The 72089-nt window shown below is 39.4% G+C and overlaps 1 long non-coding RNA gene across 1 annotated transcript; it reads right to left on the reverse strand.

Moving 5' to 3' along the window:
* Nucleotides 1-33244: 33244 nt before the first annotated feature.
* On the reverse strand, nucleotides 33245-35783 carry LOC134174451 (uncharacterized). The gene is made up of 3 exons (XR_009968655.1): nucleotides 35658-35783; nucleotides 34014-34307; nucleotides 33245-33768 (listed from the first exon to the last, which is right to left on the reverse strand). It is a non-coding gene; the product is annotated as an uncharacterized LOC134174451 (long non-coding RNA).
* Between the last annotated feature and the right edge of the window lie 36306 nt (nucleotides 35784-72089).

Raw genomic sequence — 72089 nt, forward strand, 5'->3', positions numbered from 1 at the left:
TTAGATTTTGGGTATCATAAAAATCCACCAATTATTTCCACCTAAGGGCTTAATTCTTATTTCCACTGAAGCTTAATTCTGATACTAAGCTAAGTGCCATTCTAAAATTTCACTATTTGTTTCTGTGCTGAACACAATTTGTGCTGTAAAGGGAATTAATAAAAAAATGTGCTAAGAACTAGGTACCAATATGGAAAATAGCTTATTCTATACTGAGAATCTATGTAGTGTAAGCTATTACAGTTTCTCAAAGGGAGAAGACGAATAATTCTTTCTCTTGCATTTATTTATATTAACTCATAAATGTGTGATACAAGGACAAAGTTATGGTAGAGCATTCATTTTATTTGGTCCACTGGCCAAGCACAAATGGGATGTAAATCTAGTTGAAATGCACAGGATCACAGAGCAGCTGAGACTGGCAGGCTGCTCTGGAGATCCAGTACTCCACAGCTCAAGCAGGGTCAGCTAAAGCAGGTTGCCCAGGGCTGGCACACTTATTAAAAGGAAATAGAAATCCAACTTCTGTTCTTCCAGATCATTTAATCTTTGAAAGACTAGTCCATGTCTAACAACATGAATTCAATGGAAAAATTTCTCAGTGATACATCTTTTCAATATGCCTTAGTCTGAGGAATCGCATCACTTGAATGTCAGAGTTTACCTACAAATTTAGACTTCCTTTATTTTTGTTGCTGAAAATTGTTTGGTGTAGAAAAGAAGACTTTTGAAATTGAAACTGTAGTTAAAACAGGAAAGAAAAGGCTTTCCTGCCCCCATTAAACTGTTTGAATGAATTGGGGGTGGGCAGCTAGGGTAATAAACATTTTATTGAAGCGTTATATTACCTCTGAAAAGGTAGAACACTCTTGAGAGGTAGATTATCTTGTGAGATAGATAAAGCAAGGGAAGCAAATAAAGATGATTAATTCCTGTAGTGATTTTAATATAATCAGAATTTTGTTAGCACTGTCAGCACACTCAGCACGAGCATCAAGAGATTCAAATGTTTAATATTGCACTGCACCTATGAAATACAACAGGCCAAATTCTGCTCTAAGTTTCTGTACATCTGGGCTATATCTGATCAAATATGATTTGCACCTGTTTAGCTGATGGCAGATTCTGGACCTTTATCAGCTAGCTTCATTATACCTTTACCTGTCCTTTGAGTAGACTGACAAAATCAGCAGAAAACTGAGACAATAATAAATGAAACAGGCTATGTCCCAGGTTGGCCAAGAAATCAGACAGCTACATTGGGGCAATTCTAATGCAAAGACCTGTCTTAGACTTACATCTTTGATGTTAAAATTGCAATTTGTTTTTCCTGGGTTTGGGAGGGTGAGAGGAGGGGGGAGGCTGGGTGGTCGGTTGTCTGTTTGGTTTTGGGGGATTTTGTAGAGGCTTTTTTTGTTGTGGGTTTCTCATGGGGTTTTTTTTTTTTTTTGGTTGGTTGGTTTTGGTGGGTTTTTTGTTAGTGTTGGGGTGTTTGATTTTTTTTTAATAAACAAGGGAATTGTGCAATTTCCCATCTTTAAAATGTAAAAATTTGATCCTCCCTTATTCCTTCCATCCTAAAAAACACACACATCTATTATGCAAACAGAAGGACAGAAATGTCACTTATGTGGTATGATCACATGAATGTGTCACTAGCTCTGAAGAAGAAATCCTGACTGAAGATAAGAATGCCTCTATTTCTCAGGATGATGAAGGCCTTCCTTTTAACAACTAAACTCTTTTGAAATGTATGAAAGGATTACAATTCTGGCAACCACTCCAAAATTTCTGCCATCAGTTTGACACCAGCACAATGTCTTTCATCCTTTTGCAGTGTTTGTGATTATTCACATGCAAATGAGATGTTGCTTAGTTAATCACAGAACACATTGAGCCAACAGGGTGAAGACGGGTTCCCTAGTACAGCTAAATATAGAAGATGTATTACACATACAGGTGTTTGGTGGTCCTCTCTCCTATCCTAACCTGGTTATGGCTCAGTTACTGGGCTGAGAGCTCTTTATGATGGTAACAGTCCTTATTTTTATTCACATTGTTGTCACAAATGGGAAGGGCACCCTGAGCCATTACAGTATAGGTAATAATTCATTTGCATTAACATCACTTAACAGCTGCAAGTTTTGCTAAAGTGGATCCTGAAATAACAGCTCATCTGAATCTCATTCTAAAAATGCATCCATGTTCAGGGAAGCCAAATCTGTCAGTTGCGTTTAGGCATCGTTACAGAAGTACACCTAAGGGCTAATGCCAGTCTGACTGCCAACAGTTGAAGTCCTTCCCATGTCTGCAAACACCTTGTCATGTTAGTCTGTAAGAAGAGTGAGGGAGTCAATGGAGGAGTTAATGAGGAGGTTGAGAGGGCTGCTTGAGCTGACTGTGTGCTCCTGTGACATAGGCATTCATTTTAACCACTTCAAATGTGTATTTGCCTTTCTGCCTTGTAGTTTTAGAGGCAGAATTAATAACTCAGAAAGAAATAGTCCTCGGAGTGAAACAACCTAAGTTTCCTATTTCTCTTTTATTGAGAAGTCTGAAGAGTCAACATAAGCCATCAGGACAGCATTTGCAGTATACAGCCTTTTTCTTTTATTTCTGAAATAGATTCCAAAGAAACACAACAGCCTGAAAGAGTGGCAATTGTGATACCTCTACAAATTACTATGCCTGGATACAGACAACTGTGGAGAGCCTATGAGAACCAGAATGAAGTCCTCCAATACTGTTTTCTGTCACAAGTGGCCTTCTGAAGTAATCTGAACTACTACTACAGAAGCCAGGAAGAACACAGTGATTTGGTCTTAACTTTGAAAAGGCTCCAAGTATTTCTCTTCAGTGGGCATTGGCCTAGATTCTCATGCCTTAGGGCTACGAGTCATTGATGGCTTTGTTTTTACCAAGTCCTACAGTCTCCCTTCAAAATGTGATGCCAAATTAACCTCAATGGAAGTTACTTTAAAGGGTCAAGCCAGTGCCCCAGTCTTATCCTCTGTTAATATAATACAACCATAAAGTACAGCTCTTGAGAGCACAGTGAGATTTATGCAGTTAATAGAAATGTACTTTGAAATAATCTACTGGGAAAAAAAAAACCAAAACAACTAAAAAAAACCCCACCACAGAAAAGAGGAGCAGCAACGGCAGCAATAACACCAAATTTGAGTATGCTGGAGTCCGAAAAGGCATCTTTACACATTTATATTTTAAATAATTCAAAGCACTATATCAGCAGCCCTTGGATAGCACGAGGACATTGGTTTGTTAACAGCATTCCTCTACAAACATACATTTTTTAATCCTGTGAAAGCCTCAAGAGTGCTTTGGTAACATCTACCCACTAACACCCCATTGAAACATGATTATTTTCATTTCTGTGGTTAATCCTTTGGGGCACATGTCTTTATGGCAGAAGGGATTTTCCTTCCTAATTCATACTTTTAAAGTGAAATTAAGACTGGAACATGAAAAGTACAGTTTAAAGGAAGATGAAAGTACGTGGAAAAGAAGTGATCATTAAGTTGTGACTGATTTATGTTTCTTGATCAGCCAAGAAAAATTCAGTTTATCTGCAGGCCTCATGACTTTTCACTGCATAGCCATATTGCACAAACTTTTAATAGACAATAAGAAGAAACACGACTGGGTTAGTACAGATTTAGGTCAACATGAATATGTCAGCAAGGCAGAGGTGCTAGCAGAGTTAGAAAGCAATGCAGTAATGATCTGCAAGGCCACATAGTTCAGTGTCAGAGCAGACTTAGCTCCTTCAGAACACTTTATTTTTTAGATAAATTTCTTCTCCCTTTATGGATTTCTTGAGTCAAGGCCAATGCTTTTACTCTGCAGCCAGGGATAGGTTAGACGATAAACATTTCAGAAATTAACTTGTCTAAAAAAGATGTGTGTCATTGAGATTTGAGAAGAATATAAGCATCTTGGAAAAGTTGCTGAGTATAAATGTTTATCCTTTGTTTACTCAGCTCTGCAGCATGTGAAAACTTGGAAAAGCAGTTTGAAGGTCACATTCATATGTATCATATGTTTAAGTAAATCTGTTAAGACTCTACATGGTCCAGCTTTCACAGTAAATTTTGTGTGGATATGACTTAGGTTTAGCACATCTTATTTAGTCTTTAGAACAAAACCCTACACATGCCTAAGATTTTGCTTCGGTTCTATATTCTCAATAAGAGTTTCTTCATATTTCACTTGATTCTAATCCCAGTTTCTGCAATAAGGAATTTTGTGGAAGCAATCACCTGGGATGATATAACCATTTATTTTTTGTTTAAATATGAGATGTAGAAGGAGTGCCAGGACCTGGTGCTTAGCTCTCTGAAGCTTTGCTACCAGCTTCCATGACACTAAGGAATATTTAAAATACATCTAGAAATGCAAGTGTCATAAGATGTAGACTTGTTTATAGTGTTTCTACAAAGGATCAAAACTCAAGGTGTAATGAATTTAGCAGCATGAAATTATATTTGTTAGCAAATTCTGGAAGAAAAGGAACTCTAAGGATTAATCCAAGGACTCATAAGGATGAATCTTTATCAATGATTATCTAGTGAAGGGCAGATGAGTTTGACAAATTGCACTGATTATATTTTTAGTATGTGAACAAATTAAAATTTTACTCTCAGTACTGCTACGTTGTTGCATTTTGAGCTTTCCACAAGGTATCTACAGCAGAAAAATGATCTAAGATGCACAAAGACTGGTGTAACCTCATGTTAATTCTAGTTCTGAATCTTCTTTACTCTTTTCCTCTGTAACAAAACTGAGAAAAAGAGTAAAGAAGATTCAGAAGTAGAATCAACATGAGTGGGATTCCATTTTACTTGATTTTCACTTTACATCTTACCTGGTTAAAACCAAAAAACTACTACTGATACCTGTTTCAGAACTCACTGATAAAAAATGGATTTCCTGGACTTACTGCCTCAACATAAAATTGCACGCTATTATTTTTCTCATAGTCAACCCTATCCTAATGCCATGTAGCACTTACCTATGTTCCTTAACTATCACTGCATGAAATGCTCTCTTGTTCACAGTGAAACTTTCCCACATCCTTCTGGATCAAGGCATCATTTACACTAGCAATTAGAGAGTTTTAAAGGAAATAGTTAAGAACTAACATGACCTTGAAAATGTACCTAAACTTTTATAAACTGGAAGAACACATTCAGATTTGGTGGTACTTCAAAACCCTCAAAGATTCTCAAAGTGTTTCTATTTACCTTGAGATTATGCAGTTTTGTTTAAACTTGAATTACATTAAATTTCATTTATCCCTAATACTATAAAATGAAAGTGAGATCAGCTCTTACAATCCTATGACAATGGGATACTGACTGTATCTCATAGATTTGAATTGTAGATTCAAGTAGTTACATTTTATGTAAAGGGCATCATCTTAACACAATTTTCTAGAGATTCTGGTATCTTTCAACTTTATCTGAAAATACAAATAAATTTTAAATTCGTATGTATTTCTTCATCTTAAGGGCATTCTCTATGTAAGAAAATAATACAGCTTACACATTGCAACTGATAATTTTCAAATATTATTTAAAAAATAATTTTTCCAGCATTCAATTTCAGCTTAACTCTATTTAGAAGAGGTAAAAAAAAAAAAAAAAAAAAATCATCACTGCAGCATTTAGGAGTGTTTGGATTTGCTACACAGTTTTCAGTTTATAGTGACTACAGACAATCCTGATACCAATAGATCCATGCAGCTTTTACCCTTAAAGTTACTGAACCACTCAGTTTTTCCATTAGCTGGATTTACAAGTTAAAGATTGTATTGAGAAGTGCATAAGCAAGTTATGATTATTAAATGGTTCAGAGCTTATTGTGCATCCTTGCCCTGATCTTCATTCTTCAGCTACATTTCTGCTAAACAGCTCAAAAGGAGCAGAATGCCTATGTATATGCTATTTATCCTGAAAAGAGACTTAATAAATTGGCTATTTCAATCATCATGCACATAGTGAAAAAAAATAAAAATAAAAATGGAACAGCTTCTGAGTGATCATAGAATCATAGAATAGTTCCTATCTGTCTCTGTATAAAGAAAAGGACTGATTATAATAGTACAAGCCTGTCTGAAGATAATATAGATTTTCTGATATTCTGAAATGCTGAATAATAACATCAATAAACAGCAGAACAGGGATTAGAGGAGGTCAACACATGATATTACTAATAATTAATAATAATAGTAATAAAAGCTGATACACTTTAACTTTGATCCCTTTCTCCCTACCACAAGAAAATACATGCTGTACCACTGGAGTTTTGGCTGTGTGATTTATGCAAGATGAGGTTCACAGTCAAGGAATGAAGACAGGTTCTGAAAGCTGAAAACTAAATTCAGGGCAAATCTCCTGAAATCAGAAATCTAGTCCTGTTGGTATAGTCTGGTTGCTACTGTATAATTTTCACATTAGAATAAATGAATGCAGATTTGGAGCTCAAAAAAGCTGCTCCAATGGTTTCTGTTGTATAAAAATATTTTATTAATTCTTTTATCTAGTCACACTACCTATCTTCACCATGCTACTTAGACTACCCCTAAAAACCCGTCTAAGGTCTGCCTTTAAAAGATACTATAGGACACCTGGGATGGAATTTTGTTTGTGTGATTTTGTGTGGGTTTTTTCACCACGTATCTTCAGAATGAAGTTCGGTTTTGTGAATTTGTGTGATCGTGACACAAAGAACGAAAGATCATTTACTACGAAGAGTCTCAATGGTTTCCTTTGCTGTTATTCATTACCCCTTTTCTCATTGCTTTAAAAGCACTTCCGTGAAGATACTGTTTTATGACTAAAAGAGGGAGAAGTTTTTAATGATTCCATGAATATTTCACAAAGAAAGAGCATTAATATACCAACATTAAACAAAAATAATTAATTGATTTTAGAACACTATCAACTCATCTGGTTTTCTGGGTTGCACTATTCATTTGAAGGAAAATTTTTTAAAAAAGCATTTTTTTCTTCCAGGATCCTGTCAGGTCATCTACAAAACATGTAACACTGTTCTCTAAAAATAGGGGATGGATATTTCTTTCCTTATAATTTATTTGTATTTGCTTACTAGTACACCCTTAATGGATGTATCTACCAAGAGCATTCAGAGGGAAGTGGAGGAGAAAGCGAAGAGGAAATGAAACAACTCCCTCTCTTTCAGTTTAACATCTAGGGAAATAATAACAACACATGACTATTTACCACTGCAGTATGATGGACAAGACAAATGTAAGGTACCTCCTGGAGCACAAACCAAGTGGAAAGAGCTGTTGCTCACAAAACATAAGACAATTAAAATGGTAATTGGTAAAAAAGTGGTAATTAAGACAAGTAGGAAAAGTGGGGAAATTTTAGGCAATGTCAGGCAATGAATGACAAGAGAATTGAGAAAATACAGAAGATACTCCAAACAAAAATGATTCCTCTTTTCATGAGTACATAAGCAGTTCACAGTGCAGCCACAGTGGTGGGTGTAGAAGCAGTATCCACCAGAAAATTCCCATATTGCCAGAAGACCTTCCTTTCATCCACCTTCTGCCCTTCTCCAAACACTTATTTATGCTCTGCTTTTTCACAATGTTAGCCTCATTTTAACCAACGTTATCTCACTGCCTCCTCCATCTTATCTGTATCCAAGTTTACCTCCCAAGCCTGGTATCTTTTGTATGACATATCACCTGCTGCCCCTTTGAGCCACAGAATGTATTTTTACTTTGTGTATTCCCACAATACGTGGCAAAACAGAGCTCAGCAGTTTCAGGTAGTTGGTCTTACTGCAACAACTTCTGAGTTCTCTGCACACCCAAATTAAATGCAGAGGGACACTGGGCAGGGAGCAAATGTTCTGTTCACACCAAGTAAGGAATTTGTCACAGTCTGGAGGGAAAACAAAAGTCAGTAAGCTTCTTAATTTGTTCTTTCCATACATCCTATAAAGTTCAAATTTAATTTGGAAACCTTGTTTTGCATCCTTTGTGTTATTATCTATTGGGCTAAAATAATAATAAAAACACAAAACAAAGACATAATTTAAGAAGTTTAAAAAGAAGTTGACTTAGTAACTACAGTTTATCCTTCCTTTCTCCTTAATGAGGGCCAAATTAATCTCCAACAAACATATATGATACAACCTCTTTGTAGGAAGAAAAAAGTATGATTTCTACTTCATTGAGCTCCTGAAGGCTTAGGAAAAGAAGCTTTCTGGTTCTGTTGCAAAGCTTTTGAGATGGGTCATCTAGGAATATATGCGAATGATAGACAATGTTTAATTTTTCAGTTAATCACTGGTAGGAGACTCTCATGAGGTATTTTATTTGTCTGTGTCCAACACTTTATTAAAAAGACACGGTGCTTCAGATACAAAGCAAACAGATAAGAAAAACTATTCATCTTTTATTAAAAACAAAGAAAGGAAGAAAATTCCAGTGTCAGAGCTGCTTCTTTTAATGCCATTGGAAAGATTATGCAGGAGTAATGGGAAAATTCAGTTTGCTTTGGATTACTTCAGAAATTATAGCTATTCCATTATGTATTTGCTAAGTTCTCTGAAGTAGGCTTTTAGAACTAGCATTGATTTTGTGCTGGATAAGAAAAAAGGTTTCTATCATAGGAACACAGAAGCTAACACATCAAAATAAAGAACAACAGTTAATCTAATTCAGTTTCTTCCCGTTTACTGTTTCAGGTGCTGATACACCTCTGTAATTACAAGTAACTGTATAACTCCATGGAAAAAAAAAACACAATGAAATCTGAGCAAGATCTGAACAGCTCAGATGGGGTTAAGGCTTGTAAACACTATTCCAGCCAGCATTTTTGGACAAAATATCTTACTGAGGCCCTCATCTTCTTGAAAATCAAATTAGCATCATCTGAAGTCATTGTATAATGTAAACTGCATTCATTTTAGAGGACCAGGACAAAATATAACCTGAAAATCCTGATCTAAGAATTAAAGTAGGATTTGAACCATTGCACAGAATTTTTGTATAGGTGAATTTTGCCCATTAACACTATCTCAATCCATACTGCGACAACCCTGCAGAGCTGCGGAAGAACACAGTGCCTATCTCAGAGGTTCTAACTTACCCCATGCCATAGCTCATAGCTCAGAGCAGATCAGTGCAAAAAGTGCCAGTGTCACCCATCCACAGGCAGTAAGGTCTGGTAAGGTACAGATATGGTAAGCTATGGGGATCTGCAGACTGAATTGAATTCTTTCAAATCAGTAGAGCAGAGATAAAGTCAAAGGGAGAGATGAGATTACAGAGCAAAGTTGCAAGGAACCAAGGAGAAGGTTACTCCTGTCTGGTACACAGTCACCCTCAGCCATATCCTAGGTAAGTCTATGAGTCGGATGCACCTGGCAGACACCATGAGAGAAAGAGAATACAGCATGGAGCTATGAATGGGCAAGAAAGAGGCCAAGCTGCAGGGAAAGTGTGAGGTGGGAGACATTTGTATGACTGCCGCTTCCAATCCAAGAGCCTTGGCAGGAATGACAATGCATAGGCTTGATTGCCCAAAACAGCACAGGGGGACAGATGGGTCCTGCATAACCCTGCAAGTGAGCTATCACCCTGGTGACCTAGATCTGCTCTCTGGACTGGGCTGCTATAAATTGCAGCAGTCATTTTGAAATAAGTATATAGACTAGTTACTATAAATTGTAGTGATAGAAAATTGTCTATAAATTGTACCATAAATTGTAGCATAGAAAATTGTCACAAAAGTTTTCAAAAGGAGAGCTCTGAAAGCTATGAGGCAAGGTTGCCCACTGGTGCTTATTAAACACAACAGAGCAGATGCAACCTCTGGCTCAGGAAGCCCTTAAATTGATGATTGGAAGAAACAGAGTAGAATATAACAAGGAAAGCACAAACAGTATTTACTGTATTTTTTTTTTTTTAATGCGCTTTCCCTAAACATCTGCTATTTCTGACATCATCAGAGCTCCAACCATGTAAAAAGGAAGCAAAAAATAGAATTTCACATGTTTTATTAGATCTAATTTTCAGTCAGTCTGATTGAAGCATGGCAATTTGGTCTGACCTAATTCAGCCTTTCTTTAGAAGGAGAGCTGGTGAATATTTCTATTTGTGAAGATGGGCATTTTTTAAAGCTGAAAATTTTTAGCAGTGTTGGGTACTTCCATGCTGTTCCAATAAAAACCATTTAGGTTTTGTCTTTTTGTTTCTTGCTTTCTCCTCTGTCCTTTTCTGGTACAGAATAAAAGAGGGAAATTGTTAATTACAGATTTCTTCTCATTGTTTTCCTTCTGCTCCATACAATTTTGAAAAGTTAAACTTTTAAGTTACTGACGGGTAGAAATACAAATCTACTTCTTCCAACTGCAGTAATCCCGAATTTTAATATTGATAATAATATTTTAATATTAAATAACAGACCAAGATATTAAAAAAAAGTGAACTTTTTTCAAAGAAAATGTAATTCAATAAAATGACTAAAAATCATTAGTTGTACTCCCAGTTCTGGTAATCAAAAATAACATTTAGAAAAAAAAAAAAAACAACAAAATTTGGATCTGAAGTCTGGTTTTCATTTCTAGGCCAAAGAAACCACAATCATTTGCAGTTTTCTGGACTAGAATATATTCTTCTCATCATGTCTGTATCCCCATCTAGACAGACACTTTATAAAAGTGGCTAATGCTATGCAAGCACTGTACTGAATGCAGCTCCAGTCCCAGAGATCGTACAAGCAAAATTAGATTCAGTAAAACACATGCATTAATAAAGACTCTGCAAAAGCAGTTTCTGTCAGAAATTTGTAATACTCTCCTTTTCTTATTGGGAAAGGAACAGTTTTTTAGTCAAACCCAACCCCATTGACAAAGGTAGATACTAATGCATCACAGATATACAGTGGAGTTGGCAGAAGTGTTTTACTAGTTGTCTTCAATACTTTTGAATGCTACATAGGACTGACCCATCCATCTCCCCATGTGTACAGCAGCTGCACTGAAAAGAACTATCACTACTACAGTACACAGGAAAAGAAGTTCCATTTACTAGTTGAAAATATATTTTCTTTTTCTTACGCTTGTTTCCTCCGTCCAATCTCCCTCTCCTTACCCAATATTTGGAAAATAAGCCTTGAAATAGGCTGCTAAGGCTTTAAATTTGAAGAACACCTTCACTGACTATGAACAGAAATGCTTCTCCACAATTTTCAACACTGTTGAAAAAGGGTGTGTTTCCCAGGGCAGTAGTCTGTGTTTTGTCCATCACCCAAAGAACAGTTGTAGAATTACTGGTATGCCCTACAGGAATTTCAGTCCTGTCCAGAAGCATATGTGCCATTGTAATCTCCCCTCCCTGCCCTGTTTGTTTCAGTTTTTAAAAATATTTAGTCCAGATGCTGCCTACCTGTCCAGTGTAAATTTCATCAAGAAAGAATAAAGAGTTCCAATAACTTTTTTCCTCTTTGGTGAAAGTTACTGCAAAAAAATGTGGAAAAAGTTTTTAACATCTCGTCTGCAAAGCTAAGGAACAGGAAACAGATTGCATTTGGCTGAGTCATAATATTACAACATAGGTTTTTACAGCATGCACATTAACAATTATTCTAATTCATAAACATTAGCAACCTCCCAACACTTGTGGGCGTTACTTTCCATCTCGTGGTTATGCAGGTTCCAACTCCTTATAATTTCATTTTATATTTAAATCAAAACACTATTTTATTTCTTCAACAAAGAAAGAATAAATAATGTAAAATGTCAGCCTTTCCAAATGCTAAGGAAACCCTGGCACTCATCTGCCACAGGAAACCTATTTTTAGGACTAAAGGTTTATAAAACTAAGGAGAGCTTTTGTCCTAGATAACGTACAATTTCTACTTGTGTGGGTGGATTTTTGGTGATGTGTTTAACACAGAGTAGAAGAAAACTTAGCGCATGGCAAGGTATGAATATAATAAATGTTGTTCGGTGCTTACAGGCAGAGGTGGACAAGTTTAGAACAGGTGCAAAGCCACTGATTTCAGGAGACTTCATCTTTCAGAATGAAATTTTGCTCCAGTGGAATCCAAACCATTGCTCAGCAGCATTAAAGGGTCAGTGTTCTAGTCACTTTATTTATAGGGTAAACCACTGGCTTTTAAATAATGCAAAATAATTAGTTTCTACTGATTTATAGCCCATTGGAATAATTTTAATTGGACTTTGCTGATTTTCTGCACTGATGGCTAGTTCCTTCTTAACTGTTTTTCTCTAAGCAGTGGAACACTGAGGAAAATTATTTTAATGATAATGTAGACAGAAAAATGCCCCTTGGTGGAATTAAAACATTGTTAATTATAGCCCCTTCTGGAAATACTTTGCCAGCTGCTTAGAAAATAATGTCCATGGATACCTTAAATTGGAGGTTTAACTGCGTGATTTTTTACACATAAATATTTCCTTTAGTGATGTAATTCCAAATTCCCAGCTGTCATTTTGAAAACCTGTAATGGCCCTCACAAACCTACACACAGGCCTTTAAAGAAAATATTCTCTCTCTACTCTCAACATAGTGATTTTCCACTTTTCCTGTTAGAGTACACTGTGTAAAAAACAGAAAGGTACACCTTCTCACATGCATTCACAACTTCATGGGACAAAAATAATGTAGCTTAGAAGCCTTCAGCATTGAAACAGATAAAAGGTCTCTGAAAGAGTTATTGAGGACACAGAAAAGAGATTAAGGTACTAAAAGCTTTTTAAATAATTTGTGCCTTTGAAGGGCATAACTTATTTCTATCTATAATTTAACGTATATTATATATTTTGTGATTAATTAGAGACAAAAGGCCGAGAAGATTCACACAGGCAGTGCTCTGAATCACAGCTTTGATGCAGGGACTGCAGGTAAACATTTATTGATAATGTAAATGTGGGTAATGTCAGAAGATGCTACTGGCTTCAGTGTTACTAAAAACTGTTCTTTACTCATGCTCATGACTGAGAGAAGTTTGCCCACAAACCAAGAAATACTACACTGGGAAGATGAGCTGAGGTCCCCATCCAAAGGGCTGAAGTTCCTCATCTGTACATAGAACAGCCAGGAGAGAAACTAGGAGAAGGCAGAAGCCAAGCTTTGCTCTCTGTAGTGCAAGCATAAGTCTGAAGTCACTGAACTGAGCAAAAATCATAGAATAATAGAACGGTCAGGGTTGGAAAGGACCTTAAGATCATCTAGTTCCAACACCTCTGCCATGGGCAGGGACACCTTGCACTAAACCATGTCACCCAAGACTCCATTTAACCTGGTCTTCAACACTACCACGGATGGAGCATTCACAACTTCCTTGGGCAACCTGTTCCAGCGCCTCACCACCCTCACAGTAAAGAACTTCCTCCTTATATCCAATCTAAACTTTCCCTGTTTGCATTTTAACCCATTACCCCTTGTCCTATCACTACAGTCCCTCATGAATAGTCCCTCCCCAACATCATTGTAGGCCCCCTTCAGATACTGGAAGGGTGCTATGAGGTCTCCACTCAGCCTTCTCTTCTCCCAACTTTCCCCAACAACTCCAACTTTCTCAACCTGTCTTCATATGGGAGGTGCTCGAGCCCCCTTAACATCCTCATTGCCCTCCTCTGGACTTGCTCCAACAGCTCCATGTCCTTCTAATGCAGAGGACACCAGAACTGTACACAATACTCCAAGTGAGGTCTCATGAGAGAATAAAAACCTACTCTCCCCATATACGGGCAGGAATCCTCCATTCAGGGGGAGAAAAGAAAAAGAAAAAGAAAAAGAAAGGAGGACTTGTAAACTAGCAGCAGGTGTCTGAATGAGCAGACATGATGTCTCTGTTCACCTTTAAAAACAAACCAGTATACCAGAGATCTGACAGAAAGGTGTATGTTTTAATGCTCTGGCCAAAAAAAAAATGTGAGCTTCTTAAAACAGGGGTTTTTTTGATTCATCACATATGCCATTTTTTAGCTTTTTTAAATTAGTTTCTCTTCCTCTTTATCACAAGGAAAGAGTAACAAAACTCAACAGTTAATGAGCTTTGAAGTTGAAGCCCAAAACAAAAAACAAACAAAAAAAATCCTTTTTTGGTTTGTGTTTTTTTTTCCCAAAGGGCCACAGAGAAAAAAAAAAAAATCTGTCACCAACAATTGCCATTCTGGCCCAGATGCTGCCTGGCCTGTTTCAAAGGCAACTGCTGCTATGCCCATGCTGTCAGCAGACATGCTAATCTCACTCCTTGGAACAATACATCTGCAAAATACCCACTACAGCAAGACCAAATGGACGTCTTTTTTCAAGGAAAGCTAGCTGGTGAAGAGAATTCCACTTCATAGCTTTGTGAAATCCTGCCATCATACTAGAACAGCTTCAATGAGTCAGGGCTCATTTAAATGTTACCACTACCTCTGCTCCCACCTGTCTTCTTCAGAAAGGACAGCAGTCTGTGAGATGTCTCATTTCCCTCAAAAAAAAGGGAATGCTGGTATCCCCTTCTGTCCATTTCTCCAGACCCAGTCTAGTACATTACCTAGGATCGTGTTCTATCACTGCCACCAGTTACTGCTTATTATCTGTTTGCCTACTGAAGAACAACAGAGATTGGAACTATTCCCTTCCCAAATAGTACCAGCCAATGAGTTCATTACTTCCATGAATCCTGAATGAAGTACTAATGCCATCCTCCTCATGTCCTCAGTGTTGCCTCATCACCACTTGGAGTTGGCCAGTGTTCTCTCAAACAGTTACTCAGAAGTGCTCAAAGCCACTTTGTGCCAGAGAAGGGTAAAGTTTTAAGAGCAATGGTACAGAAGAAGGGAATACATGAAATTATGACAAATTTCTACTCAAAATGTGTAATTCCTACTCACTTTATTTCTAAATTTAGCATAGTTTATTAGAAAGGCAGATCATAAAACCTTTTTCCCACTAACAATATACAAAAACCAAACCCCCAAATAATCAGAGAACTAAATAAACCCGTATAAGTATGCCATGAGCTGTGGCCTTTTTTCTAGAAATAATAGCATAAAACTTATTTTGGAAAAAAAGATCTATTCACCTTCAGCCAAAAATATTTAATGTCACTGAAGCTGACAGAACTGCTCAGCATCATTACATTCACTTTTAATCACCACTCTCCAAGCTTTACTACATCTTCTACTCTATTGGCTTATGGCCATTTCAAATGTTATGTCCTTGAATAACAATTTTCTGCTTTCCCATTTTTTCCCTCATGCACAATAAAGGGTATCAAAGCATTAAGTGCACAGAAATTTAGCTGCATAATCCCCATTGATACTATTAGAGTCAAAATATGAGTCAAAATCCAAATCACAATGTACCTGATTTTTTTTTCTGACATATATAATATATATATGTAGCATACACTACACTGGGAAAGAGGTCTTTTTATCCAGAACATTCCCTACATATGATAAAGGGAAGCTCTATGTGCACATAATGCACTTTGTCTCTAATGTAAGTGTTTGGTTGGGGATTTTTTAAATTACATTAAGTCAAATAGTATTATTTCTGAAGGAATTCATTGTCAGCTAGTAAAAAAATAAATTGTAAAATGAGCTTATTATTAAATTCCATATATATTTACAAAAAAAAACAAGTTCTTCAAAATAATAACCTGGAAGTATTCTGGATTTATACCAAGGATGCCATTGTGTCTCAAGGTTAAAACATGCACTTGATATAATGGACTGTCATGGTTTAAGCCCAACCAGTAACTCAGAACCACATAGCTGCTCGCTCACCCCCCCCCTCCCCCCTTTTTACTCCCTCCCAGAGGGATGGGGAGGAGAATAGAAAGACTAACTCCCACAGGTTGAGATAAGAACAGTCCAGTAACTAAGATATAACACAAAACCACTACTGCTACCACCAATAATAATAATGATAAGGGAAATAACAAGGGGAGAGAATACAACCGCTCACCACCCACCGACTAAGCCAGACCCGAGCAGTGATCTAGCCCTTCCAGGTAATGCCCCCAGTTTATATACTGGGCATGATGTGCTGTGGTATGGAATACCTCTTTGGTTAGTTTGCGTCAGGTGTCCTGTCTCTGCTTCCTCCGGACTTCCCTTCTCCCTGGCAGAGCTTGAGACTCAAAAAGTGCTTAGTTGGAGTAAACATTACTGAGCAACAACTAAAAACATTGGTGTTATCAGTGTTGTTCTGAGGCAGAAAGTCAAAAACACAGCACTGGAACACAGGAGAAAAATGACTGCTATGGCTGAACCCAGGACAGGGACTTACAGGAAATTAGTCCTTACTGAGCCTATTTAAACAAGTGTAGCAACCTTTTGTGCATCTAGAGTCAAAACCAGTGTCATAAGAGAACACAGTAGGGCCAGTCTTGAAATTTGTTGGTGCACCTTTTTTCAGACGTCAGAGAAGCAGCCTTGATCATAACTTTTCTTAAGGCTTCCCACATCTGTTTTATAGCATCTGGGCTCCACTGAGGCTCTGAAATATTAATGGAAGTTGCGCGGAATGCCAAGCTAAATATTTTTTGCTAAATATGTGAAGCACTGGAAATCAATAGGTTCAAGCTTCCCATTAGCTAGCAAATCAATGGATTCCAAACCTGCAAAAACAAATAACTCACTTGCTAATCTTTAAAAATGTCTTCATTGTAGAAAACCTTTATATATTCATGATATATTGTAAAGATTTTTAATTATACCTATGACCATCATAATTAAAATGCCTCATTATATGATTATACAGGTTCCTATTCATTATGAAAATACAATTAAGAAAACAAAAGAAAGAATATCATCACATACACCTTCCAAAACTATGGAAAATAAGTACCGGTAAGGCCTAACTGTGCCGGCTTTTCTTGCATAAGAAGTCTCACAGCACAGAAGCACAAGTGTCAGAACAAAACAGGCATTAGCTATGACAATCTCTGGGGCTCTCTATGTACTATGTACCAGTGAAGTTCAACCGAACATCACTGTATGGTTCTTCTATTACACTCCTGCTTGGTACTATCTTGCTAATTTTTTTCCTTCGGCATTTTACCAGGTACTTTCTTGACTTAGTGATTTAGTAGAAGATCTGGGCAAAACAATTTCTCTTGACAATAACTGCTACATCCTGCCAGCAGGTCTGTAGACATACACCGTTATTTGCTCAGTTATCCAGAAGATTTTCATTCTGGTTTTGAAAAAAATCAAAACCCCCCAAACAAATACAAACAAAAACAAACAAACAAACAAATGAAAAACCCAAACAACTTTTGTCTTTCAACTCTGAGTTTTCAATTTTGGCAACAGAAAGGCTGTTTTATGCTATAATGTTATTTCTGCTACCTAATGGAATATTGATCTCCCTAAACAAGTGTAAAGAAGCCATCAGTACACTACAAAGAGGAAAAATACGTAAGAAACCGTCTCCTTACTCTTTTCATACATAATTGAAACAAATACAAATGGAGTGAAACCAACAAGCCAGAAATTTTTACATACTAAACATTGTTTGTGGGGTCTCCACACTGAGGCAAAGTTTTGGCATGCATTAGCTTGTCATGATATTGAGATACCTGCTGTAAGGGTTTACTCGTGCTAGACTTGCAAGCTTAAGCTCCCAGGCTATGGGACTAAGTAAATAGACATTTTAATCTATGGTGCAATGTTTCTGGTATGCATTTATGAGTTTCCTGTGTTTCATTTCCATAATAAAAATAAAGGAGTGTATAGTATGCATCCAACCAGGAATCTGAAGGTGTCTCTGTGCCTGCAGAAACAGCCTCCAGTAGGCACAAGCTAGAGTTAGGTGGGATGATGGGATGTGGGAAGACACAGTACAGGAAAGGCTTACCTGCTTATAATAAGTCTGTATTCATTGATATTACAAAATTAAGCCCTTGGACATTTGTGTCGGAGTATGAGAATATTTAAAACAACTACTGTTGTTAAGCTCTAAACATGGCTGCTGGCTGGAGCATTAAAGACTACTTTTCACTTGTGTTGACTGAGAGGTCTTCAGCCATTAAAAAAAATCCCAGCCTTCATTTTCTTAATTCTGATCAAATAAGAATGAAAAAACACAAATAGCAGCTTTGCCCAAGTCATTAAGCTCTGCTCTAGGAAGTCCTCTAGAGTAGGTTCAAGATTCCCTTTCTTGGCCTGTCAGCTCACTTTTGTGTTTCCTGTGAGCATATATACATTGGATCTTACAATGCTGATCACCTGTGAGAAGAAACCTATCTTACTGTTGGGGCTTTCACTCACAGCAGCAGTTCCTGATATGATGTTTACTAATTTAGATGTGCTTTATGCAAGTAAAACAATAAAATGTTGCATATTAAGAAATCATATTAATTTATTTCTAAATTGCCTCAACTGTGTTACCTTCATTACCTAACATCCAATCCTGCAATACTACAGATAAAAGCAATCAAGTTATAATGAACCCCTCTATGTCTTCATTCCTGTCCTCCTTCTGTCCATGTTGGCCAGAGGGGCAGAGAAATTAGCCCTAGTTGGGATCATTTTACTGCTTGACCAGGCCAGCACCAATGGTGCTTCTCTGCATTAAAAACCAGCCAGGGATGGTTCACTTGGCTTTGGATGCACTTACTTGTAGTCCTCAGCTCCCTTGGACTTCTAAATTAGCAGAAGTTGCATAAGCTTTTATGAGTCTTTGCAAATGCAGTGTAAGCACTGAGATGCTTTCCCCCTCTTTCCATATTTACTGTTCCTAAACTTCATCAAGGTAATGATTATTTGCTCAAAATGCTGTGTGTGTAAGGGAGACACACAAAACAACTGTGTCCACTGCATAACAGAGAGAGGAATTCCCACTTTGAGTTCAATTCAAGTATTACTGGTTACTCTTCAGAACTATTCATAAATTAAACTTTCTTGTAAGCCTCCTTTTCCTAATGACTGAGTAATGTCAATTTAGCTGAAGTGGAAGATTTAAATGCCAAGGGAAATACACAGCAAATGAATGGATACAAAATGAATCATTAGAGTCAGGACTATTAAAATCAATTCATTATGTTAACACTTTTAAAATGTTACCAGCAAAAGGACTAACCCCTTTGTTAGGAGCATTCACAGGTGAGAATCATCCACAGAAAATAAATGCGGAAAAAATTTCACAATAACTGTACTACAAAATGTGATTCCAATATCAACAAGAGGGCTCCTGGCTTTTTTCCCTTATGTCTGGAAAAGAAACTGAGAATGAGATACCACTGAGAGCTGGGATCAAATCATGCAAGGAAATGCAAAGACTAAGAGAGAATAAAAGCTCTTAATTGAGTTCATATCACACAGTCAAAGGGAGGAAGAAATGGAAACCAGCAACTGAAGAACATCAGTCATAATGGTGTCTATTTTTTTCTTGTTTTGTCTTGCTCCTTTGTAAGTTCTGCCACAATCCATGTGTATTCTGTCCCTCATATCTACAGGCCCAAAGCTCTAGGTTAATTACAAGAAGCTGAAAACAATATCCTTCCTGAATAGAATACATTTTAAAATAAGAACAGACAACTACCTGCTGGTCAGCCACTTAACATCTCTTCCGTCCAGTTTTTCCTATACATTACCCCATTATTCCAATATAAAGGACTTTGTGTCATATTAATTAAAGGGCTGCAAGATCATTTTGATATTCTTCAGCTGAATGATTTACAACAGAAGATGCAGGAATGAGATCACCTTATCTCTGCTGAGTGCAGAACTGAATGAAATTAATTTCTGATTTTTTGCTTCTAATCAGATGACTGCAAATCAGCACAAAACCTTCCAGTCCCTGGGGTATTTTCAATATGGCAAATATGATTTTAATATTATTTGATCAAAAGAGGAAGCAGTAGCTGTTTCAAATTGCCTTTTAATTCTTATACTTCTGTGATGGGCAATAAAGCAGAATAATCTCAAAAACACAAAAGAGAAAAATTCCTTCGGATTCTACCTGGATATCAATTTACATATGACAAGTTGATATAATGCATTTTCACAGAAGATCCATCTGATGAAGAGGCAAAGAAAACTATTCAAGAACAATGAAGAAATAAATGGTAAAAAGTAAGAATATTTCTCAGGAATGGAAATACTGGCAAGTGGAAATAGCGTACACAGCTCTCATCCAGAAAGCAGAGACACATGGTTAATTTTAATTTTAACCTCATTTGAGACTGGAGCATGTGATTCACTGCCCCATTTAGCTCAGAATTAAAATTATGCATGTGCTTAAGTGCTTTGCTGGACTGAGGCCATATCTAAGAGTACGCTAGTCATGAATTCCTATTGCTATAGGTTGTTTCAGAATTGAAAAGTCAAAGCTGTAAGACAAAATACATGGAATTTGTTTAATTTATTTATTTTTCATGTGGGAATGCATTGGTATCATGAAAAGCTACAGCAGTTACATAGTTCCTTTTGAAAAACAAAGTCAAAACAAAAATTCCCAGAAAACTTAGCAGAAGTAATTAATCTAGAAAATTCACAGAACATAGCAAAAGAAAAACTGCTTTTCAAGATTGGTTACACTATCCTATGTGCCTGTGTGCATTGTGACGACCAGCTTTATGTATTTTTTTCCCCATTCCACAGTATATGGTTCGCAATCTACATGGTAGGGAGATAAAGCTGAGAAAGAAGCTGCTATGAATATGCCAAAGCAGCGATTTGGACCAGTTTCTGGCTGACTTATCTCCTGGTTATCTTTAGCCATAGCCTGAGTAGAGATATATCCCTCCACATGCCCAGGGAAATGTCATTTCTAATGTCACCTCTCAAGCACTGGAGCCAAAATGCCTTTCAGTGCCTAATAAATTCTCCAGGTGAATGCAGAAAAGACAGCCACAATTCTGCCTTTTCCTTACTCTAAGTGATTTGTTACCTGTGAGTGCAGAACAGGACAGGCACAGCGGCAGCAACTAAGGGAAGGATACATGCCCACCACAGTTCTGGGTACCCACACTCTTCCGTTGCAGCACTGTAACTCCTATTCAGGTCTTAAGGAGCTCTGGAGTTACCCAATATAGAGAACTGTGGCTCACCAAAAGATTTGAAGTGGGCACACTAGACAAGTACACCTCTTTTTACCACCTTGTCTCTCCTGTTTTGCTTCAGAGAGGCAAGGACAACCTACTACACTGAATATTTTATTCATGTTACAATAGGCCACTAACTCCACTGGCATGTTGTACAATGTACATAAAGAGACTAAGCTTGGGTTTCAGAATGAGAAGTACTATACTTGTCTCAGAGGACTATTTCTTTCCTCAAGAAAATCAGAGAAAACAAAAGGAAAAGAGAGCATCTGTGATGCTCTCTCTAGCCAGAACTGCTAGAGAGAGTATCTTAAGGTCAGCCAGGACTTTCAATTTCAGTAGTCATCTCAACTTTTGAGTTCTACATTTCACACTAATTGAGCCCAAGAAAGTTCTGGCCTGACAGGGATTCCTGAGCCTGGTCATATTCAACTGTAGAAATATGACATTGATACGGTGTTAAGTGCTTGTCTGTAGTCCCGAAGAGGAAAGAATCTTGAGTTCCCAAGAAAGAAGTTAAAGAAAAGGAATTAAAAAGACTACGTGAAAGAAATACTAAACTTTCTTTCTCTTTAAGGGCCATGATTTTGTCCTAGAATTTCTATATAATAAATTATGTCTCTGGGAAATATGTGGTATGAAAAGAATCTCAACCATTATTGCAAGTGAAATGGCAGAGATTTATCATCTGTCACTAAGCTCTTCTAACACCTCCCAGCAGACCTGCCTGTCTGCAGACTTTAAACTCACCAGCTTCTTCCACAAAACATATACACACAACTGTAACTTATCATTAACAACATCTGTTTACAGGCATTTGACTGTAAATGAGGCACAATTCTGTGCTTTACTGACCACAGGTCTGTGGAAACAGACAGTTGAAACCTTTCTAAGATGTTTATCTATATTGTCCATGAGAGCTGCATACTCTCAAAGCCAGACACTTTATGTTGTCACCCTCTCTCCAATACTTTGCAGGGTCTTATTCTCTCCTCCTCCTTGCTCACACAAATACAAGAGAACACTGTCAGTCTTGCTGAAACATCAGCACCTCTATTGACGAGGAGAGGGCTTTGATCATGCTAATACTTCACAAGGCTCATTCTTAACAGAGCAACTGATTGTCTGTCCTTTCAGTTTAGAGTTTCAGTTTACAAGGAAGCTGTATGTTAGGGGCTCACAGGCTATAACCATGCATCTGTCCAAGGACTGAAGAAATAAAGACACTTCCTCCCATTGAAAGGAAGGCTTGGAGAGGTCCTCTTGCTACCTCATCTTCATCCCATGATGCAATTGGCCAGTGGCCTGCTTCACCAGGACAACTTTGCATTCCAGGCTACCTGGATGCACTCCTGCAACTGCCATTTGTTCCCTCAACAGCAACAGAAACCTTTAACTCTCACATAGTACTTACTACTGGTAGTTCTTAGCTACTCTGTCACAGAGGAAATGGGTGTACTTAATCTTATTTTAGATGTAAGGAAGCTGTGTAATAGAGATGAGTCATTTCAGGCATCTTAGAGATGACAGGCAGGGCCAGGGAGACACCTCAATGCTTTATCAGCAAGGTTATGCTGAAAGAATTTGGTGTGTATGTGTCTCTGAGTAAAAGTTTTACCTATCAGCAAATATCAGGATAAAAGTATTAGCATTACTTAATACCAACAGCAGCAGGATTCCCATTCACATTACTGCTCCTATGGTTTAGTCCTTGAGTAGTTCTTACATTGAGAACATCCTCTGAAGGGTCACACTGCACAGCCTGCAGAAGGACTGGATCTGTCTGGACTGGAAGTGGTTGCACAAAAACGCAGGACTGGAGCCCTGGTTCTGCTCATCTACAGTGCCAGCTGGAGCTGCCTCTTGAGCACAGGAGGGGAATGCTCAACTTGCCCCTTTGCCTTCCCACACTCATGCAATATAGGCGAGATGAAAAGAGGGTTAAAATCCGTCATTAAAGGCCAGTTGCATTCCTGCAGCAATGTTACTATACATAGTTACAAAGCCCGATGCCAGCCGACTTCTAGAAAGAAAAACACCTGTTTACAGAAATCAGCTGGATTTCCTTATCAATATGGGACATTGTCAGATAGCTCTTTGTTAGTATCTGCTGTCTCACAGTTTCCCTTTCAAAGGCTTCTATTGAAAAAGACAACAGCTAAGTACTGCACATGACCCAACACCAGGGCTGTAAAGAAAAACAAATGTGGATTCTTTTATAATGCATTCTTTTACCAAGCAATTATGCTATTGCATGTTTGTTGATGGACTACTCAGTGAGGAACTAGCTGCGCATATTAATAGGCAGGGAGAAAAATTACTTGTGAAATTTTTTTTGATGCCTTTATTTTTTTTCCTATAGAAAGGAGTTCTCTGCAGAAGTGGAGGTGTTACTGTACTTTTGTGTAAGCATCTCTTATGGTCCAGAGTAGATTTTTTTGATCACAATCAGGGGAAAAGAAGGAAGACATTCCTACTCAAAAATAAGCAGGAATCTCATGCAACTGTCCTTGCCTAACCTACAGCTTTAGCTTCTCTTGTTAAGCTGTCCTGTTTTAAATGCTCATTAGGCCAGAAACAGTGGTCATTCTATGCCTGGCATTCAGGGTACTCATCTGTCATGAGGACACTTTATCTTCATGAAAATTTCTCCTAAAATTCTCACCAGTCCTAAAATTAGACATCTCAGCTTGAGAGAAAGTAAGATTTTCTTATTCCAGTGGAAATTATAGTTTGTGAGAAATTATTTCAGGGGAGCTCCTGCTCCTCTCATAAAGATTCCTGCATTCTGGAAAAGAATTCCCTAGTTAAAATTCCTCCTTGGAATTTCTGGTAGTTGTCTTCCAATCAACATATCTTCCAACCTCTTTCTCATTGTCTCTCTCTCTCCAACCAACCATACATATTTCTGTTTATCTGCTTCCCTCTTTCTAGCTGTGCTGAAATTTCTTATCTTCTACTCTCTCTCCTCCCATCTGCACCATTTCATCAAAGCACTTACACATATGCACAAGCAATAGCCTACCAGCACATGTGCTTAAGTGCCATGACTAGGAGAATGGAGTACTGAACTGAGGCGCAGGACAGAATCTGACTCTCATAAATCTCTTTTTGTACTAATTTGTTAGTCCCCAGGAACCTCCTAAGATTCCAAATGTGCTTCAGAAACACCTGTTGAGATCCCAAGGAAACAGTATGGACTTCTTCAACCTCCAGGCTTTACTCTAAGGAATTAATGAAGTGAAAACACTTGCACTGCTCATGGAAGTTGCTGAGTTTTCTTCCCCGTCCACCAGATGTGATTAATTTATGAGAAAACTGTGTCACAAACTAATTTTAGATTTTTCAATCATATGGTTTAAGCTTTACAGTATTGTATGGTCCAGATGCTATTTTAAATGTACAATGAAACACTGTATTTGTGTACAAATTGTGAAACAAATGAGGTCATGAGGGACCTGTCCTTTGGCAGTCTCATACCTTTCTGTGAATTGTGCTTTCTATTTTGAAGACTGCCTGGACCTGATCACCACAGGAGATAGATAAATCACCACAGCCTGCAGAAGTTAATACCATTAACTCTTGGTTTAAGCTCACCTGAGAATTTGGCTCTTGGAAGCTACTTTTCTTATGATTAAATACATTCCTTCCATCTGACACACCAGTCTTAATACCCATATCTTGAAAAATAATGTAATTGAGTAGTTAACATTTGCAAAGGCTTGAGAAGGTGGGGATTGAGATAGGAAATGCAGAACTATGCATAAAAATCCAACAATGTCCCACTCTAAAATTTCTCCTATACTGGACTGATCTCCTCTGTACAGTATTATCTGACTTAAATGCACATATGCTGGTTTTGTGATTTGTAAACATGAATTAATATTCAACATACAAATCAGAAAACAATTATATAGCTAAGCCCCATTTATAGTTAGGCCACTGGCATAGAAACAGTAGAGAGAGGCAAATGACATGCAAAATAATGCTGTGGGCAAAGCAAACTTGAACAATCTGAAAAGGGAGAAGAAAAGAGATAATTGTCTAAATGGGACATAACAGCCATTCATTAAACATTCACAGCTTGATCTACACCCCACTGAAGTTAATGGAAAGATCCCCCTCAACTTCAGTGAATTTTGAAGTAAGCTTTTAAATATTAGGAATAAGAATATTACCTAGAATATTAGATAGGAATAAGAATATTAGATGTTTTCTTAATTATTTTTTATGGATTTTAGGGTGAGTGTTGGTTTGTTTGTTGGTTGGGGGGGAAGGGAAGATGGTTTGGTGGGGTTTTTAGCATTTCACACTCAAACTCTGCAATAGAAAGGTCATGAAGTAGCAACTCTTTCCTGTCATTTCCTTCTGTAGCTACCATCAGCACTGCCTAACTCCAGGACTCTGACAGTACTTATCAGGAGAGTTAGAGTCTTAAAAAAACAAAAACAACCAACCCAGGATTTCTGATCTCAGTTCAAGAAGGACAGAGACCTGCTGGAGAGAGTCCAGCGCAGGGCAACTAAGATGATTAAAGGAGCGGAGCATCTCCTTTATGAGGAAAGACTGAGGGAGCTGGGTCTCTATAGTTTGCAGAAAAGGAGACTGAGGGGTGACCTTATTAGCGTATATAAATATATAAAGGGGGAGTGTCACGAGGATGGAGCCAGACTCTACTCAGTGGCAAACAATGATAGGACAAGGGGTAATGGGTACAAACTGGAACACAAGAGGTTCCACTTAAACTTGAGAAGAAACTTCTTCTCAGTGAGGGTGACAGAACACTGAAACAGGCTGCCCAGGAAGGTTGTGGAGTCTCCTTCTCTGGAGACATTCAAAACCCGCCTGGACACATTCCTGTGTAACCTTATCTAGGTGTTCCTGCTCCGGCAGGGGGATTGGACTAGATGATCTTTTGAGGTCCCTTCCAAGCTCTAGCATACTGTGATACTTTAGCAAGTAGCTGAAAGCAGACACAATTAAGTAGTTGCCCTCAGAAAGGCAAGTGGTATTTACCAGTTACTTCAGACAAATTTGACTGCACATGAATAGCATCTCAGGGGCACTGGGTTCCAATACCTTGGAAAACTGTCATAAAATTAATATTTCATGTAAAACCCAAAGTGTTGTAATTGAAGTAATAGCTGAGAGACTTTTATAAGCACAAGCCAGAAAGGTATCTTTCTACTTTTCATGTCAGAGAAATGGGCTGATTGGTGAAATTACAATTCCTATCATCCTGGGATGAGTACGTAAAACTTGGTTATTATTTACACTCTTTTGGATGAAATTTTCCTCCCAGTCTTTAGATTAAACTTGGGTGGAATATGACTCCAGGTCTCTCTCTACAAAGCAATATATGTTTGCTAACTCTTAAGAAGAAATAGATAAGCCATATCCAGAGCAGGCCACTGGAGACTAAATCATCCAGAGCATTCACCAGGTACTCCCAGACTAAGAACCAGACATTTCAAATAGCTGCATTGCACTTTGCAGTGAAAAACTGTATGTGCTGTTTTAGCAACATTTATAGTAGGAACAACTGATCTATGGGGGGGGGAAACCACTTTAAAATAGTTCTAATTACATGCAGCCCTGTCATGTTGTTAAATGAGGACCACTGCTGTCTTATGAATAATTTGCATAATTCATTGTCAGTAAATTATATTAGGAATTGGGAATAGGCTCTGTACTGCAATGCAGCAGGTTTTCCCTTCCCTCCTGCCTTCTTATAATGCATTCAGACTATTTGTTGTAATCACAGAACATAATTGCGGTTATACTCAAAGACAAGAAACTTAGAACATACAAACAACAGTGTTTCATTTCCCACCAGATTGTGACTTATACTTAAGTAATGAAAGTAGCTGAGTTAGTAAGAACGGAGACTCTTTCCAATCAATGAACCATATGAGATGCTTTACCAGCACGAGGCTGTACAAAGTAATGGCAAAGTTTCTTTTAAACGTTTTTAGGTTGATGCCAGGAACCCCCCAAATGTTTTACTCCTGAATAAGAATCTTGTATCACAGTATCCTGGAAAACAAGCCATCCCAAATCTAACACAACCACAAAGCAGAATTTCAATTAAAATATAAAAACTGACAGAAATGTTGAATTCTCCATTCCGTGCCGTGCTATTTCAGAGCCTTACTCCAGAAGTCAGCCTTCTGTTCCCTGTTGCACTGATCCTTCTCACCTCTGCAGATCTTTTAACTCATCTAATCCAAAGCTTGTTTCTCAAGTATAAAATCGACTTGCCAATACAGATTCTCCATACCAATGCAGAAAAACAGTCCTTTAAATGAATTCAGCATAATGCTCTCCTTCTGTATCTACACTATCAACTTTAACAAATGTCTCCCGGCAGGGGAGGTTTAGTTTGGATATTAGGAAAAATTTCTTCACTGAAAGAGCTGTCAGCATTGGAACAGAATGCCTGCAGAAGCGCTTTATTCACCACCCTTGGAGGGATTTAAAGACGTAGATTTAAATTAAGACGCACATGGTTTAGTGGTGGATCTGGCAGTACTAGGTTAATGGAATGTCTCAAGGTCTTTTCCATACTAGACTGTTCTATGATTCTAAGGCTGGGGCACCATTATAAACTTGTAGCCTGGCTGCTTGTTTAACTCATGTTGCAGCAATACCCCACCCAACAATTCTCCCTCAATCTTGTATCTTGTGCCTGAGGTGTAACACATCACTTATGATGCATCTAGTATTCAGTCTTAAGTCATTACAGGCTTTACCCATTCCTACGGTAGACTGTTATGACAACTAACTCTTCTGATTCAGGAAGAAAATTAGAAGCAGTCCATGGAACCAGGTTCATGTAACAACCACTACACACATGGCTTTGACCCAGTTCATGCCATCCTGCTTTCTACTGTGCCATGCCATTGGTATTTTGTATTTTGCATGTCTGCGCACAAATGTTACTAAGATTAGATTTCACTAGAGCAATTACACTAATTAATCAAGTTTAACTGAAAAAATTTTCTCACATATCAAAAATCTGCACTTTTTACAATCTTTGCCTCCAGTAGTCCAATCACTAGTCCATAACATGTTGCTGCTCAAATCAGAGGATTATGTCAGATAAATATAGATTTATATCAAAGCCCACAAAATTTGGATAGACATTTCTTTCATATTATAACCTACAGGGTTGTTCCTATATACACTAGCTACCTAAAAAGGCCATTATTTACCCAGACAAATATCCAATACTTACAGCAGCTGCCTGAAAATACCATTTTGGTTTTGGATGTATTTCTCTGGTATACAGCCAAGGAGGAAAACTCAAGCACAGAACAGATGAGCAATAAGAAGAGTTAAGGGGAAGGTGGTCTTTGATTAAGGAGATAACACAGTCTGTACCAAAGACAACAAATTTGAAAAACAGAATCTCTGAATTCTCTTCTTGACCCTGATCCCAGCCTACACTGTAAGCATACCCCCAACTCCGTTTCACCTCTGTATCTTTTCTCACCTTGCTTTGCTCACTGTAACCATCCAGGGGTTCTCTCCTGCTTTCTGTTACACTCTGTTTAACAGAACAATACTGCAGTGCTGCTACAACTATAAAATGCCTGGAAGGCTTTCTCTGACAGAATTTTTTAGTAACATAAGATAAGCTATGACTTTGTTATTTGCATTTAGTACACAGGCATTCTATAAAAAGGATACTGGAGGATTTTTCTATGGAAGATACCGAATTTCTTTATGGAAAGAAAAAAAAAAACCTCAGATACTGAGTTCACTGAAGTCCTGAGTAACCTGCTGTGTAAATCAGAGGATTACATGCACACTGTTCTCTAGGGCCATTTCTGTGGAAGGCATTCTAAGCTTCCAGAGACTACAACGAAGAAAGTTCATAGGCTGGTCAAAATAGTCACCAAAACTGAGGAAAGCTCTTGCATTTATAGTATAGTTCAGGAAAACCTAGAAATCGGTCATAGCATTATTGTCTGCTACCAACCTATTGCTACTAACCTATTGTCTGCTACATACGTATTACTGTCTGCTACTAACTTCACAGTTCCTGGGACACTAGCAAAAAGATTCACTTAAATACATAGGGTTCTGTCTTGGGTTCAGCCATAACAGTTATTTTTCTCCTTCTTAGTAGCTGGTGCAGTGCTGTGGTTTTGACTTTCAGCCTGAAAGGGAACAATGCTGATAACACACTAATGGTTTTAGTTGTTGCTAAGTAATGTTAACTCTGATCAAGGACTTTCTCAGTCTCAAGCTCTGCCAGGGAGGAGGGGAAGCCGGGAGGAAGCAGAGACAGGACACCTGACCCAAACTGACCAAAGAGGTATTCCATACCACAGCATGTCATGCCCAGTATATAAACTGGGGGCAGTTACCTGGAAGGGCTAGATCACTGCTCAGGTCAGGCTGGGTATCGGTCAACGGGTGGTGAGCGGTTGTATTCTCTTCCCTTGTTATTTCCCTCACTGTTATTTTTATTGGTGGCAGCAGCAGTGATTTGTGTCATACCTTAGTTACTGGACTGTTCTTATCTCAACCCATGGGAGTTACATTCTTTCGATTCTTCTCCCCATCCCTCTGGGAGAGGGGGGAGGAAGAAGGAAGGGAGTGAGTGAGTGGCTGCATTGTTCTGAGTTACCACCTGGGCTACGGGTTCCACAACAGGCTCTCAACAACATCAACACAATTTTAACACAGCTTGAGCGAAGCTCCATGGTCTTCCCATAATGCTAAATTCAGTAAGCATCTCTGAGTGGGTCACTTTGTCCATAATGTGGTGGACAGTTTCTGCAGGCTGTCTGCTGCCTGCTATATAAGATGCATTTATCTGGTGAGAAATGCATTTATCTGGTGAGAAATGAAGGAGGATCATGAGGTGACAGAAGATAACATGACAGTTACACTTCACTGCTGCAAACATCTTTTTGGCAACCTAGGAACAAGGTGCAGACCTTTTGTCAATCAGTTCTCCCTTTAAGACACAGATCAAAGAAAACATTGCACCACATTCTTTCCTTTCTCTTTGTTTTTTGTCTTTCATCCATTTTGAAATCTGTATAGGGATAAGAAGCAGGTTTCTACTTACATGACAATGTCTGTGTGACTTGAGAACCAGTTTTGCATTTTCAAGTGGTGTGTCTGTTTAGCAGCTCAGCCACTTTCCACGGAGGAACCCACTACAGTGCCTGTGGTGTGGTAAATTGCCTCTGAATACTCTGTTCGCTGCTGCTTTCCTTGATTAGTGGCCTGGCTGCTCCTGTCCAGCAGCACAGCCCCACCTCATTCTCAAGGTTGTTATTCTGAGAGCACTGTTTTTCCTCTGTAAAGACTACTCAGCAATTTTTATGCATAAAATTCTCTGTGAAGAAGCATAACAAAAATCAAAGGCTTTTATATGATTAATAGAGCTGTCAGGACCTTTCTGAGATTTAACTTCCTCATTGTGAAAGTTCAGCTAACTAGTTTCAGAATAAAAACCCACATGTCAGGTTGCTGATGGGGGTTTCCTGTGGAAGTATCCACAGATGGAGCTTGGTGCAGGCTTCCCTGAGGGAGGAACATGGTTGCGGGCTCGGCGGGCTGTGGGGCCTTCCTTAGGGCACTGCAGCTGCAGTCCTTATGATGGGCCTTCCCCGAGCGGCTGTGGCTGCGGGGCTCGTCTCTGAGGGGTGTGGGAGCGGGCACAGAGTGCAGCCCTTCATCATGTGTCCAGTTCTAGGTTCCTCAGCACAATACAGACAAGGAGCTACTGGAGAGGGCCCAGCAGAGGCCACAAGGATAATTAGGGGTCTGAAGCAGCTCTCTTACGAGGAGAGATCGCAGGAGCTGGACCTGTTTAGTCTGGAGAAGAACAGACTGAGGGGATCTCATCAGTGCAGATCAGTATCTCAGAGGAAGGTGCCAGGAGGATGGTGCCAGACTCTTTTCAGTGGTGGCCAGCAACAGGATGAGGAGCAATGACCATAAACTAAACTACAAGTTTCACCTCAACATGAGGAAAAACTTTACATTGAGGGTGGCAGAGCACTGGAACAGGCTGCCCAGGGGGATTGTGGTATCTCCCTCTGCCTTGTCAGGGGGGCTGGGCTGGATGATCTCGAGAGGTCCCTTCCATTCCTAATGATTTTGTGATAAATCACATTATGGCAGTTGAAAGCAGGGCTGAAGTCATATGGATGCGTAGGAGCTGAGGCAGAGTACAGCCACGAAGAGTGTTTACTATATTGAAGCACTATGAAAATCGTAGTATTCAATATAATATATATATAAGTGTTTGAATTTTTTAATGCCAATAAAGCATTTTGAATCACCAATCCAATTAAAAAAAAAAAAAAAAAAAAGAAGGAACCATTCAGTGCAGACAGGCTGTATTACAGAGACATCACTGGCCAGGAGGCAAAGGCTATATCTGAGTGCTATTTGGAAAGAGATCCACAGTGTACCCAGAAATACATATCTGAGCATTAGTCCTAAAGCAGGAGAAAGTCTGAATTGGTTATCAAATGATGAAGGAAAATTCAGAGTTAGCCTACCTCCTATGCTTTATAACATTTAAAATAGTTTTAATTTTTCATGCGAAGGCTCTTCTAGGTGTTGGAAACTCCAATGGTGGTAGAACAGGAGCAAAGCCCCTTTCTGGCTTGCCATCATAATCAGACTGTTTCTCCCTTCTCCCCAAGGCCCCAAAGCCACAGGTTCTTCCTTGGTTTTAAACGCAAAAAGCAAGGCAAAGTTGCCCATCTGTGTGGCACAAATTCTTCCATGAAAAGCAGTGGTCAGTTATGATAATTTGCTGCCCAGTGCTCAGCCCACACAGCCAGGTCTCTAGCAGCCTCTCCACTGATGTGCATGGAGCTGCACAGCAAACTGCTTCCTGAACACCTTTTCTGTATGAGATTGCTGCCAGTACTAGTCGTCATCTTTACCTACTCTCTCCACTTGCTGCGCGTCTGTCTTCTCACTAGTAGAGGGTGATAAGTTATCTAACAAATCTGTATGTTCCTCTGTTGATCCCTATCCTGACCTAGCATTTAGGCACTGGCTCAGTGAAACAAGACTGAGGTGTGTATACAAAGATCTGCATGAAAGTGTATAGTCTGTGTTGCCTGCTTCCTTTTCCTAATTGCTGCAGTGTCTGCAGCAGTTCTGTCGAATAACAATAAGAATTCCCGTGATTTAAACTCCAACCAGTAATTTTTAAACCATTAAAAAACCTATTTAATATTTTTTTGCTTTGCCCAAAGGTATTCTGTGAGTCATCAGGCCTATACTACTTTTTCAAGTATATGCTTACTATTATTTTTACCTAGATTTCAAACCACATCCTCAAATGCAAAGGTATGTAAATCAGCAGTTCTGCTAAGAGATTTACATACAAAGTTTAGGGTAACCTTCCCGGCATATTTTGCGGCCAATTCTCCACTGCCTGGCTAGAACTGGGAGCTTTCTTTTCTTTCATATAAAGCAGATAAATATATAAATTAAGCATTTAGCTTTAACACAGAGGTGTTAGAAATATCTGCAGAAAGTAGACCCAGATAATTGAAACTGCATAATAACATTCAGCTTAATGAAATGTTGATGTTGTAACAATAGAAAAACATTGCAGAGTATCCATATGACAACACTGAATAATCTGATATTATAGCATTAAAAAGCATCCACTTGATTAGAGGCCAGGAAAAAATTCCCTTGGAAACAAACTCTATGCTCAATAGGCTGTTCCCACTGCTGGATAATGAAACTGCTGCATTAAAACTGCCCACAAAACAACAACATGGCACTAAGATATAAATATTTTTGCCAAGCACAAAAAAATCAGTGCTATCTAGAATAACCCACACTCTGAGACAGCATCCCCAGCTCATACATTCCTTCTCCATCCCCTTAGGAGATGGCAGCCTTCTCACTGCCAGAACACTAAAGCTAGCAGTGTTCGTACCATGACTGTGTTTTGTACTACAGTCTAACCACAGTCTCAAACTTACTTGGTCATGGCTGCCTCTGAGCAACACAAGAGGAGAAGCAGAGGCAGAAAGATGAAGTTGCCCTCAGCAGCAGCAAAGTTCAGGTCATCTTGTCCTCTGCCCTTTCATCATCCTGCTGCTCCCCCATCGTTAACGCCAAGGCAGTAGAGCAGGCACAGCACTTACAGAATGTCCAAAAGAAGTTACATTAGAATGGAAATGCCATGTTTCTCCAGCTCATTTAAATAACAAAGGACTTACAAATGTGTTTTTTTTCTCATCATCTTTTTAATGTAAATCAAGAACAACTTCTCTAAATTAGATGTAGTTACACTGGTACAAAGCTAACCTTGAAGAACTGTGAAAACCACATGGTTATAATCCAAACAGAAATTTTGTGAAACCCTTGTCTTATTTTTAATTTGTATCTACTAGGCAAATCTCCTGCTAGGATAACAGCAGACAATTTAGAGGAAGAATTGACTCCCACCCAGAGAGGACATAGGTAAGATCTCATCAGAGCATTCACAGAGCCAAAAAAAAGGCACAGAAAAAAGTGAAACAGAGTACTCAGCATGGCTTGTCCCTGTATATTTGCCTTATTAACATATAGACGTATCTCTCAGGCAGGTAGTTTATACAGAGGTTCATTATCTTACACAGTGCTCATAACTCCTACTTTTATCTTAGACTATAAAAGCAGCTGCTCAGTGTTGATTCTAAAGCAGACATAAAAAGTCTGTAGTGAGTATTTTTAAAATGTTTTTAAAATAGCCACCACTTTTACTCCCAAAGGACTGTATTACCGCTGGGTTAAATTCAAGTCTATTTTGCATGAAGACAGCTCCCTTGAAATCAGTGGGATTGCATCCACTTAAGATATGGCTGATGTCCTCAAACCACAGCTCTGTAGTGCCATTTGCATCAGGAACAGAGTATGGCAAGAAGAATCACTCCATTTTACCTGTCCATTTTCCATTTTCTGAGCTTCATGAAGGCTTGCTAAAGTTGCTGTCCCACTCTCCTCCAGCTGTGGACATGGACTCCACATAGTGAACAGCCACCCCAGACACACCAAGAGCTGAAGGCAGGAAGCGCCTTGTTTGCAGGTACAGAAAAGGGATACATGGAAGTCTCCTTCTCCTTAGACAGTCACGTTTGAATCTGTATGTAATTTGATTCAGAGAGTGAGACTGACACAGTACAACTGGGATATTAAGTTGCTTAAATATAAGTGTCTGATACCATTTCAGATAACCTGTAGTAATGACGGGGTTGGTTTCTATCAAGTCTTATATGTTGTATTAACCAGCTTCATTAGACAGCTTCCTGTAGGCAGCTAAATCCCACATTTCTTGACCACTTGTGACAATCTTTCCCATCTAAGAAGCTGTCCATCTGTTGTACAAAAACTGAGCAGGTCTAGTGCTGTACAACATGCATTTCACAACTTGGGGAAATAAACCTTGAAAACAGAATGGTGCAGTCTTCTAATGTTATTTGAAATAAGGAACGAAGAAAAATTATGAAAGAAAGATCAGTTTGGCTGATTTGTTTTTCTCTTTTGTAGAAGTACTGGAGATTATATGTGAGGTAGATCTTTCAGACATGACTTACTTTCAAAACTAAGTTAGAATTCTGAGTTTGTAGGGAAAATGTGGTTCCAAGCAAAACAAAATGCATAGATAGACTGGGTAGTTTTGAGGGAATAAGGCAATAAATCAAATACCCATAAACAGCACTCAGAATCATGTACCATACAAAGTGACCTAAAGCAGTACAGAAAGAAAACACATTTGGAAAGCATAAAACTCAGAAACCAGACAATTTCAAGAGGGCAGAAAGTGCAAAATTTATAAGTGAGGTAAAACTGCAGTGATAGCAATAAAGAATTGAAAAGTAGAAAACTAGAGTTTTTCATTTTTAAGTTTTCACATAAAATATAATAACTCTGCTGTCATCAGGGGTGTGGAGGATACAAACAAGACAAGTGCACAGCCTTGTGCTGCCTGAAAGCAGCTTCTGGTGGGTACTCACTGATAAAAGCACAAGAGTTATGTAATGTCCAGTCCAGCAGCTAACTTTCCACTGAAGGTACTTCAGCCATTGTTAATCCTGACATTACCAATGTTATGTAGCTCTTATTTTATCTACCTCAAGATGTTGCATACAATTTTGCCAAAGAATGGGCAAAAGAGCTGCTGGTTTTGAAAACAATGAAGTGCAACTCACATGATATTTTAATGGACAGCTCATTCCCTTCACAGTAATGTCCATGACAAGTGAAAGGCACAACAAATAAACCCCAGCAGTTTCTACCTGGTTTCATTCTTTTCCCTGTTCACACATTCCCCTCTTCACACAGCCCATACTAATACTGCTTTCCAGTTTAGGGTGCAAGTATTTAAAACTTCCTGCTGTAGCTGATCTGTAGCACTTGACATTTTCAGGCTACTTTGGATGCATGTTTGACATGACTTTGAAATAGCAGTGTAATAGGGATGTGAAGAAATCAACTCAGCCTGACTCTACCACACCAATGGGGACAGCAGAAGGAAATAGAGTGAGAAAGTTCATGGTTGGAGATAAAGACAAGAAGATGGCTTACCAATTATTGTCAGAGGTGAAACATACTCTACTTGGGGAAAATTAATTTACTGCTGATTAGGATAGATTTAGGTAGCAAGAAAAGAAAAGACAGACTTCAAAGCAAATCCTTTCCTCCCTGGCTGGAAGTCAGGGTGGCGTCCACCACAGGACAGCCCCAGCCTCTCCTCAGAGACCCTTGAAGTCCTGCTGTCAACACCTTGCTTTTTATACCCAGCACAAAGGCATACCTCACAAGCCTTCTCAATCAGACACAGCAGGGGTTTGATTCTTTTTTTACAGGTCACACCTGAACACAAAAACAATGCAGCAAGCCAACAGCAAGAAATTGCACCCAGGCATTGCACAAACTGCACTACATTCCTCAAGTTCGACTATAGGTCTTGAGTTGGAGCAAGTGAACCCCAGGATCCCAGCCTCCCACCACTGCTCCACAATTCTACAAACCTGAAAGAAGCAAAACTATTCCACAGTACACATCTGCAAGAATAACTGTCTTAACTAAAGCTTAGTGGATTTTTTTGTTTTTTTTTTTTTATTTTAAGCATAGTACAAAAGAGGCAGGACATTTCATGTGAGTCCAGGAGAGAAGTTCTCAACTCTCTACCTCCATTTAGTACCTTTCAATATTAGCTTGACATTGACAATGCCAACCTAGCTGTGCACATCATTTGCAGTTAACAAAATGCTACTTTTCTTTGTAAGACACCTTTCAAGCTTTACCATCTTGGGGGGGAAAAAGAGCTTTTATACTAAGACGGAAAATGGTGCTGGCTGGCAACCTAGTAATCACTGCCAGTATGAAAAATAGGAGGAAGCAAAAAAGCTATATTATCAGCAGTGTACAGAGGGGAAAAAAGTACAGCCATGACCGCATTTGAACTACTAGTAGTGCCTGTTTCAGGGAGAAGATGGAGCCTGGGATATCTATCAGTGAGTTTGTATGATTAACACAACTATAATTTGCTTTATAACACAACTGCAATTCATACAGGTTATCATGAGAAACCTCAAGCTAAGATTTGCTGTGTTACATACTCACAAACAAGGAAATGAAGGTAGCACTGAGAGTGTGGGCTTTGGTGCTCTGGGTTTCCCTCAACGCAAGGATTTCCTCCTCACCCTGCTCCCATCTATGCATTGACTCCTTATAGCATTCAAAGCAGAGAGAAAGATTACAATGAGATAGAGGTAGAGAGATTTTACTTCAGTGTCACTGATGATTCCCATCACAATTACTGCCAGCATGAGAGGGAATAAAGAATACCACTCAACTTTTATACTGCCTCCAATGGTCATGAGGTTTAGGTATCTGAGTGTGTCATGTACCCTCCATGTGAACACTTTGTTTTGACCCTCCAGCATTTTCTATTTCAGCCATGTTTCCTTTCTCAACACCTCCCATCATAGACTGAGATAGCTATAGTTAGGAGGCTGTATGAAAAGGCCAGCTAGTTTTAGTAGCTTTTATTATAAGCAAAGCAATTTGTCGGAGCAATCCCAGCCACGGCTGCAGGTTAGACAGTGAAGAGATTCAGAGCAGCCCTGTGGAGAAGGACTTGGGGGTGCTAGTCAATGAGAAAATGAACGTGAGCCGGCTTCAGTGTGCTCTTGCAGCCCAGAAAGCCAACTATATCCTGGGCTGCACCAAAAGGAGCATGACCAGCAGGTCGAAGGAGGTGATCCTGCCCCTCTACTCTGCTCTTGTGAGACCTCACCTGGAGTATTGTGTGCAGTTCTGGTGTCCTCAACATAAAAAGGACATGGAACTGTTGGAACAAGTCCAGAGGAGGGCCATGAGGATGATCAGGGGGCTGGAGCACCTCCCATATGAAGACAGGCTGAGAAAGTTGGGGCTGTTCAGCCTGGAGAAGAGAAGGCTGCATGGAGACCTCACAGCAACCTTCCAGTATCTGAAGGGGGCCTATACGGATGCTGGGGAGGGACTCTTCTTTAGGGACTGTAGTGATAGGTCAAGGGGTAACAGCTAAAACTTAAACAGGGGATGTTTATATTGGATATAAGGAAGAAATTCTTTCCTGTTAGTGTGGTGAGGCATTGGAACGAGTTGCCCAAGGAGGTTGTGAATGCTCCATCCCTGGCAGTGTTCAAGGCCAGGTTGGACGAAGCCTTGGGTGGCATGGTTTATTGTGAGGTGTCCCTGCCCGTGGCAGGGGGGTTGGAAAAAGATGATCCTAAGGTCCTTTCCAACCCTAACCATTCTATGATTCTATGATTCTATAATTTCTTCTGCTGGGTAGTGGTTTCTCCTATGAATCTTTGCCTGAGTCACAGTTTCCAGCAGTGATGTAATTGTTCACTTTCCTCCAGAAGTGGGGGCACTGAGGAACTAAAAGAAGCAGAAATAACATCTACACCTAGTGCCACTTACTGGATTTTCACCCACTCTTCTGCACGCTGTGCCAGCCTCTACATCAGGAGTCATTTGCTGCCAGCCAAGATGACAGACAAGACCCAAGAGGTTGTCATTGCAAAGGGTCTGGCTCTGTAAGCTGAATGCAGAAGCAGACTTCCAAGCTAGCTCTGCTGCATTCCACCTCTGGCTGAGGAGAAGTGGCAGCAGTCAAGAAAGATTAGGAAGCAAACAACTGCCTGTGAACCTTGTATCCTGATGCATCACCATCAGGCAGCTTTCATCTTTGTGAAGGTCTGTTTGAAACAAAGCCAAGAAGAAAGCTGTTGACAGTTGCTTTTGTATTTTGGCTTAGCACTGAATTAAAAGTCAAGGAGGCAGGAGCAAAGTATTCAAGGAAAGAGCTGCTAAATGAGACACTTGTCAAACTAAGTTAATTTCTGGCCTGCCCACTTTGACAGTATCTCTTTAATCATATACCAGAACAAGGAGATCATCGGTGCCACTGAATTAACATCTAATTTATTCTGAAATATTTAACATAGCATTGTATAACTCTGACTGATAAAATATGACTTTGACCAAGCCTTTTGGAACATTACATTGCTGTGCTGGAAAGCCCCAGACAAAGTATTTTGTCATGAAATGCTTGTGGTGGACTGCAGGGGTCTGAGGTGGTTATTCCTTCTCTGAGATAGAAGACATGCAGTACAGAAACCAGCACAGCAGACAGTGCAACAGCATCTTAGTTAAACCCTGCATTAGTTCCTTAGTAAAACAAAGACCCTGAGAGCAAAAAAGGAGCTTTAAAAGCACATCTTTGATTTCAGGCAATGTGTGTGAGTCCATGGAAAAATCTACGCATAAAGCTCATAAGTTCTGAATGGTGCTATAAATTTGTCTCTATAGGAATCACTACATCACTGGGTCCCTCTGACTTTGCTGAGCACTGGTGTGAAGAAGGGGCTGGCCCACCTGAGTTACAGCGTGATCACAGCACAGAGAGGGGGCTATTAGAGCTCAGTGATCATCTGGCTAGCATATATCACTTTAGTATCAGGTATCTTGCTGGAAGACAGAAGAAAATACAATACAAAAAATTCTTACTCTCAATAGGAGAGATGACAAAAGAGAGCTAGAAATGGTCCCATAAGGAAGAGGAGAGAGAAGGACTGTGTGGGGCCAGGAGCTCAGGGAACACTCTTTAATGGATTAGAAGGGGGTTTAGAGCAGCTCAGGGACCTGCAGTAGCCAAATGAGTTGCCCAACTGCCTAAACACAACTGGGCAGTCACAGGCATGGGCAGAAGTGCAGTGCTAGGGAGGAAGTGCCTGGAGAAAGCAAAGCACTGCAGCTACCCAGCCAGCCAGCCAGGAGCAGGGACTGAGGGAGGGCACAGTCTGGGGGCTCCCACAGTGTATGTGGGGGTGTGTTATTGGTCTGGTCCTTTCTGCCTATGTAGGCAGTCAGGCCATTTCCAAAGATATCACATGACTGTAAAGGCAGATGATACACTTTCTTATTGCAGGTGACATTATGTCATGTAAAAGATGTGTGGAATAGAAATTATACAAAAGCTTACAGCTCTATGTTGTCTATTTTTGTTACAGCAATTTGAAATATTAGTGAACTGGTCAGACTGCAATGTGTTCACCTTTTATATCTTAATTGTAACCTCACTGAGAAAAAGTGCCAAAAAGCAATAGAAGAGTATGTGAACTGCTCAAGTTTGTCGGAGTTAGGGACTAGATTGGGGGTTCATGTCATCCCACACATTTTAATTTACTTGTCAAGCTCATGTTAGGAATTTTGATAACTTTTCATAGATTTTACTAGCTGTTGAAGTACTGTCTGACAGCTAGGTATCTGGGACAGACACTGTAAAAACAATACATGGAGCACACCCACAGAGATACAGTCTCCCACACTCCCAGAACAGCATTTTCTTTTCCCAGCTGAGACTGCCGTCTCTTTTGGCAGAGACCCTTTTCACAGCCACACAGCCCATTGTGACTGAGGCACTGGACTAATAACCAGGTACAGGCTGGGATTTAACAAAGGAAGACTGTCACAGCAAAGAACAATCTGAACAGCGGAGACAAGTGTAGGAAAACAGAAGTTTTCTCAACATCAGAGAAGGGAATACTGCTGTGGAGCCTCGAGGTTTAAACCCCACCCTAAGAAATCAGTCTTTTTCCTTAGATCTGGTAATGACATGATTGAGAGGACTGGAATAGCACCTGACCATCAAAAGCTTTGCTAGGCAGCAGTGAAAAGCACATTCTGCATATTCATGCACCATGAAAGAAAACATGGAAGGAAATGGAAAAAAAATCTGCTGAGAACCGTTTATGTTCAGATTGGAAATACAGTTAATCTGTGACAATAAATACCTCCAATAGAATCATAGAATAATTAGGGTTGGAAAGGACCATAAGATCATCTAGTTCCAACCCCCCTGCCATGGGAAGGGGCACCTCACACCAAACCATTGACAGAAAGCCTACCTAGAAAATTGAGCTTAATTCCTTATACAAAGCTTTTGAACTTGCCTTATACTTATTCTGCATTATACATATTACACATTCATCTGCCCAGCTATAAATAACAACACAGGGTAGGCAGGAGAGGTCTTGAGATCTGAGCTGGTAGAACCTGCACTGGAACCACCCATCAGCACTGGGAGAGGTGCAGAGGATCTTATTCAAGGAGGCACTTTAATTCATTCTTTTCTGAAGGATAATGAATAAAGCTATCCATTAATCTAAAGGCTTCAATGTAATCATACAAACATTGCCTTTTCTTGATGGCTTTTATGTACTGTAAGAAAGCCAATAATGATCATGTGGAGAAAAATAGCAAAATAGATAGTGACTTGGAGAAATACCTGGAGAGCAAGTAATGCCATTTTTATAGGGCAATTTGAGGTGCCTACAGAGAGTGATTTGGTTCTTTCAGTGATTCAAGCTGCTGTCCCTCAGAGTGGCATAGCACTGCATTAGCTTGCTGCACTAGAAAGCACTCAATTTAGGGGAAAAACCATATCCTGGTGACCAAACTAAACTCATATATCAAAGACATCCCTGGCTAATTTTTCATCTATAAAACCAAGATAACAAGCCTGTAATTACCCCCATTTCCCTGTCACAACACAAAAGCAAAATTCAAGTAAAATAAATATCCATATTTTAGGGGCTGATGATTCCCCTTTTGTGGCACAAGACAAGGAACAGAGTAAGCCTCTCCACCTCCAGAGCATTCAGAAGGCATCAGGAAATGTCTGTGTCACTACTGAAGTTGCATGCAGGAAAAAAAGTTGAGTTGAATGAATAGGTCCCCATTCACTCTGAGATAAGAAGCAAGTCCTTCAGAGAAAGCACAGACCTGAAGCTTAGGGTGTTCTTGAAAGGCAGTGCCAAGAGACAATGCCTGTATGGCATATCATTAGAGACAGAGGAGACATTGTCACACATGGAAGACAGTGTTAGCTCCACCATTTCCAGTTCCTGACCGTGTTCTGCCTCTTAGGCTCTTTCTGTCTGAAAAAACCTTTGACGGTTTTGCTTCTTTAGCATATCCCACATGAATCCCAATGATGGGCTTCCTGTAAGCATTTTCAAATGGAACAGATTGCACTAACATCTATTCTATTATTAGATTATCTTCTTATCTTCCTTAATCTAACTGCATCCTTGACATACTATGCAGTTGTTCGCAGGTACTCCAAGTGAAATCATTTCACAGTTTGCAGGTTTTTAGTATTGCTGCATTATACAGGGAAATGCTCTTTCTCAACATCCCAAAACAGGGTAAGGCCCAAACCAGCCAATTAAGGTCACCTGTGAGATCTGATCAAGCTGTGGGTTGTTTCAGAAGAACCAGATTTCCAGTTACTCCAATACCTCCTGGAAAATTCACGTCTGGACTTCAAGGCGCATGTCAATGAGGATAAAAATTGTGCATGTAAACCAGACAGATCATACAGGCTGCCCTCCAGTACTGCCTACATCAACAGCTATAGGTGCAAGAGGGACTGTTGGCTTCCCCAAGAGCCATTTTTCCTCTTACACCTATGCCCCATCCTAAGGGTCACCAACAGCATAATCAGTAACATGACATTAACATCACCAGTCTGAAATATTATATCATTACAGGTGATATGACCCAACACTTCATTAGTACTGTCATCACAGGATGAACAGAGCTGGCTTCAAGACAGCATACAAGTGAGTGTGGATTATGAGTTTGGAGAACTTTATTCATGCTAAAACCAAAACAGAACAACAAAACACCTCATGAAACATACAGAGATACTAAGTAAGACGGGAATGGAAGTGGAATGTACATGAGGAAGAAAAGGAAAGATAAAGGGACTGGAGGATTTCTACTGTTGTGTTCCTCTGACTTTTAGGAGATCAAAGGTATGTTAAAAGTAAAACAAACAGGAGACTTTTTCTCTGGTATTGACCTTTTCATTGCAGGGATCGAAGGTATTCTTGGGGAAGAAGCTACTGGTATGATAGGCAAAGCATGACTCACAGAAAAAGAGAATATAAATCAGGAGAGCAATACCAGAAAACACAGAGGAAAGATAAAGCATACTCCTGAGAAAAAATATGTAATTCTTTTTGAAGGAGAGTATCTATTTTCTAATTGCTGTAGCCTGCACCTCTCAAAGGTGTGTCTTGGTTTCCTTTCTTTTCTGATTACAACACCAATTTCTAAATTATTTGCATGCCCAGCCCCAGCTCACAGTGCATACAAAGCATACGCAAATCATAAGACACTTTCTCAGGCTTTTTACTGACAGCTCGCAGAACAGAAATGTCTGAGGCATCCTGAGAGTTTGGTTTGTTTGTTGTTAATGGGTTTAATTTTATTGGAACATCAGCTGTGGATACCCACACATCTGAAGGGTAGAAAAACCATTGTCCCTTGATCAGGCCCAATAATGATGGACCAAAAAATTTCATCTAGTTATTCCTTCATCAAGATCTAAATGCTATTTAAGCAAAAGTGTATTCTTTAGATATAGGTGAATACGTCAATACTGACACTGTAGAACTATGCCTGAAGTACATCTGATTCCCTTTATAAATTACATGTTTCACATCATGGAGGCAACCATGACAACAAACCAACTGAAAAAGCAGACTATTTTCTGTCACTTAAAGAGAACTGTCATGATATCTTATTCTGCCTTTTGAAGATTTGATGGAGGACTAATAGCAAGGCACCATGGAAAACTTTCATCATGACAATTTCCGTCAAAGTTCTGTTTTTTCCTACCCTAATTAAAATTAAGCTTTAAATTCATAGTAGGTGTTTACAGAAAGGACGTAGAATTAATACAAAGTTCCAATGAGTACTGTGGCTACTTTGTACTTTTTCAGTCCTTATTGGATTTCAGCAAAGTATAGCAGTATATTTCTTATGAATAGATGTAGAGGTTGTAAGAAAAATAAATTTTATAATAGACCTATTTAATTCTCTTCCATGCTGCAACCTCATTTATGGGTTTGTTTTTTAACACAGTTTTTTAACTGCCATTATAGGATCTTGCTTCATATCCCAAACTGGCCTGCAGTTGCCACTTTCAAGGTGGTGCTTTAGGACACATATTCATAAGACAAGCCAGCTAATCACAAATTTACAGGAGAAGGCAATAACGTTTTTGTAAGAAAAACAGAGCCTTAGGAAATGAGATCAGGTGAAAAAATATCATGTCACTATGGAGAGCAAAAAAGAGGGATATGATCACAGCCTTCCAAGACAAGAACAAGGTGGCCTGGGAAAAGAATATGACTTTCTTGAAAACAAAACAAAGCAAAACAAACAAACAGACAAACACCCCCCCCAAAAAAAAAAAAAAAAAAAATCACACACCAAAAAAAAAATACCACCACCAAGAAAAAAAAACACAAACCAAAAAAAAACCAAAAACATCAACACACATGACCCCTTGGAGGAAAACTTGGAATGTCAAGACCCTGCTAATAGATGAAGTGGAAGTCTAGGGGAGAGGATCTAGACCAACGGAAGAAGGAACTGGACCTTTGGAAAGAGGTGCAGGATTTCTTTGAGAGAAGAAATCTTCCAAAGAAAACATAGCCAAGAACCAAAAATGAGGCACTTGTGTACTTGGACTGAATTTCCTCGTCTTAAGAAAATAAGGCCTTGACTAGTCTTTGAAATTCTCAGTCCTTTATTTCCAGATTTCCTCTGTTGACTTATTCAAACCCCAGTTAATTGTTTCTATTTTCTCTGATGTAACAGCACCTTTTCACTGCCTGGTCCTAACTCACCAGCAGGTGGATAGTGTTGATAAATTTTACTACCATCAACATCGAATTTCTACTTCTCCTAATAAAAATGATACCAACATTTTTTTAGTGCTAGTAATTATTTTTCATTTAAATTCTGTGAAAATGTGAATATATTTAGTCAGTTTTCTTTTAGACTGAAAAAGAAAATTAATTACAAAAACTTTTGGATTTATGATTGTACTTGCACATGAGGAGGTCTGGGGCACTGTCCATCTCAAGAAAGAATGTACATCTTTCTCAAAGATGTACAATGGGATGAAATCTAGCAGATGATACTGGGAGACTGAAAAGAAAGAGGATATTGCTTAGAAATAATTATGGTTTCACTGCTCTGAGTCCCATAACAGCATATGTTCTCTAGGAGTTATCAAAATACTCATTTATACACCGTAAGTCATTGCTTTTCAAGGAAGTTACAGAAATCCGCTTGAATCCACTTTCCTGCTATCTTCTACTTACAATTCCTAGGTATGACAAAGTATTTTGGAACAGGATTTTGAAAAAGGGAGAGGAGAGAGAGGGCAGTGGAGAAAGAAGGCAAGCCAGACTGATAAACACATAAATGACAGAAGAAAACATTTCTATGGTACAGCTGAGCTTATTGCAGAGGGTTCTTTGACCTTTGCAGTGCCTGGACATTCACAGCTTCATACAACTGAATTGCATATTCCCTTGAGATTGTTATCTATTCTTTCAAGAAAGGAATACAGTTGTCTAATTCTCCCTTCCTCATACTCAAAATGAAGTCAGATAATGAAGCACTAATACGCTAGCTCTAGTTTTCAGAGCAATCACTGCAGATACACAACATCCCATTTTCTCTCTTGTATATATTGTGTCTCACTGGGGTAATTCCACAAACTGTTGATTTCAGGGAGAGAGTAAACCATTGCTTTTTTAATGTTTGTTCATTTGTTTTAGCCTGAGGTGATGCAGATGTCAAGTATTATGACTTAATCCTAAAGATTCTCTGAAACCTCTGTGCTGATCAGTTGCCAAAGCAGTAACATTTTTAGGATCAGCAGGACTTTGATGACACAAAAATTATGTACAATATTTGAACAATTAAATTATTTAGGTTGGGACCTTTGGAGGTCATCTGGCCCAACACCAAGCTTAAAGCAAGGCCAAATTAGATTTACACTAGAATTAGAGGCACAACACCTCAGGGAAGATTTCAAAGTAATACTAAGAGGGAGATTCTCCAAGATCATCATACACAGTTCATCAGGTTTTGATTATGCTGAAACTCACCCCATGTGCATGAAAAAAAAGAAATAAAAAAAAAAAATGCATTAGTTTATTACCCTCACAGTCTTTCTCCCTATTATTCAGGAAAATAAAAGTGATTTAGACTGTCTTCAAGACCTTAATGAATTTCTTCAAGTGTCTGGGAGAGAGACAGGGAAATGAGCTCCTGAATGTTCACATAGAAAAAATGGTGATGATTGCTCAAATGTTGGTGAGTTATAAGGGAGAAGGAAAATAGGTTTAACGGAAGAAGAAAATATCCCTAGATACACAGAAGACAGTGTAGAATAGTATAAAAACTTGTGTTCACAGGCAGCTGTTCTATGTGATTATTTTTGAGTTATGAAACAAAGGACTTCACTCAAAACAGTGTCTACTCAGGAGGGGGGGTTATGGTTTTAATTCCAATTTTAGTCCACTTATTAATTAGGCCAATTAGCTTGCATTTCTTATTCAATGTTTCTGAGCAGTAGAGTCAATTTATCTAGACATGAAGGTAATATGAAAACTATGTAGGAAAACCCAAGAATGTATCAATAGTACATAATAACAGAAAATGTTAAGCAGGTTTTAAGACAGCTAGAACATAAAATACAAGGAATTCATTTATTTCAGCAAGAGGACAATTTTTTTTCACTTCTAGACACACACACAAAAAAAAAGAATTAAAATCCTTATTTAGCAATATGAACAATCAAAATGACAAAGGAAAACAAAAGGACAACAACCACCACCCAGCATAAGATATTTTATAGCCAGACATGACACAATCATGGAGTAAGGGCCTTTACTCCTGCGTAACACAACTCAACTTTAGCTGGTGAATGAAGTTGCTAGCTGGTGAATGAAGTTGCTAAGCCACTGGCCATCATATTTGAGAAATCATGGCAGTCAGGCAAAGTTCCCAATGACTGGAAAAAGGGAAATATAACCCCCATTTTCAAGAAGGGGAAAATGGATGACCCGGGGAATTACAGCCCAGTCAGTCTCACATCTGTGCCTGGCAAAATCTTGGAGCAGATTCTCCTGGAAGGCATGCTAAGGCACATGAAAAACAACAAGGTGCTTGGTGACAGCCAGCATGGCTTCACTAAGGGGAAATCCTGCCTGACCAATTTGGTGGCCTTCTATGATGGGGCTACAGAACTGATGGACAGGGGTAGAGCAGTTGATGTCATCTACCTGGACTTGTGTGAAGCGTTCGACACTGTCCCACATGACATCCTTGTCTCTAAATTGGAGAGACATCAATTTGATGTATGGACCACTCGGTGGATAAAGAACTGCCTGGATGGCCGCACACAGAGAGTTGTGGTCAATGGCTCAATGTCCAGCTGGAGACCAGTAACGAGTGGTGTCCCTCAGGGATTGGTGTTGGCCCCAGTCTTGTTTAACATCTTTGTTGGTGACATGGACAGTGGGATTGAGTGCGCCCTCAGCAAGTTTGCCAATGACACCAAGCTGTGTGGTTCGGTTGATATGCTGGAGGGAAGGAATGCCATCCAGAGGGACCTTGACACACTTGTGAGGTGGGCTGATGCCAACCTCATGAAGTTTAACCATGACAAGTGCAAGGTCCTACACCTGGGTCAGAGCAATCCCAGGCACAGCTAAAGGTTGGGCAAAGAGATTCAGAGCAGCCCTGTGGAGAAGGACTTGGGGGTGTTGGTTGATGAGAAAATGAACATGAGCTAGCTTCAGTGTGCGCTCGCAGCCCAGAAAGCCAACCGCATCCTGAGTTGCATCAAAAGGAGCATGACCAGCAGGTCGAAGGAGGTGATCCTGCCCTTCTATTAGGCTCTCATGAGACCTCACTCGGAGTATTGTGTGCAGTTCTGGTGTCCTCAGCATAAAAAGGACATGGAACTGTTGGAACAAGTCCAGAGGAGGGCCATGAGGATGATCAGGGGGCTGGAGCACCTCCCATATGAAGATAGACTGAGAAAGTTGGGGCTGTTCAGCCTGGAGAAGAGAAGGCTGCGTGTAGAACTCATAGCAACCTTCCGGTATCTGAAGGGGGCCTATAGGGATGCTGGGGAGGGACTCTTCATTAGGGACTGTAGTGACAGGTCAAGGGGTAATGGGTTAAAACATAAACAGGGGAAGTTTAGATTGGATATAAGGAGGAAATTCTTTCCTGTTAGTGTGGTGAGGCATTGGAATGAGTTGCCCAGGGAGGCTTTGAATGCTCCATCCCTGGCAGTGTTCAAGGCCAGGCTGGACAGAGCCTTGGGTGGCATGGTTTGGTGGGAGGCATCCCTACCCATGGCATAGGGGTTGGAACTAGATGATCTTAAGGTCCTTTCCAACCCTAACCATTCTATGATTCTATGATTCTATAACACCTGTTTTTTAAGTTCCTGGAATTTATAGCTAATGCTACACGCTTTCATATTCCCTGGGTTTGTTTTAGGAATCCTAGCAGTGTCTTTGCACACACACCCTCCCTGTTTCTTTGGTAAAAGAAGCCAGTGTCCTGCGTAACAGTGCGTTTATACTTTGCTCCATTGCTTCACCTTGTCAGATTGAGCAGTTTCTATAGTGTCAGTTATAATCCAAGTGAAAGAAAACAAAACCTAATCGAAGAATGGAGCAAATAAAACAAAGTAATGAAATGCCTGCTTTCTACTGTTCAGAGACACTGAATGAGAAGTTCCAGGAAACTTGTCCGACTTAGAGAAGAAGCAGCTTTGCAGGATTTTGAAAGAAGAGAAAAGGAACTTCAAGAAGGAAATTAAAGCCTTCTGCCAAGCCCATAAGAATTTCCATGATGACATCAAAGCCTTTCATAAAGAGGCAAAAGCTAAAGCCCTATGGAGGGAAATAAAGACCTTCAGGGAGAAGAACAAGGCTTGCATGAAAGAGATTAAGAACGTTTTAGAAGACAGAAATAGCTTCCTACAGAAGATTAGGGACTTCCAGATGAAAAAAAAAAAAAAAAGGTTTTCCAGGAACAAGCTGGTAGCATTCAGGAAAAGCTTGAAGAAATCTGGAAGAAAATGAAGGCTGCTATGGAGAAGATCGAGGTTCTTGAAGAAAGGAATAAGGCTGGTCAGGAAGCAGTCAGAGCTTTCCTAGAACAGAATGAAGATACCCAAGAAAAGAATAAATCCCTGTATGAGAAGAACAAAATGCTGCAGGGAAAGTATAAAGCTCTGCAGGAAAATAACAAGGCTTTCTGGAAGGACTCTATGAATTTCTGGAAGAAGGACAAGATCTTCTGAGGGGAAGAGTTGGCCATCACAATCAGCAAACTGATTCTCTGGGAAGAATTTATAGCTCTTGGGGAGAATGACTGGAGTATTCAAAAGGAAAAAGGAGCTCTGTGGGATGTAATGGAAGTCCTGAGAAATGCATATATTCCTGCAGGAGAAGAAAAATTACTGGAAACAGAAGAGAACAATCTTTGTGGCAATTATGGTCCAGTTGTGGAAGCACATCTTCACCTTCAGTGCCTACCTAAGTCCCAAAACAGAGATGGGCCTTATCCTTTCACCCTAGAATAGCAAAAAAGTTTGATTTGTTGTTTTAGCTTTATTAATGGGATTGCTCTTTTTTTCTTGGTTTATTTTTTATTTCTCTTACCTTGACTCCAGACTCATGCAGTCAAAATTATTAACAGCAGGTCTGTTCTCTAAAGCTTCATTGAGGTGTGCTTGTGAGTTGTGCACAGACATACACTCCAAACTTTCAGACTGAAATGCACCCAAGGTTCACTGACCCCACTCTGGATGGCTCCATTTCTTTTAAAGGTGTCCAGGTCAAAACAGTAGCTGTCATCCACTGTTATGCACAATTACCTTTTCTTATCTGCATTTTTTCCAGCTTTCCACCTTATAACCTTAAAAATACTTATGTGAGAATTTATGAAGTTCAGTTTTAAATTAAAGAAAATCAAAACTGGCTGGTTCAGTTCAATAATTTTAAGGCAAATACATTAGCTGTACTGTCAACTGTATCACTTCCTTGAATCAGTTATTCAAAGGAGCAAAGTAATGCAACAACTCAGACCTCTGTCTTTCAGAACCCTAAACAATATATTACACAAAGAGACAGTGCATAGATACAGCCAGGCTCAATGGCTGCCTGAGGTTGGCAATGCATTATCTGGATTTAATTATACCTTTTTATTTTTGCTGCCTGAAAAGGAACACTAGCAAGGTAGCTGATTCAGTAGATTCAGTAGTAGATCAATAAAGCAACCAGAGCACAAAGATCTTATATATAGTTAAAAAAAAAATAAATCCCTAGACAAAACAAAACAAAACAAAAGCAAGCAACACCCACAGAAAACATCCATGAAACAGGAATCAATTAATTTTGATTCATGAGTTTTCTGTTACCAGGGAAAAGGATTTAATTCATAAGTACGATCACTCGTACGTATCATGCCCCTTCCACACTACAATTCTTCAGCTGTTACCTATGACACTTAGTCAAACAAATGCAATTTCCTGGCATCATTCTGAAATATGGCATCTCATAATCAAAACAAAATTCAAAATCTCTGTGGAGGATGGCTAGTATAAGAAATTGAATTGGTGTTCACTCACTAGTGTGAGATTTCAAAAGAAGTCTAGAAGTGACTTAGGGAGAGAATCATTATTGGAGAAACTGCCTGTTTCACATATTTCTTGATCATGAGGACATCATTAACATGATTAAAGAAAATCCTTCACTCTCTCAAATATATTTAGCAGACAATTTCTCATACTAGTCACATCATCTACTCTGACTGTACTACTTAGCAAGGACAAAGCTTTAACCTTCAGCTTAGGGATGTAGCTTTTGCAGAATGTCAACCAAAACAAACCAAATAATTTTGTTATCTCTTCAGAATCTAAATTATTTGCTGCATGGACAAGAAGAATGAAGCCTAAAGAAATGTAGTAGTGGTGGGCATTTGACTAATGCTGATCAAGAACAAGAAAATCAGATGTGATATCTGACTGAGGAAGGAGTTAGAAACAAGGCCAGATGTAAACAAGGCTTCAGAAATTGACCTATAGAACAATAATGTACAAAAAGGACATTTGTTAAATGATATGCAGGACATGTCTTCTGATTTGACAGGCAATCAGGAAAGAAAACAATCTGATTTTTTAGACATGTTGCAAGTCAAGCTGAGAACTGTGAACCTTATCTGTGTTGGAGAGGAAGCTGAGGGAGGAGCAGGGAAGGGAGTGGGATCACTTCTTTGCTTGGGGAACTGCCTTCTGGATATTTCAGGCTGACATATTTTGTTGTGACATGTCCTGTCAATTTTTTTTCACTTGTATCATGTTACATTGTCTCCTGGACTGTAATTAAGTTTGACAGAGAAAAGCAGACCAGCTAAGATTTAACATGATGTGGCAGTTAATAAATATGCATATTTCTCAATAGTTTTGTTAAATAAACCTCACGGGCAACAGACTATGGAAAGGGCAAAGGCAAAAAGGTAAGTTCTCTCCCATGCAGAGAAATAGGATAAGTAACTTAAATGGCTGGAACCAGAGGAAATGTTGCTCCATGCCAGTCTAGGAAACTGAGGATAAAAACAGCTTTTCTAAATCTGCTCAGTAACACTCCTCACTTAAGTAGGGCACCAATTAAATTTAGCATATTACATTATCTATTAACTGTATCTGTAACATTCAAAGTCCCTCTCATAAGAACAACACACCAAACACTGGGATGGCCCTGAAGTGACCTCTACATCAGGAAAAGAGATATTTCTTCAGTTTTTCCTTACTCTCTCTAGGAATTGTCCATGCAGACATTGTAGAGCTAAGGTATCTTTTCCAGTGAAAACATTCTACTGTAAAAATAGCTTTTCTCTTAGCCTAATGGGTTTGTTCTTTAATGTCTCTCAACTCTTGACCTCTGTTCAGATTTACTTGTTCTTATCTGGAGCACAGAGAAGCTGGATGCAGTACATAGTGGGGGGCTAATGAGAGATCCTAAAAAGGTTTTGTTCAGGTGGCAGTACATAGTGCAATGCAGAGAAAGAAGAGGATCAACTTCTTTGCTTGAAACTTATATAGAACAAGACAGATTTTAAGAATGCATTACATCAGGTTTTATAATTATGTCATCATCATGTTGGTTTGGATGGCAACCGGTACTGGGCAAATCCTATAAGGAGACGAGATGCTCCCAGAAGATGCTGAACATTAACAGCTCTAATGGCAATGGGAGCTCTGTAAACATGATGTTTAATCCTGTAAGGTATAAAAGCCAGAATCTCAAGTGACTGTATCATAACAACATCACTTTATACAGCTTAATCTCTACTATATAATTAAATTGGTACATAAGTTGAGCCACAGTAAAGCCTGCCTGCTATAAACATTTGTGCTTCAGTGCTAATTGCTTCTAGCTTCTCCTCTGTGTAACTCCAGTGAATACATACAGCTGCACTAGGGATAAATTATACTTCAGTACATTTGCATGGTCAAACAAAACTTTATTGCTGTGGAATGATTAAAAATGATCTAATCTCTATCATTGCTGCCCTATGGCAAAAAGGAACAGAGTCAATGTGTAAGTGTAAATGTGGTTATATCAACATTGCAGAACTCTTCCCCAGATGTTGCTCTACCCTGGTAATACGAGTATGAACTTCATAGCACTGATCTACTCCTGGATCAAATCTGTCCAGGAGTGGAATCTGACACATAGTAGAGCTTATTTTAAAAGGCACATGGTAGAGCTGTTTAAAATTTGTTATAGATTCATAGAATGGTTTAGTTGGAAAGGACCTTAAAGCTCATCCAGTTCCAAACCCCTGCCATGGGCAGGGACACCTTCCACTAGAGCAGGTTGCTCCAAGCCCTCTCCAACCTGGCTTTGAACACTGCCAGGGATGGGGCAGCCACAGCTTCTCTGGGCAACCTGTGCCAACACCTCAGTACCCTCACAGGGAAGAACTTCTGACTAAAATCTCATTTTAATCTCCCCTCTGGCAGGTTAAAGCCAGTCCCCCTTGCCATGTCACTACATACCCTTATCAAAAAACCCTCTCCAGATTTCTTGTCAGCCCCTGCTATATTCATTACAGCTTTTCCTGGTGTTTCCTTGCGCTTCACATCACCCTGTGCAGATTCAGAGCTTTCCCTGCTCTTGCTGTCCCACTGACACCCCACACCCGACAGGACTGAACTGCTGCTCAGCTCTTGTCATCTGCAAGGTGGTATAGCAGAAGGCATTTTTCTTGCAGCTACTGCCAAGTCTGGCAGCTCTATCCCACTGTTCTGGGACGAGCACAGCTGAGGTTTGCCAAAGTGCATGTTGTGACTTAGCAGTACCTTGAATTTTTAACCTAGGCAAAACATCACAGTAAAAGTGACTCCTCTCATGACACAGCTCTGATATTTCCTTATTGCCATTTTTTCCCTCTGGTAGTTCCTTGACTACAGTTTGGTTGTGGAAAAAATATTGAATCTAAGACTACAAGTAAAAACTAAAGAAATCTTATAGATAAGGAAATCTTGTTTCCGTGGACATATTTTAAAGCTGACAGCCTTGTTTTGTTTCTGTGAGCTGCACCTGGTGTAGATCTCAGAGATAAGAATCTGGACTTTGGAAAATGAGGTATCTGTGAGCTCAGAGGAACAGTTCTAAACATAAGGTGTCAGGGTACTGGAAGACTAGAGGAAACTTGTGATACAAAGACCTCACTCATATTCCACAGATGCCATCACCACAGAAGATGAAGAGCCTTCTTATCCTCCAGCAGATCAACACTCCACCAGAATTGGTGTAGTCCAAAAGTTTACTGAAGGTGCACTCAATCCCCCCATCCACATCATCAGTGAAGATATTGAAAAACACTGGCCCTAATACCAAGCATGAGGGACACCACTAGTGACCAGTCGCAAACTGGATGAGACACCATTCATCACTACTCTGGGCTTGGCCATCCAGCCAGTATTTAACCCAGCAAAGAATATAATCCATAAGAAATGACCATGAGCAAGACATTACTTTTGCTGAGGAAAAGGGAAATAGCCAGGGAAAACAAACAACATTTATGTAATTAAGCAGCTTTTAGTAAAACCTGAACCTGTCACCAACACAACAGTTTGGTCTCTGGAGAACTATTCTTCCATAAAGCACAGAAATAGATATTCTCAACTACTTTTCTGAAATACGCACTTTTTTTTTACTGGTGGATGCTTCATCCCACATTCCAGATGCAAATCTTTTGCAAGACACTGGGACAAGTGTAGCTCCGCCATCTCTCTTGTGATTCCAACAAGAAGCTAAATGAGTCCATTATGACTACCATTGCTTGGCAAACCATTTACACTCATCTACCAAGGTACATAGTGACTTACTGCATCACCAGAGAAAATTACTACTCATTACTTTATGCATCAGATTACAGCTAAATTATTGTTCTCATAGTACAAGTCTCATGTATTATTCAAATTCTAACCAGTGCATTAACTCTGCCACTCAGCCAAGATTACAGCTAAAAATAGATAGTACATATCCTACTTCAGAATACATTTAACATTACTACCAACAGCATCTCAGATTTCACATATGCTCAGATTTCACATCTTTGACCTTCAAGAGAATTTGAAGAGTGAAAGTCAGTAATACGTAATTGTGATAAGGATAAATGGAAGCCTCTAGTTCTGGCCACATTGTACCAGCTGGCATGTGCAGTTTTGCATGATTTACGGTGGAGGATTTAGTTATATTTGAATTGTTTATATTGACTTCATAGGAGTAAAAATAGTATATGAACAGGATTAACAGTGTTTCACAAGTAGCCAGCTCAAAATTAGAACTGAACTGTATGTTTAAAGCCTGTCCAGATTCATAGTAAGAAATTGCATTTGAACTTCAGTATCCTTTCTTTATCCTTGATCTGCCTGAAACAGGCTTACTTCAGGTACTGTGAGTCACACAGAAAATGCTAAGGGGATACAAACCTTTCTCCCTCATGGATACAATTAATAGTGCTGCAGGTACTTTTTTGTCCTATAATATAGCCATATGTTGGCCTTCCTCCTCACTTGTTTCCTCCTGCTCTATCCACTCAAATCAGCACTGAAGACTAAAAAGGTGGAGAGTTTCCAGCCCAAGATGAGAATACTCTTGTGAGAAGAGACAGTCTTCATCTGATTTAAAACATTTCTGATGGAAGAATTCCTCTACATTATATATGCCAGGCTGATCAGTACAAAGCTAGTCCTACTTACATGCCAGCCTAAATTCTGAACTGAACAGACAGGCAAGGAGCAGAAATGGATATCATTATCAGCCACTTACTTCTGAAGGCAGGGGCAAATTTTCCTCACTTTGCTTTTTCTTCTAACATCCTTTAAATCACTGCTCATTTTTTGACACACATAAAATTTCATTTCATTTTGATATAGAGCATGTGCTAGAAATACAGCCATTTTATCATTCAAAATATAGTTCTTTTTATTCCCTGTTGAAAGACTTTTCTCTTAATCTTGCTCTAGTCTAAAGACTTAAATTGAACATAAATGACCTGCAGTAGGACCAAAGTGTCCTAAATTAGCTTCAGAAAAGAATTAAATTCAGTGCTTAAAACAAATGCTCATCTAGGCACAGATTTAGTAGGAAATCATAGGATTATAGAATAGTTAGGGTTGGAAAGGACCTTAAGATCATCCAGTTCCAACCCCCCTGCCATGGACAGGGACACCTCACAATAAAGCATGCCACCCAAGGCTTCGTCCAACCTGGCCTTGAACACTGCCAGGGATGGAGCATTCACAACCTCCCTGGGCAACCCATTCCAATGCCTCACTACCCTAACAGGAAAGAATTTCTTCCTTATATCCAATCTAATCTAAACTTCCCCTGTTTAAGTTTTAACCCATTACCCCTTGTCCTGTCACTACAGTCCCTAAGAATCCCTCTCCAGCATCCGTATAGGCCCCCTTCAGACACTGGAAGGCTGCTATGAGGTCTCCACACAGCCTTCTGTTCTCCAGGCTGAACAGCCCCAACTTTCTCAGCCTATCTTCATATGGGAGGTGCTCCAGCCCCCTGATCATCCTTGTGGCCTCCTCTGCACTTGTTCCAACAGTTCCATGTCCTTTTTATGTGCTCCAGTGAACCAGAAATGGTTCTACATTCATTAATCAACCTATTCAGCTACCAGTTCAGACATATTAGATGTGCTCTTCTAAAGATGAAATTGGCCTGTGATCTGTTTATAATCCCTTTTAGGGTTCTTTTGTGTTCGTTTTCCTTTTTCATTCAATTTCTCCAGTATTTTGAAAATTTAGAATTAAAAAGGACTGTCCCACAGTGCTTCAAAAGATTAGAAAGCCAACAGGCTCCTGCCAAGGTTAAAGATGAAAAGTGAAAACAACTCCATTGTATTTTCACCTTCAGAGGCCATTTTTGCATGTCTGATTTGCTGTAGTTCCCTGCTGTATAACAAAGTACTTGCTGCATTCTTATTATAAAACTCAGGTTTTGTTATCTGTAATAGCTGTATAATTCAAACCACTGTTTAGGTAATAGGGAAATAAAAGACTGTATATAATATTGGTGTTGCCCTCTCTAGCATTCACTTAATAAGAAAATCAATTAAGGGAGCACTTTAAAAAAATAATATATAAGCCATGTGGACTCTAAGGCTATGTATGCATTGTTTCTGGAATGTGTCTAAATATTCTTTCCGCAATATGGTATCACAATCATTTCTGTTAGGAAGGATGATTTATTTCAGCCATTTCATTACATATGGTATGTATTTTGCATGCTTTGCAATGAAGAAATAAAGGAGGTCACTTCTGAACCAGCACTTACTTATGGCCAAGAGCAAATCTATTCTTGCTTGTGACTGATAAAGTGAGTTGGTTATTATAGTTTATTGCAAAAGAAAATTGCACCAGAATTCCTGACATGAAGACCTCTTCTTGGGCATACTCTGCAATGCAAAGCCTTCTGTCTTTTCCCATAGTAAGTATATCACTTTGCTTGAGAGCCAGTTAAGCACCCCACCAGTCATTCTGCTGCTGCTGTTATTAGCACTGAGTAGACCATGCTTTGCTCTGGGGCTGGTGCTGCATAACAACTTGTTGACCATCTTCATATAGGCATATTATTGGGTAATGTAAATGAAAACTTTCAACTGAGATGTAGAAAGAAGGGGAAGATGGGGCATGTCTGTATACTGGTCACACCATGTATGTTTTGACATGTTTGCAGTCTTTAAAGAGGCCTCCTTTAAGCTCTTCCAGAACCTTCTCTAGAAAACCTCACTAGTAAAAGTGGAAACAAACATTTTGTTTCTGGTACAGTTTGCTTATACTTGTCAATACTTAGCACATCCAAGAGGTATTTGAGTAAATGGTGTTTATTGTAAGCAAGCTGGAAGCCTCCAAGATGAAAGCTGCTCTAAAAGTACACAGTGACATTTTTGCAATACTGAAATTTTAGCCCTAAATATCCTTTAAGTTACGTGGCATCTTGAGGGACAACCACAGCTAGCATGAGTTATTTTCAGAGTTGTATTGTGACTACATATTACAAGATATCATCCAGGTTGCAGACCAAATAGATTTGAATGAAAAAATCCCGTATCATCTTGCCATATACTAATTTGTATCCTGAAAGACAGATTTTCACTCCATTGTCCTGTGAAAAGTTCAGGAGATAAATCCTTGGCTACTACTAAACATATTTCAGAGCAGATTTTTATGTGGTTATGAGATAATTACGAAATTCTACATTCAGGGGGGAATCTCCAAGACCCCTCTGCACTACAGTCACAATGCAAACCAGCTTTAACAAACCCCAACTGCTGGGAAAGCCACTGCAATCCAGGTCTGTGGCCAGAGCTCATGTGTGAGCTGATCATTCCTCCTCACTTTTGTACAGGTCAGAAACAGCATAACAGGATGTCTCTGAGCTCTGTCCACCTTGTGCTTCCCTCAAGCCCACAGGCCTCTAAGGGCCCCCAAGGGAACCCAGCAGACCACAGTGCCCAGGTTCTAGCTAAGGATCACTGATAGAAAGAGATCCTGGAAGCTGCCTTTTTAGGAGCTACAACCTAGTGCCAAACCTTCTCAGGAATTTATAATGGGGTCTGGAAGACAGGGGGAGAGAATCTGTAATCATGATAGGCTTAGTCAGTTCTGAGTCATTGGGTGAAAGTCCAATGTCACTACCAAGTCATTGGACAAAAGGAGGTTTGCCTCACCCCCCAGGCAACCACCACTCTTTAATGTTAGTTCTAACTTTCAAGATTATCTTTTTCTATTTAAGGTGCTGCATGTTTCTTTTTCAGGGAAAGTGAAAGTCTGTATTCACAGTGAGGCAGTATGTACTATATTGTCTTTGCCACATAAAAAAGTATAAATGTTAGCCCTGTGCCAAAGTCCTGATATTCATATTTCAATACAAGATTTACAGATGCAAGACCAGCAGACATGTCCTCCACAAAAATCTGTCCCTATTCAATTCTCCCTCTGCAACCCAAAATATATATTACAAGTTTTATCACATTATTAAATTAGTATTAGACTTTTATAGCTAGTTCCAGTGGCATTTTAAAAGATTTTTGTTAGTAGTATGGTAAATAATTGAAAGCTGTATTTATTATATGGCTATTTTACAGAATCTTTATACATCATTGCAGTGATTTACCAGTTAAAGTTTTATAACAAGATATGGAGCAGTTGAAGTCTCATGATACAGTAATTACTCTACAACTGAGCCACTGGTTCACCTGAATGTCAGCATATAACTGTGAGCACAGGATATGTAAAGAAATAGAAAACCCAAGTGCAAGTAAATAAAAATTGCTGCTCTGTTTTTCCACAGTCTATACACTTTTATAAAGGTATTCCCTGTTTCTTGAGCTTTAGCTCTGATCATTTACAGAGTTGCAGACACTTCCGTAAACTTTGGCTTATCTGAGGTTTTGTATAGCACATACCTCTCCTAAAACACAGTGCAGTCAATCAGCAAAGCAGCCCTCAGCACGTGATTTGTTGACATACACCCAGCTCCCCTGGCTCTGCTTTACACATTGCAGAAAGCTTCACAAAAAAATTAACTTCTTTTTTTAGTAAATATCTGTAGTCCTGTTTCTGAATAAGCACTTTTTGAAAGCTGAAACCATAGAAGAGAGGCTTCTTCCTTTTCACTTCCTGGAATCTGTCCTATTGCCTTCAACTGCCCTGCAGTCAGAAGCAAGTGAGGAAGAGGCAGCCAATTACCTGCTGCGTTCATGCACTGACATTGTATGGGAGAGGGGGCCACAAACAGCAGATACATTTATTCTCCAGTTTCAACAATACTACCCTACAAAGTTTGTGATGAGCTCTTACTAGCCTTATATATCATCAAATATTAAAAGGAAAATACTGATTATAAGAGTCAGCCTAATGGTTCTTCTGACTGCTTATTTTCCTTCCAGCATTGGCTGTTCAGATAGTGGTACATCTCTGCCTACAGGACTCACCAGCACCCCAAGAAATGTTATTGCCATTGCCCTTCCCTTCCACACCTTCTCAGTGCTCTTCCTTCTCTGAACGACATTATTTGTAGACACATTTCCCATCCTTACTCTCCACACAGCTGTCCCTTCCCAGGCCACCATCCCTGCCCTGCCTGTGGGGGTGGCTGGATTGCCTGGACACAGATCAACTTCTCAACAGCAGAAGCAGAGCATGGGAAAATGAAGAAACTAAAACAGTTCAGTGCCAATCCTGGTACAGCCTTCCTTACAGCCAAGTGGTTCACTTTAATTAGAGGATTTGGGGGTTAATTTAAAACACTCTTAACACATTTTGTATTAGCCTTTGCTGAGATTTCATTGCAATCTGAATCTTCATGATAGACACCATGGTACATAGACACTTACACCAGCTCTATTTTCAGGGTCATTCGACTGTGGCATGTTGTGAATCTGAAGTCCGGATTTGATTTACATGACCTCACATCCATGCAACATGAGAATAAAAACCAGGTTCTTGCTGCAGTGCTTACATATTGGTTGGTGCATTTACTCACTGCATTGTAACAGGCAAACTACATAACTCCTAAGTTATTGCAAATGGCTTATGTAACTTGTGTAAAAAAACCTGATACAATGACAGGTTCTCAGAACTTCATTAGCTGTGTTGTACACATTATTCAGTAATTCGAAAGTGTTTTTTTTCTACGCTCCTTCACCATTATTGTTAAGTTAGAAAAAAAACAAACAAACAAACAAAACAAAACAACAAACATCAGGTTGACTACATCTAATACACTTCTGCATAGTATGGCACCTATATTATATACAGTGTTTGTGAGTATCAGTCAGTTGGATGCCTACTGAAGCTTATATCCTAATTAAACATATGGTAGGCAGCGTGCAATCAGCCCCAGCACTATACAACGGTTGGAAGGGCACTTTTCCTCTAAGCCTGCTCAAAGTACCTCAAGATCTGCATCTCCTGCAGTAAGCTAACACCCAAAAATCAACTTTCTGCCCCACACCATCTGTTGCCATCACTTTCAGCAGGCAGGAATGGGCAGTCTTTGCTATACTTTTTCTTATGAAGATAAATGTGAATAAAATGATAATGTTGGAATTCCCAATTAAAAATTGTAATTTTGTAATATTATTTTGTATACATTATTTATTTTTTATTTTTCTATGTTTTTTATATTTGTATATATTTTGTATATATTACTTTGTAATATTAAAAACTGTAATTGTAATATTGCTCATCAGATGATGGCTGGCATCTTTTCACAATCACCTGAATTTAAGATTTTATAATTTAAATTTCTACACAGAGATACACCATTAAATTAAATCTGTTAATAAACACACTAAATGCCTAATAGCAATTCCATCTGCTTTTATAGACGGATAGATGACACTAACCTCCTAATGTTGTAAACAATCTGAGTAAACAAAGTATGGAATAGAAATCAGTTTTATATTTTTATCTAGCTATATCCTTTTCATTCAGGTTAAAAATGAGCATGCTGCAGTCCTGTCAGATCTTACTGCAGAAAGTGAGACAAAAGCCTAATACTTCAGAAATGCTAGATGTAAAATTAATGAAGTATGGATTAATCCCATTGATTTTTATAGGAGCTGGTTTTTGTTTGGTTGGGGGTTTTGCCTGTGAAACTACTTCCTGTGGGATTTGGAAGATCCTTGCCTGATAAAGTGGCATGTTCCTTTTATTTTTCATAAGGACTCTTGGAAAGAAGGATCCTGCAATCAGCTTTATGACTTTCTCCACTTCTAAAAACAACTGCCACAGGCAATTCTGTCACAATCAGAATTCTTTAGTTTCTCTAGGAAAACACAGAGCTGCTCCTTTCAGATTGAGTTATTTGACTTGTGTTTGAAAGCCTCAAAGTATTATACATTCAGAAGACTGAGTGAAAAGCATGGTAAATGTGCAGCCAGCCCATATTAAACCCAATAGCAGCAGCAGGTGCAATAATGCAGACTATTCCGAACAAGTCCCACATGCTCATTTTCCACAGATTATACAGAAAAGCAAAAGAAATCATGAATTATTCTAAAACCTAAATTATTCTCCTTCCTCAAGAGTTGTTCACAGTATCTTTCTGACACAATTTTAACTGACATGCATTAACCAAATCCAACACCCAAGCAATGGGAGAAGGAACGGGATTCCAAATTCCTAATATCAGTGTTCAGTCCTTGTTACAAATCTCCATTTCATCCCTCCACTAACGCAATCAGTTATTTACTGCAGTATTGATACCCTCACCTCTTCTAGCTCTCAGTTCAATCAATCTCCAGGACCAAGGTAAGAGCCATGATATATCCACTTGCCCCAGCTATGACTAATGTGAAGATGCATTATCTGTAAACCTTGAGGTCTCGAGGAAAGTATCAAGTCATTGGAGTGATATTGCTTATTCATTAAACAACAGATAAAGCTCTCAGCCAACAAATGCAACTACTTATTCAGATATCTAAGATTCTTCATAGCAAAGTACTTGGAAAGGTTTTTTTTCTGCTTTCCTCATTTTAGGGTAGAAGGATAAATTGAGATTTACCGTTACCATCTATAGGTAACAATCCTTGAAAATAATTAAAAGATTGAAAAATTTTATTTCCTTAATGTATAACTCTAGGACCAGCAAAAGATCATAGAAACTTCTAAGCCTTTCTTGAAAGCATTAAGCAAGTTGAAAAATGTTTTGTGTTCGCTTTCTGAAGCAGGGAAGTTATTTCCCTCAGTGTTTTATTGTCTCTAGGAGCAGCTAAAGTTATTTAAAGAGCACTGAGATCACCTTTACAGACCCCAACACAGTGTAAACAAGATCATTTTTAAAGCACTGACATGATAATACTCAGTTCCATGCTAGAAAAATTAAGCGGAAAATGTGCACAGTCAGCCCATGGCTGCTGATGTGCTGCCAGTCTGGCCACAAGAACTGAAGCGAGATGGTCATTTAACTTTTGAGCAGAGCAGCTTTGGTGGTTATCACTGCCAAGCATGCTGAATTTACTGATCTGTGCTGTAATCTGCTTTTAATGTGTAGGTTGAATCCTTCACCTGAGAATTGATTCTATTCTAACCTAGAAATAAAAGACAGATGTTTCATTTTGTTCCCTTGCTGAAACCAGTTACATTTATTATTTAAAGATGATGCTGAAGAATACATTGGCTCCCTGTAAGCCATTCTTCTTCAGAAAGATCAATGTATTATCACTAACACCTACATCCTCACATCATAGAGACAAGCATTCCATCTTTCTTGGTTAGCTCAAATCATGTTTCCCTTAATTTAAAGGAAGATGAAACATGCAGTAACTTTTCTGAGGAAGAGATACATGATGGGCCAAACTGCACAAGACAGGCAAGTGCTTCTAAATAAAGCCAAGACAAGGTTGTTCAAAAGTGCATCAGGATTAGTCTCTACACCTTTGCTAATACAGAGACCTGGGAAATAGGAAATAGCTGCAGAAGAAAATATAGCCAGGCTATAGATGTTAATTTAGTCTTCCACATTCTGTCATCCATCTGTAAGCTGCTGCGCGATTTTGTTTGGTTTGAAACGCAGCTGGTTAGAAGCTAGCCAGGACAGCAAGCAGTGCAAACAACTTTCCTTTCTCTTTAGGGAAAAAAATCTTAACCTCCTTGGGGAGGAATTCTGTCTGCTGGGAGATGCATATAATCTTTTTGGATGAAACAGTCTATTGCTTGCTTACCTTCAGAGTTGCCTGATATTCACTTTTTCTCTCTTTGCACTCAAATTCCCTTGTCTTCACAAAACTGGAGCCACTCTTCTTTTGAAGACATACTGCCTATGTCTGCAATACTTAACAAACATGGCACAAATAAAGGACAGTCTTGGAGTTGGAGACACGCCCTTTCCACAGCTTGCTTGCCTATGAGCTGAGCTGATCCCGTGAGATGTTGACTTTCCAGTTGTGACTTGTGTCTCTAGGAATTAGGACCACACAGCGTTTTGTGGATCGCCTTTTCCTGAGAAGTTCTTGCAAAGAGCACAGGACTTAAACTGGAGCTGTCAAGATACTGGTAAAGGCAATTTTAAGAGGTTTAGTCTTACAGGATTACTTTTATGTGACATTGAGAGGTGCAGTACATTAAGCCCAGGAATGTCATGCTGCTGCCTGTGTTGCAGTGTGACAAGAGAGTAGACATTTGGAGGCATTTCCATTTAAAAAGCAAAACAAACAAACCAAACACAAAGCACAGCAAATGTCAGAAAATATTCCATGGTGAAGTAAAGTACATCTCTAGGAGTACAGAGTCTCTGAACTTTAATCCATTCTGGAACACAGCATTTTAAATCTTTAAAAGACATAGATGAAGTGAAGGGGATTGCAGGGTTTTTCAGCTACTCTAGAAGTAAAGAAAGCAGCAGAACAAGCAAGCTCCTCCAGTGGATCTACTAAAGAATGCCGTTACACACCAGAGTCCCTATCTCAGGATCCCACCTGGGCTACTACTTCACAACAGAATATTCCTAAGAGAGGGTTTAGAGAAACATCACAGGTACAGTGAAACAAGAAAGAAATGAGTGAATCTGGGTTTCAGAATGATGAAATACAACAAAAATGGCAACATGGATAAGAAACAAATTAATTACAGTATTAACCTCCAGTCACTGAAAGTAGATACAATCCTGCCAGTGTTGATGCAGTGGAAAATGAAGTGGGGCTGTGGCATGCTGAATTTACAGACTGCTTCACTATGGCTGTGAAAGGGCTTCATTACTGTAATGGTATCATCCTTCTCAGGGAAGCCATCATTCTGCCTAGCTGGTGACTGCACAGGAAAGCAAGATGAAGCTGATGAGGTGATGCTGTAAGAAAACTTGACCCTGGCTGAACATAGCATTTCTTTCTTCAGCCATGACATGAGATCATTTTAAACAACACTCCTCATGCAGCAGCTCTGATGACCTCTTTCACAGTAGTGCAAGGTTGCCTCTCTATTTGGAGTTTTGGAGTTCCCAGGCTTTCTGATTGGTAGATAGGTGGCAAAAGCAATATAAATAGCATACATATTTAGCTGCAATAGTATGCAGCTGATTTTGCATTCCTCTCGCAATATCAGCCTCACACCAGTACTTGGATATGTTGAGGCACACAAATAATGTTGATTGGGATAATACAAATTAACTCTTTTAGATGAGGAATATTTATGTTCTTAATGCCTGGGAAGAAAATCTGGTTTAAGTTGCCTCAATTATGTATCTTCAGGAGTCCATGACAAGATTTCATTAATCTCGGAATTCTGGAGAAGACAAGACCAATAGACACAGAGAGAAGCAGTCCCAAAATTAGATATTTTAGCCTTGACCCTTCACTTTTACAGCAGCCCAGTGCTTTATCAACTGGTAGCATGATCCTGGCAGGATATCAGCCCTTGCCTTAGCGGTCACTGGTGCTGGGGATTTTCCATGGAAGTCAGATTTATGGATTCTGGCAGCACACTGACCCCAGTTAGACCACCTGTCTGAGAAAGGACCCAGAGTGACAGCTACAAAACCAGTCTGCCAAACGCTTGGGGGATCTCATAAGTCAACTTGGTATTGCATTCACACACCACTTTGATTGATTCTAGTTTAGTTCATCTGGTACTGATAGAGCTGAGGGGTTCTCTAAGCCTATAAAGCAAGACTGGATATTACTGTGCATATTAGAATTAGATACTTTTTCTTTACAGAAGACTTAAAATACAGTATTTACAAGTTAGTTTATGGTCTGTCTCTTCATAGTAATTCCCCTATTAATGGCACTTCACCTTTCAAATACACAGTAAGAAAACAGGCTTCAACCCCCATTTTTTAAGTTTCACTCCCTGGTAGACTCTGATGCCAGTGAGGATTGCTTGGGAGCAATTTCCCTCCAGCATGAGCCAACGGACTATCTGATCGCTTTCAGGGCACTCCTGTAAAAGGAGAGCTCTTCGTTTGCAGTATCTGCTACATCTGCAGCACTGGATTTAAAAGGTATTATATTTATGGGATGGATTAATAGTCAACATCAAATGAAGACTGTGAAAGACAGTCTTGTTTCTTCTTTAGCACAGACATTTTGGAAATAAAAGAGATGCTTAATTACACTGTATGAAAACAGCGGATAAGAGAAGCTCAAGTAAGTGTTCTGGTATAACAGGAGCACCCACAAACCCATCAGGACTCTGTGAGACAGAAATCTTTGACAGGAATGAGCAACTCAGTCCGTACCTGTCTGATTTTCCAGACCTGTGAGGGTCAGAGCACTGAACACACACAGCCTATTTGTTACAAGTTGTGTCTTTATGTCTCACTTTCTCAAGCTTTTCTTGTGAAAGGACTTGCAGAGGTCATTCCTTCCTTCACCTTTTGTGGTGTAGGGGTTTGAGTTTTGTGGTTTTTTTTCCCACTTTCCATTCTCAGGCTCTGCTAGTGCAAAAATTAGGGTTTTCCCCTCCCTCTATTCCTTTTCTTGTGACATGCTCCTGTAAATAATTTATTTCTTTCTGAACAGGTGGTATGTTTTTTTCTATACAACCTCTGGTGTCCTTACAGGAGGTGAATCATCCACTGCCAACCATAACTGACTCTACACTTAGTCCTCAAGATCTTGCACAAACAAGAGAAGAAAATACAGAAGGGGAAGAGTTGGCAAGAATCATTCAACAAACCCTGTGACAAAACCATGACCAGAAATCAGGCTACCCTGTGGGAGATCCATGCACCATCCTTGGAGGGCAGCACTGCTGATTTTTTATTTATATACATATAGGTCTAAAATTTTGTTCTATTTCCTCTTAGAATTAAAATCATAAAGGCAAATTATTGGAATATGTATTAAGGTACCTGTAACCTGTCTGATTTTATGTGCAAAGGCTGAATGTTCTACATCTGTTTAATTAAATGTATTAATGAAAAGAAACTTTTTAAGATGAAAATGTTATTTTAATTACTCAGGGACTGCCTCAGGCTCAGCTGGTTTTAGCCTCTCCATCGTTCCCATGCTTCCTAGCACCTTGTGCCATGACAATTTCCAGTGAAATCAGAAAAAAACACAATCCATGTGTTTCTGCTGTAGTCTCAAAGGCATTAACTTAGTCACATGTTGTAGTTTAAGCCTAGCTGCAACTAAGTACCACACAGACACCCACTCCCTTCCTCCTGCGCTAAACAAGGTGGGCAGGAGAATCTGAAGAAGGTAAACCCCATAGGTTGAGATAAGAACAGTTTAATAATTGAAATTAAGTAAAATACAAGAAAATAGAAGTAACAACAAAAATATTAATAATAGGGAACAGAAAAAAAAAGAGAGAAATGAAAATTCAGAAAACAGAAGTGATGCTCAATAAAATTGCTCACCACCTGCTGACCAATACCCATCCCATCCCAGAACTGACCAGCACCTTCCAGCCAGCTCCCCAAGTTTCTATACTGGGCATGAAATGCTGTGGTATGGAATACCCCTTTGGGTAGTTTGGGTCAGGTGTCCTGTGTCTGCTTCCTCCTGGCTTCTTGTGCCCCTCCTCACTGACAGGGCATGAAAGAAAAGTCCTGGACCAGGGTAAGCATGACATAGCAGCAACTAAAACATTGGTGTGTTACCAGTATTGTTTTCAGACTAAAGCAAATACACAATACTGCACCAGCTCCTAGTCTATCCCAGCAAAACCAAGACATCACTTTAATAAGAAAAGGAAATAAGACTTTCAAGTAGGCTTCCTTGCTGAAACTGAGATCATGTAGTGCCAGTCTGCCACAGGGAGTAGGCTCTGTGCATTTCATTAATGACACTGTTATGGGGATCAATCACCATATTGTGGGCTCAAGAATTGGGCCCTTTCAGTACTGGAAGGGGACACTGGTCTTTCATTAGCAATTTAAAACTTGTCTTCTGTAGCTTATTGAGCTATTTCCATTGTGCAGCACCTTATCTGTCTACACTTTAAGCCCCAAATCTCAACTGGAAAGTTCCATAAGCAAGGAGATACATGATTTCAGTGGGTCCTGAAGCAGTACTGTAGGAGAGTCCTGATGTGCTCAATATATTGCACCCCACTGGTACTGGTGCTATCCAACCTGAAAGTCATAAAACAACATAAAATAAAGTGCTGGAGCAGAAATGATTCAGTCATTAACACTGCAGACACACAGCCAATAAATCTCACCCATAAAATGGACAGCAGAGCATTTACAGACACACACAGAGACCAGACAGCCTCATGTGGCCTTGGTGCATGTTCCTGTGAGATTTACATTAATCACAGGGTTTACTTAGGACATGAAATCACATTATTTTGCTACTGGCACCACTGGCTCTTTCAGTTTTGTTTTAGGAATATCCATGCCCCAGGTGCCAGAAAAGTCACTTGCAGTATCTTCATAGTACAAAATTACTTCAGATTTCTTCTAACAACTTGATAACAATTCTTCAGTGCTTGGGAACCAGGGATGTAACAGACCTGGTCTTGTGCAAAGCACAGAGCTGTTTTCCAGTGGCTTTACTTCATCTAGCATCCCTCAAATGCCACTGCTTGCAGATTTGGAAAATGGAAAACAGCAATGACAGCATTCATTGCCATGAAGCAACGTCAGTTTATTGAGATGAGTATCAGGACCCTGAAGACAAAAAAAAAAAGAAAAAAGTAATTTATCATCACCTTGCGGTTACTTTGTTCTAATGCAAAGGTTTGCAACTACTAAATAAATCAAAAGGAGAAATCATTGCTGTGAAAACAGTACAAGGACAATGATGAACTGAGCCCAAGCCTGAAGGGGAGACTTAACGCAAGATATGAAGCATTGAAGCAAGGAGACATAACGGAGGAGTAGAGTCCACGTAGGAGTCACAGGAGTAAAGAAGGCTTTATAGCAGGAACGACAGACCTCTGAGCCTCTTGCAATCCTTCATTTCATACAGCTTTGTTTATTGTAGCATCTTTCTTTCCTAAGGCTGGGAGCTTTGATTTATAAGACTGTAATTTATACTTCAGAGCTAATTTTCTCCAACCTTGAAAAAGGAGGAAAAAAAAAATATGAAAAGGCTTTTCAGAACAACTGCAGGAAAGCTATAATGCAGCTCTGCTCACCTCCTCCAAAGCTGAAGGTATTTCAGGCTCAGAAGGCAGCATAAATAGATGTTCAAGACTGAATTTTCCTAGCTATTGAGATCCAGTGCCTCAGAGGTTGGTGTCAGACATATTGCTCTTTCCTGAGTGGTGTAGAAAAGTAGTGATGTTTCAAAAAGCCTACACAGGCATATCATCACATGAACTCAAAACTGCATCCCCACACCAAAAAAAAAGTAAAAGGGAATTTAAAATATTAAGACAACCTGATCTTGCCTCCTCTCAAGATGATCACAAGGCTTGTGCCGATTGCTGGGGATGTGCGTATTAAAAGAAATGGTCTGAACTGAGAAATGCAAGTGCGTGGAGAGATTTCCTAACAGCTTTGTTTCAAATGTTAAATCAAACCTGTAGGCAAGACAACATGAGGAAGCTTGCAACCTCCATACCTACACCAAACCTACTTTGCAGTGTCCACATGAGCAGAATCTTCATTGTTTTAAAAACCTTCATGGGTTACCTACTAAGTAGGTAACTACTTGGAAGCAGTACCCCATCGACATCTAGTACTATCAATCTGGGTATTACACACCATAGTTTCACATACATCCTACCTAAATATAGGGACCTAAAGAGCATAATCACTAAAGAGAGTTAATCAGTGAACAGACCCAGGTATCTCAATGGGGCAATTCAGCTGACATAGGACATCACCTGTCTGCTGTAACAAGCTACCTCATTATACATAGGGGAGCACAGGTTAAGTGCACTCCAGATTCAAGCATCTAACACTAGATGGAACAAATCCTCACCTAAGTTGTTCAAAGACCCTTGAGCCACTGGAAATAACCATAGGTTTCAACAGGCCGTTGGTCAGGATTTATCTTCATCCTGTTTTTGTAATAAAAAAAGTCAAATGTAGCCTTAAGCATTTAAGAAAAAAAAAGATGGAATGTATTACACAGCTAAGGCATTTTTGCTGATACTGCTACCTCTTTCAGTTTATCAAAGTGAAAGCTTGCAATATCCCTTGGTAGAACGTATAAAGCTGTTTTTGGAATTCTCCCTCTTAAATGCCAATCCAACATCTGACAATCAACTTAAATAAAAGGCTGGGGGGAGGGAAGAAAAAAGTAGTTTTAATCACTGGCAAGAGACTCTATAATTCCACACACACACATCCCCCCCCCCCCCAAGTTCAATGTCAACAAAAGATGAAATCTCATTCCCCTTCACAGACAATCAGACACAATTTTTATTTTTAATGCCTTTTGTCAGCAGTGCCAACATTTTTCATTTACTCTTAGCTCCAGTCACTGTAAAGGGAGCTAAAAGCCATCTACTCTTATTATCTCACCATCCCATAAATTGCCTTGCTAGTGAAATAACAGGAACAAGACTAGTATCAACCCCCTGCTATCCATGAAATGAGTAGCCCATGCACACAAAGCCAAGAACAGTCTTTGACCACAGCAGTGTATTAAGGAATACATCAGTAAAAAGAAAGCTACCATCAACATACAGTACCAGGCACATATAGCTGCAATCAATTATTTGTATTACTGCAGTACCTGAAATCCTTGTATCTGAACCAGAATCACATATTTCAAAGCAACAAGTAAGTAGAGGACATAAGAACAGCACAGTGAGACAAGTACTAAACCCTGCAGTGGAACAAACAGAGGCCACAACCCAGACAGATGGGGGAACAACACCCGTGCAGGTCTGTGGGACAGGGAACCCTCAGCACACCAGCTGCCCATCCATTGCCGAGTGCCGTAAGAAACCTTTTACAGAGGAGCTAGAGGAAAGGCTGGGAGGTGGGTCTGGTTACAGAGAGATCCTGCTGAGTGTAGGAAAACCTTCAAGGTACATCCCTCAGTATTTTGTAGCTACACAATCAAGGGTTCTGGCAGGGACTGGGTAAGAGCTGGTACCTCAAGGGTAATGAAAAGGATAGCAGGGAGGAAAAGAGAGGAGAGGCCATGAGTAGTCCTGCAAATGAGAGCAGTCCTAATGACTTGGAAGAGGGAAGGCTTATTCCTTGGTGAAGACATACAGAGAGCTGGTGACATGGCTGAGAGGACAAGCTAAGGAAACAACCTTCCCAACAGCTATGAGGAAGAAAGACAGCTACTAAGGTGAGAAAAACAATTACTGCAGCAATTGAAACAGGACACAACTAAAGCTTCATTTTAGGCCTTGTTTAGGTATATAAATGGGGGGGGGCGGGAAGTTTTGCAGCAAGAATCAGACACTGGCCAAATAAGTCACAAATAAGTGACTACAGAAAAGTCACAGTCGGAACAATGCTTCAAACAAACAGGCAGGTGTTTGTCCCCTTTACTGGTCTAGTAAAGCAGCAGCAGGGTGGGAGTAAAGATTAATCTGCCTTAATAGCAGATGAATAGCTACACAGAGCTATAGCACTCTGAAAAGCTGTCAGAGAAACTTAGATGTTCTCTTGAACACGGGTCAGATAGTGGGAAACATGCTTGTGAATGGTGTTACGCATGACCTAGATGCAAAGTCTGAGACAAAGAGGGGAGTAGGTGGGAGAGTGCCCTGGGGAAACCTCCCACTATGGTGGAAGGAGGGTGAAAGGTGTCCTGCTAACAGGGTACCCCTAATAGCTGGGGATTAAGAAGGCAGAGAGGGAGGTCTATGGCTTAGATGTATTCAATCGTAGGAATGCAGCTTGGATAACATTACGTTTGGGATCTATTTTAGATGTAGATAGGTTTTAAAGACACCTAGGTATATTCTTTCTTAATATAGGTATTTGAGTGTTTTATGCAAGCACAAATAGCTTTCATGAGCACACTCCTGATGGCTGTACTTGCTCATGCAGCTTTTAATAACTAGGCAGAAGCTGAAGTAGAGAGTAGTCATAGCCTGTCTTTTTCTCTGCAAAATCCTTGTGTGGCAAAGAAATTTGTCAGACATTGAACTTCTATGCATCATTCATTTCCATTTGTTCCAAACTTCTACAGTTTCATAATTGCTTCCTTGCCCTGCACAGTGAAGAGAAGGCAAATAATGCCACCCACAGGTGTACGGGATTATTGCTGCAATGAATTTCGAGACAGACGTTATCTTGCAGTTTAATGGGATGTTAATTCGAACGTGATAGTGACACGTGGGTTCCTCTCAATGCTCCTGCATTTGTGATAAGAACTGCAATCCCCGTGCAGTCCTGTACTAAATAAGACGGGTTTTTGTGCCAATGGCTTATTTTGACTTCAGATAATTTGAGGGGGAAAAAAAACAAAGCCAAAACAAACTAAGGTTACAAAATAGAAACTAAGAATAAAAAATCCTCTCATCTGAGCACTCAGCAGTACACAGATCTGGTGAAAGCATTTCAAATAATGAGTGTCATCACTTTCTTAGTTAAAATCATACACCAGATATATTTTCACAGTGTGTAGCATGTTTTACCTAATTTGATTTTGCCATTCCTAGCTTAGAGATCATTCAACTGTGATGACAAGGAATTCAATAATTTAATAGTAGTTCTTCACAGAATAAAACAAAAGGCATCTGAAATAAGAGCTCATAATAAGAATAATATGAAGCAGGAAAGAGTTGTGCTTACAAATACCATACTCATTCTCTATCTTAATTTCCTTAACAATATTTATTAAGAAATTTGGAATGGAAGCAACATTTTCAAGAACTGTTACCTGGACATTAAAATATGATTTTATGTTCAAGGTAAAATGGATTAAAGGATATTTATTAGCTTCTTCTTCCTTCCTTTCAGAGCCACAGGACCCAGGAGCACACAGTCTAATAGAAAGGCTCAGGATCAGATTTCACTGCAGGGGAACAGGTAGTTTTCTCTTAAACATGACCTCTCTCAAACAACTAATGTAGGACACTCAGGGGAGATAAAGCCCTGGGACTCTGTGTAAATATATTATATCTCATAGCTGGCATGAATTCACATC

The sequence above is a fragment of the Pezoporus occidentalis genome, unplaced genomic scaffold (genome assembly GCF_034315485.1).
Source record: "Pezoporus occidentalis ecotype Australia unplaced genomic scaffold, CSIRO_AGI_Poc_V1 ctg60, whole genome shotgun sequence".
Taxonomy (NCBI): Eukaryota; Metazoa; Chordata; class Aves; order Psittaciformes; family Psittacidae; genus Pezoporus; species Pezoporus occidentalis.